Genomic DNA, 61,593 nt, shown 5'->3' on the forward strand with positions numbered 1-61,593 from the left:
GGATTGTTGAAGGGGAAGTTTGAGGTCTCCTGAAGCAGGGAGTAAAGGTAGAGATTCAGTGATTCATCCTGGGCGCAAGTCAATGGAAAAGACTGCAAAGGTGTGAGAAGAGTTTCCCATGGGCCAGCGGGGCCCGAGGAGACTCTTAAAGGCTGCCAGCAGGTCAGGCTTTGCTTTACTCGGCAGGCTGAGGGCTAAGCCGGTCAGCCTGAGCTCTGTATTTCTGGGGAATTAAACCAGTAGATTATACTGGTCTCTCAGGGGGATTACAGTATGAACCCCTTTGATAGATGTCCGATTACGGAAATTAAACCAGTAGATTATACTGGTCTCTCAGGGGAATTACGATACAAACCCCTTTGATAGATGTCCGATTACTTTGGATTACACGACGTTTATGAGTTTCTCAGGAAATTTGGTGTGCCCCTTATTTTGCCAAAGTTAATTGCCCTTGCGGTCCTGGTATTTCAAAGCCTACATCCTGTAGGAATTGGACTGAAATTTCTAGGCCCAGAGCTGTTGTGCCAATTGTGATTTTGATGAGAGTGACAGAAAGGTTAGGGAGAAGAAGAATTAGAAATGTGATAGGTGGCTTTACAGATTTAAGTTTAGATTTGGAAATAGAGATGCCAGCCACAGGCTGTAGCTCGTTCTCAGTTTAAAGGGGATTTAGAATTATCTCAGAGCCCTTCGCACGCCAAGGGGTTACCATTCCCTGATGACAATGCTAAAACAGAAGTAAAAGCGGAGGAGGACGGAAGGTCACGTTGACGAGTTGGCCTGGGTTGCTGAGTGGAGCCGCCGAGGGTGGGTTTCAATGGACCAAGTCTTGCCTTCTGAGTACTCCTCTCAGTTCATCAGTCTAGCAGTCCATCCAGGTGTGTCTCTGCATCAGAGTTTCCTGCGTTACAGTGTCCGACTCGGCCCGCTCCAGTTGGGACCGCTGGGGGTGGCAAAATCGAACTGTAGGAGGCGCCGTAATATCATGGTGAGAGCTTGGGCTCTGGAGAGGCTGCCTGCATTGGAAGCCCAGCTTTACCACCTGCCACAATATTAAGGAAGTGATTGACCTTTCTGTGCCTCAGTTTCCTCTTCTGTAAATGGGAATTGTAAAGTACCCACCTCATAGAATTTTGTTGACGAGCACATTCGTTTTCTTCTGTTTAGTGTCTTCTCCATGAGGGCAAGGACTTTTCTTTGTTTTATTTACTGTGCATCCCTGGCACCAAGAGACAGCTCAGTGCATAGTAGATGGCTTGATGTTTGTTAGATGAATGCATATGTATGGTGTTTGGAGTAATACTCAGAACGCAGGAAACCCTTCATAAATGTTGGTTGATGGCGTAATTTTTCTTGAAAGTGCGTATTCTGTTTGTTTCCTTCATACTTCAGTGCCCAGCACGGTGCTAGCACATAGGACGAAGACGCTTGTGGAAGGCGGGATAATGTCCCCGTCCCCCAAAGATGTCTCCTTCCTAATCCCCGAACCTGTGAACGTGTTAAAGAACACGGCAAAGGGGAATGACACTTGCAGATTAAGATGCTAATCCGTTGACCTTAAAGCAGGAGGACTGTGTTAGCTTATCTGGTTGGGCCCAATGCCATCCTAAGGATCCTTCAAAGCAGGAGAGGCGGCAGAAGAGACTCGGGGGAAGTGACGTGACAGTGAAGCAGGGTCAGAGAGACACTGCATTGCTGGCCTTGAAGATGGGGAAAGGGGACCACAAGGCAAGCAATGTGGGCAGCAACAGGAGATTACTAGGAGGCTCAACAATTACCTGTTGATTTGAGCCTGAACAGATACCATTTTTGTTCCAATGATCCGTTAGACTTTATCCTTCCTTCATAATATAAATGCCATATGATATGCTTAATGTAAAGAAATCTAACAGTATATAAAACTTTAGGGCTTCCCTGGTAGTGCAGTGGTTGAGAGTCCGCCTGCCGATGCAGGGGACACGGGTTCGTGCCTCGGTCCGGGAAGATCCCACATGCCGCGGAGCGGCTGGGCCCGTGAGCCATGGTCGCTGAGCCTGCGCGTCCGGAGCCTGTGCTCCACGACGGGAGAGGCCACAACAGTGAGAGGCCCGCATAGTGCAAAAACAACAACAACAAAAAAAAACTTTAATAAGGAAGTCAAGGTCCTTTGGAACTCTGCTACCCTACAACCACCACTGTGAGCTTCTAGGTGTTTATCCTTTCATGAATCTCTTCTTGTGTGCATGCGTACACATGCATGCTCTCATGTGTGCAAATATGCAGACACACATAGACACACACACAAAGTTTTCCTTACATGGGATTATACCACACATGGCAGTTTGCGTTTTTATCATGGACACATGCTCATCCTTCTAACACCAGTACCTCCCATTCCAGCTCAGTCTGCACACCCCAACTGGGAAGCCATGATAACACCCTAATGTGTGTTCTTCAGTACTTTTTTCTGTACTTAGGTGATGTCAGAATGGGATCGTATGACACAGTCTTTTGCAGTATGCCTCTTCGTACTCAGTGATACCTCAGGAAAATCCTCCAGGTCATTTTTGATGAGTGCTCTGTGATGTGACTGTAACTCATTTTATCCTGTCCTTGATGACATTCTCTGTGTTTTTAACTATTGACTACTGCAGACAATACTGCAATTCGTAAAGCTAATACTTCTTGCACAAAAGCAAACCTTCCTAGTTTTAAAGGCTATTTTCGAGGGATGCCCCTTTGGGGAGATAAGAATTCCTGCGAGGAGCCTGTTTTTTCCCCCAGAACTTAGTATCTGGGAGCTGGAGTTAAGGTCCACAAGAATTGTAGGAAGTGGAGGAGACAAGGAGGTTAAGGGCGAATAACCAGCATATACCTTTCTCTGTAACTTACATGAAGAAAGCCTCCCACTTAGAATCAATCCTCTCTTATCGACTTTCTCTGAAGAACACCGTATTTGTTTACAGTGCTTTACCTCTCTTAGGGAAACTCAGCATATAGCAGAAGGTCCACTAGGAAATGCTATTATATTATTGTTCCCTTTTGTTTACACCAGTGATGTGCAGAGGGATTCAGCTCCCTGTTGGGTGAAACAGCATGTTAATTAAAGAATGGTCAGAAGGTCAGTACTCTCGAGACATTCATTGATTCCCTCTGTAACCCTGTCTGTTACATTAGCTCTTCATAGGCAGCGGCAGCTCCAAACTGGTTGGTAAGAGAGCTCTCGTTGATGCTGTTTCTCAAGTACAGTCAGTCGGTGATGTATCTCAGGATCTGCATCAAAGGGACTTTCCTCTACAGTCTGCACAAACCTGCTTGGCACGTGTTCTTGTTTATGGAAAATCCAAATATATATTTGTGTTCTTTTGAAAGGGGGTGGCAGTCGGAAGGGACTTCGTGCAGGAGATTAAGACTCTAGCGTTCCACAGCAAGCGGAATTCTTAAAGCCCTAACTGGTTTCACGAAATGAGCAGAAGTTGGAACTTCTGTGTAGACTCTGGCTGACATGTAGACAAAAGAAAGGAGTCTGCTCAGCTGAGGGCCAGTAGCAGGTCCCACTGAAGGACACCCTGAGCTGGTCGAAGTCCTTGGGCCATGGTGAAGGGGCCCTTTCCTTCTATCCGCTATTACTGGTCACTGTATATGCACTGTCCCCGTCATTTCTCACAACTCCAAGGGGGAGCTCAGACCAGGAAAACTACACAGACGAAAATAGGCTCAGAGAGCAGTTTGCCTAATGTTCCGCAGCTAAGAAGTGGTAGGACCCGACTAAATACAGGATACAAAGAAACACCTTTTCAAAAGCTTTGTTATGGAAAGTGTCGTATGTATAGAAGAGTTGAGAGCATATTACAATTTACTGTCCTGACCCGTCACCTGATTTCAAAAATTATCAGTTCATAGCAGTCTTGTTCTCCTCCACCTCTCCAGCCTCCTGTACAACTGGGTTATTTTGGAACAATTCCCAGATATCATATTTCTGTATGTATTTCCAAATGGTAAATATTTATTAAAAATATAGTCACAATACTGCTTTATGCCTAAATTAAAATAATAATTCCTTAATGCCATCCAATGTCCAGTCAGCATCTGGATTTCCCTGATTGTGGGGTAGGATTTTAACCCGGGTCTGCACTAGAAGTTTGAGTTATACTTGTGTGATCAGGTTGGCGAGTGAGGTCGGTCCACTCTGAAACGCTTGCCCCGCAGCATCCTTTGGTCCTAAATTCTTCAGATGCAAATTTGCTACAAGCCGTACTTCCCTGGAATCCTCCACAGGCAAGCAACAGTTATAGTTCCATTAACATGCTTTACAGATGTAAAAACTAAGAAAAATGAGAAAAAGGTATCATTTGCTTCAAATTATGGATATCTGGGGGAGGGGAGAGAAGTGACACAGGAAAACAGAGGAGGGTGGGGAATCTTTCCCCAGCAGAAACAAGGTAGGCATCTTTATTCCAAGCCAGGAAATAATATTATTCATGAGCTCTTGGCTCTTGTCAACACGAAATGATTGTGTAAAGGCACCTAGTTGATTAACCTGATTTTATTGCCATTTCTAATAAAGGATTTCAGCTAAAGGATTAGATCAGTAGCCTTTGATTTCTAAACTTAGGTAGAAGTCCAATTTTGCTCTTTGGTTCTCTTTCCGTGCATTCCTGGAATTCATGAGTTTTGCCCTGAACTTTCTGGGAGCAAGGGCCAAGGTCCGGACACAACTTTCCAATTAGTGCAAATCACGGTCTCTGGTTCTCCTCGATGTTAGCATGTGACAGGGCTGGAGGCCTCTAGTTTGCTCAGAGCAGTGACCAAGCAAATGAATGCATGCTCTTGAATATCTGATGAATGTGACAAGCCTGTGCGGGCTGGAGCTGTGGCTGGCTGAGCTCAGCTTTTTAATGAACCCAGGCGCTTTCTTGACCAGCCGTGTGCGTTTTGCCCTATTAGACTGGCGTGGGTCAGGTCAGGAATGCAATTGTGCTTTTAGCTCTTGGTCAGGGAAACATAGTCATGAACAGCACCGGCTCTATAATTTGCAGGATCAAGTGCAAATAAAACTGTGGGGCTCCTTGTTGAGAACTAATTCAGAATTTCAAGATGGTAACAACAGAGGCTTTTTAAGTTAGGGGGCCCCGGTGTGACTGCAGGGGGAGCCCTCAGTGAAGCTGACCTTGGGCACAGAGCGCAGAGCCAGAAGCTGACAGGTTAAACTTTGTGACGCTTCCAAGAGGAACCAGTAAGAGGGAGCTGGGACCTTCACTCAGCTGGGTGGAGAAATTGTCGGAGAGCAGGGAATGCCCACGGGCCATCACTGGATAAGGTGAGAGCCGTCATTATTTTGGGGAAGTTGGTGTGCTTGTTCGCTAATCTATGTCGGTTAGCGAGAGAAAGGTCAGAGGTGAACTGCTGATAAATGAATGCCCTGGTAAACGGTGAGTACAAATGCAAGGGCCAAGCAAACGGCCAGAGGAAAAGGACCGTCTAAAAGGAACGAGAAAGTTCATTCTTTCCATCCACTTCTCTCTCCCACCTCCAGCCCCTTAACAAGTTTTCCATAGAGAGAAAAATGTTCACAGCCAAACAACAAAAGACCCAAAGCAGATTTTTCACAGTCTGTGAGCTGATCTTCCACTCTTCAGAGGCTCGTACTTCATAGAAGAGAAAACATTCAGGCACTTCCTCCGTGCTTTTGCATTTGGAAAGGGAGGCTCCTCTCTTCTAGTGCTGAGTGACATCTTAGAGCTTATTTCTTTCCAGTAAAAGTGGAAAATATCAACTAAGGTTTCAAAGGAAAGGAAGTGTAATGTATTTTCTCATCAAATTTGGCATTATCTCTCTAGCAGGCGGGCCTTTCATCTTCGGTGCAGTGTTTTTCCATTGTGTGATTCGGAGTTTGCCTCCACTCTGTCCCACTCTTTTAACTCCAGCTTTCTAAAACACGAAAGTGATTTGCAGAACTTATCTTCTTTTCTCATTTGTTTCCTCGATACTTTTGATTATCACTTGCCAGGGTTTCTGTAGAGAAGCTCACAATTTTGCTTCTGCAAATATTGAACGTAACACAGATAACGTTCCTTTGTTAGTGTGAATTCATTAATGACCTTGATAAAGAGAGCTTTTTCCTTTCCGCCTCCAGCATCCTGGGAGGACTAAAATGATTTGGGGGCTGTTGATATGAACATATAAATGAGAAAGTGCAATAATAGGCCTTTAAAAAATCCCATTAATTTTTTAAATAAGAAGGAAAGCCAGGCAGTTCTGTTCCAGCACTTGAGAACTATGGTGAAGTACCTTCGCCAGCCTTCTTCCCCCTAAGCCTTGGAAAATAGAGATGTGAGATTGATCTCTAGGAGTCGAACTTTTAAATCAGTCTGTTATTACATGGATCACAGCACAGTTGGGTAGAGACAAGGGAAGGGGAAGGCAAGACTCTTCAGCTTAGAAGACTGAATTCCATGTGGCCTGATGAAATGTATTAAAGAGCATACGTCAAACAGACACGTGAGCAACGCAAACAAAAAATTCACAGAGTCAAATGTTGGCAGTGTTCTTTCAGATGCTGTCTGGGTGGGGACGAAACTTTAGTAGATGGACTTACAGCACTCTTGACTCACTGGCAAGTCCATCCCCGTTGTCGAGGTGGCTGTGTTGTGTTTTCTTAGGCTGAGTGCATGGAACATTCAGACCACTTGTTAACTATCCTTAGTAACAATCTACGCTCGCCAGTCGGCCTGATGAATACTCTTGGCTAACTTTGTTAAACCTTGAACAGGGATAGTTCACACTATTCATTCACAAGTAGGTAATTCGGTTTCTGAGACCGCTTCCTTTTTCCGTGTAAATCAATAAACCACAATTCTGATCTTACACGTAAGATGGGTGGCTAGATGAGCTGCGTCAGCCTCAAGAGAAAGACCTGTGCCAGGGAGGCTGGCTTTAGGCCCTGGCACAGTCACAGATGACGTGCCCCTCTGAGTGTCGTCTTGCTGGATATCAGGGCTCTGAGCATCCTGGGAGCAGCTCGGATGTTTAGTTGGTCCTCTTTCACATCTTAGTCCTTCTGTCTATATATATATTTGTCTTTCCTGATCCCTAATTTAGATCATGTCATCCAACAACACTCAAACTGGTAGAGTGACGCAATTAGGCCCCCAGCTTTCCTTGTTGGATGCAATTAGCTCACGGTTCATAGAAAGCTGTCTAGAAAGCACCATGTACTCATCATGACTTTCGAGCTCATTCTTTTAATACGTTTTACCTTTTTTCGCCATGTGCTTGACACCGCCTTTGCTTGTTTCTGATGGGCATCTCCTAGTGGGTCACATTCTCAAATCTGCCCTTGCTTTGCAAGCTAGGTTTTGATGCCTGTCTTCTGAAGCTGATCTCAGCTCCTTGTGTACATTTTCAGCCTTTTCTGCGTCTGTTTCAGCAGTGAGTCCTTCTCATGACCGGGTGCCCCGAGTCTAAGACTCCTGTCCACGGTCCAGCTCTCCCACCCTCCCTATTGCTCTAGTCTCTCCAAACTTAAAAAAAAAAATGCCTTTCAAAGCTGGATGAATCATCTCAGCCTCTAATACGGTGGAGTCCAACCAAAGAACAGCAAGAAGAGTTTTGAAAAACCAGTGAAGTGGGGAAGTCTAAGCAAAGTCCTGGCACAACGACCCACTAATCCCAGACAAAGTGATTTGCAGTTGCAGGTAGCTGTTGGGCAGAAGTGGGCAAGGTCCTGAGAGTCTGCAGAGGGCAGAGATTTCTGGAAGAAGTGGCAGGAAGGCGAAGGGGTCATGGCTCCGAGGGCACTGCTATGTGATGATCCTGCACTTCAGCAGCCCCGCGAAAGCCCTGGGGTTCCCAGTGGAAAATCACTGCACCCCGGTTGGGAGTGACCTGCGTGGGGCGGGCTGTGGATAAGCCACCTGGGGATGGAGCGTGAAGAGGCTCCAGTCAGGAAGCCTCGCCCACACGCCTGTTCGCCGTCCTCAGCATGTGGGGTCCTCGTGGTAACCGTGCTCCCTGCTCTGGAAGGTGTAGGGCGATTTGCAGCACATTTTCTCTGTGTCAGATGAGGCGGAGCTTGGGAGTTAATTTCAAGGCCTGGGAATTCTCCAGGGTCACATGGGTAACAGTGAGTCTTTCTAAGGAAATTTCATATTTTCTGAAACTGGAAAATGGACCCCTGAAAGTGTAGGGCTTTGATTTTCCAAAAAAAAAAAAAAAAATCCTTTTATAATTTTTCATCCACATTCTGTACTCTACTACCCCAACTCTGCTCCTCATTGATTAATTTTACTTTGGCTTTAGTGGAATGTAGTTTTGCTGTGATTAGCTTTCTGTCAATCAGAATCCCATGGCGATAATAACGTCTATGTATTTTGTTAAAGAGCGAAACTATTTTTGTAAATGACACGTATTTAAAGAAAAAGAATGTCACCTATAAGAAGGTAAAGCACGTTGACTAATGTTTCTTTAAGTGAAGCGAATGGTGTAGAATATTTTATGGCATTTCTGTGGAAAATGTTACAGGACATCCCTAGAGGATTTCAGGGGAACTTTTATAGCTATTTCCTGCTCCATCAGCATGTTACAGAATCCTGTGGAAAGCAGGGGTGCTTGCTGCTGCGTTTGGTAAGTCATGGCCATCAGTTTCTGTTGGACAGTGGAGGGGCTTAGCGCGCAAGCACGTTTGAGCAGACCGGATTGGGAGGATATCAAGAACTACGGTGACTGCGGGTAACCCTGGGGTTCAAGCGTATCCTTCTTAGTTGCCATAGAAACTTCATTACCGTAGTCCTCAGACGAAAGACTATTGAAAATTCTCATTTATAGTAGAGACCGGCTACTTTAACGCTTTTGATTTGTTGAGAGGTGTTTTTTTTTAATTTTTATTGGAGTATAGTTGATTTACAATGTTGTGTTAGTTTCAGGTATACAGTGAAGTCAATCAGTTATACATAGAAACATATCCACTCTTTTATTTTTTAGATTCTTTTCCCATATAGACCATTGCAGAGTACTGAGTAGAGTTCCCTGTGCTATACAGCAGTTTCTTATTAGTTATCTGTTTTATATACAGTTATGTGTATATGTCAATCCCAATCTCCCAATTTATCCCTCCCCCTGCCCTTATCCCCTGGTAACCATGTTTGTTTTCTACATCTGTGACTCTATTTCTGTTTTGTAAATAAGTCCATTTATACCATTTTTTTAGATTCCACAGATAAGCGATATCATACATTTGTCTTTCTGTGTCTGACTTACTTCACTCAGAGAGATTTTTAAATGTCATTAAATACAGAAAAACTTAGAACCTACTTTTTTTTTTTGGAACTCTACTCAGTGCTCTGTGGTGACCTGAATGAGAAGGAAATCCAAAAAAGAGGGGATATATGTATACATATAGCTGATTTGCTTTGCTGTACAGTAGAAACTAACACAATACTGTAAAGCAGCTATACCCGAATAAATTTTTTTAAAAAGTACCTACTGTTTTGAAGACATTACTGTGTGTAAGAAATCCAAACAGAGTAAGTGCAAAGCGCGTGCTCCAGAAACCAATCAGTCATGTAGGGTGGCAGCTGTGTTTACGTTCGTCTACAGTATTGTACATTTAAGACAAAAGGCACACCGAGAAGCTACTCTGCTTGATCCCACTGCTGTTTCTCTGTGCGACAGATTTTAACAGATAGCTATAAGGGCTCTCACATTATCCTCTCATGAAGATTTAAAACAGCACTTTAAAATATTCCACTGATTGCACATGGTGATGTCATAATTAGGTAATTCTTTTATTCAGCCCATTCATATGTGCTGTGAACTCTTTAAACCAAATCTGTAACGGAGAATAATTGGCCGTATCAAGGGTGGGCATCCGACATGAAATTAACACCTGAATTGGCAGAGAATCTGCACACTGTAGTCAGGATGTACAATCTGGATGGAGACCCTTAGGTGACCGTAGTCCCGGGGTGTTGGTTTAAGCTCTGACATTAACTAGACTGTGGTCTCAGCAAAACTCATATTCTTCTGATTCTTGTACTGTCTGCATACTTCACCCCTCTGTCTTCTCTTGAAGGGACATCATAATCGGCGGTATCAGTAATACCACTTTTCACTAACTTAGAAAGTGTCATTTTCTATACACTTTCCTACCTAGGCTTTCTTACGCTGAGAATAAATAGGACAGAAATCATTATCCCAGTTGTTTGTTGTTGCAGAAAAGAAGGAGCATTGGAGGTACTTGTTTTACTTCTCAGATCTGTTTGTCGAAAGGATGCGTAACAGAACCCAGGGATCCAGATTCCGAAGTCTCAGATATTGTCCATTGACTGGAACATACTGATTCTCTGGAGACATTTTTAAAGGATGTCAGTGTCTCAAGATGAGGATACACCAGTGAGCTCTGGGTCTTGGTCTCCTTGACTCAGCCGACATCATTCCCCAGGGCCCGGGGCTCTCCCCAGTTGCTTGTGTGTTGTTTTCCTTGTTCACATGGTGGCGTGTCTCCATGATGCCAAAATAACTAATCAGTTCAAGATATTCTTTGAAGAAGTAAAACCAGTAGTGTTTAGTGTCATGGAGACAAAACAACCGGTTGATTTGACCTTCATCCATTTTCAATCAGCGGTTTTAGAGCCATGAAGAAATAGCCTGTCTTCTTTCATTTTTATGAGGTCTTTTTCCTCCCTCCCTCCCTTCTCTCTCCCCCTCCCACCTCTTCTCTTTTTCTCTCTCTTTCTCTTCCTCCCTCCTTCCCTTCCTTTTTTTTAAACACATTTTTTTCACCCCAGGTAGCAAATGGCCTTACAGAAAATTCAAAATACAAAACGTTGAGTGAAGAAAAAATGAATATAACTGTAGTCACATTGCATAAGCAGACACCTTTTTTCCAACATGTTTAAAGCAAGTAATATTAAAATAAGTAATATTAACCTTTCTCCTTCCTGCGGTCAGCTTGCTGATTTTCACTACACGTTGGGGATTTCCTCTTTGTTTCTGATTTATTTATTATTTATTACCTGATCTGTGACTGCAGAGGTACCCAACTGATTTTCCATAAGATCTTTATGAGGGTCTCTTAGATCTGGCACTAGTTAGCAATGAACAGTGGTATTAGCCGATTTTTACTCACTCATTTTTATGATTTTTTAGTTAATTAATTTACTCACTAATTTTTGATTTTTTAATTAATTTTTTAATTAATTTAATCAATTAATTTTTACTTATTGAATATGAACTGAATTGGGAAAACTGAGTCTTGTGTTTTGAGACCCCAGTCATGAGTGGAAGTAGAACGATTTTGCTACGTAATGTCCTATCATGTCACGCTGTGTCATTTATTCATTCGTCCAGAAAGTGTTTTCTGACTACATTCTGTGTTCCAGACACCATTCTAAGTATGGGGATACAGTCATCAAAAAGCCACATGGGCTGGTTCCTGTCTTCAGGGAACCCATCAAACACTAAGGAATACCTGCATCAAGTAAGTCATTACTGGGAAGGGCAGGTAGGAAGGAGAAATGCACATATCGGGCTAAAAGCCAGATGCAGAGGCTTTCGTGGTCATGTAGAAGTTTATGCCTAAATCCTGTGGATCTGAACGTCTCAGATACCCAGCTGCACAAACTGCTTCAGTTGCCTGGGTGTCATTGCACCATGAACTTCCAGACCATCCTCCTGCTGATACGAATTAGGAAGCAGGGCAAGAAAGCATCAACTTTAGGAGTTACCTGATACAGAAAGAGGAAGCATTGGTTTACATTTACACACACACATATACACATTGGTTTACATTCACACACACTGATTTACATTTACACACACACATACATTAATTTACATTTACACATATATACATATACACTCCCTGCAGGGGTTGAGGATTGAGTGGGAACTAGAAAGTGCTGAGAATTGTCTAGCCTTCCTCTCTCCCTCTCCCTCTCTGTCTCTCCCTCTCTCTGTCTCCCTCTCTCCCTCTCTCTCTCTCTCTCCCTCTCTCCCTCTCCCTCTCTCTCTCTCCCTCTCTCTGTCTCCCTCTCTCCCTCTCTCTCTCTCTCTCCCTCTCTCGCTCTCTCCCTCTCTCCCTCTCTCTCCCTCTCTCTCTCTTTCTCTCTCTCTCTCTTTCTCTCTCTCTCTCTCCCCCCCTCTCTCCCTCTCTCTCTTCCTCTCTCTCATCTTCTGACTTCGAGTTTGAGACCTATAGAGTATAGGTATCACTCTGCAGGCTTCCCATTTTCTTGACCTCAGCAACCATTCACATAAAGTGGGCATGAGGTTCTTTAACCTTAAAGCTAGAGGTTCCTAGGACTAACTTCTTGATAACTCTGGAGGCCTAGCTCGGGTGGGGAGCAGCTGCGTGGCAAGGTCCTTCAAGGGATGACAGATCTGTAGCAATTCTAGGTGGTTCCAACTGGAACAGATACCTGGAGACAGTCACGCAGCTTAACAGGCAGGAATTCAGGGGCGTATGTTTTAGGAGGTCCTGGGCTAATTTCATGTTGTGCCTAGGATAACAACTTGGGGTAAGCTTTACATGGCCACATATGAAGTTTTGATATATTTTTCAAATGAACATGGTAACTTTTTGGAAAATACCACAGCGACAGAAACGTACTGACCTGCACGTTAGAAGAGCTGGTTCTAGTCCTGTTTCTATCTGTCATCCCGTGACTTTCGGCGAGGCACGTTGCATCCCCGGGTCTCTGCTTCTTCATCTTAAATGTGAGGATATTAACTATATGATTTCCAACAGCCCTTTGAGCTCTGTGGTTTTGTGATGTGAGGAGAACCCAGCATATCTTCACAGAGAAGTGGATTCGAACCAGGCAACTCTCCCTCCCCCTCTTTGAATCTTTGGTGGTCCTCGCAGCGCCAGAGCCTTTGAGACGTGTAAGGGATGTGAAATGAAAACCGCTCTGAACTTGGTGTCAGTTGACTCCATGTAGCAAAGGTGTGACCCTGGGAGAATTATGCTTCATCTCTTTGCATCTCAGTTTCTTCTTCTGTAAACCAGGGCAGAAGTACTCACCCTCACAGGTGAAGATCACAGGCAACGACGCGTGTGTAAATCCATGGCACGTACCGGGGGCCGATCGGCCAGTGCCCCCTCCCCCTTCCCTCTTGCCCTCCCGCACGTGGCCGGCCGGGTCTCACTAGGAACGACCTTAGTGGAAGCTTCTCCTTAGGGTCTAGTTGTCCACAACCCGGTAGGTGTTGGGCGTCCACCTGCTGCCTGCCTGCTTTGGAATGCTGCTTCTGGTGGAAGCTGGACTGCTTTTAGACTGGTTTCTCGTCCTGGGCATCTTGGCTGTTGGGGGACTTCTGCTAGAACTGCTGGCAGCATAATCCCATGGGTCAGCAGTTTGCATATCTTCCCAACTTTCACCTGAATTCAACTAGGGAGTAGTGACACACTGGAAAATGCAGTAGCAGCCACTGCAATCCATCCCAGGGCCTCCCAGAGGCTTTCCGGGGCCACGGATCTCTGTGCTCCCAAGAATGCATTTTCTTCTGGTAAGAATATGGACAGCAGTCAGCTCACTCTTTGACTGGCTAATATATCAGAAAAGTCTATCTGCCCTCATAGCTGAAGCATGAGAAATAAAGTAGAAATAATTTTTTAAAAAGGTAAGAGTAAAGAAGGAGTGCAAGAAGAGGAACAAAAGTAGAGAGAAAGAAGAAGAAATGTAAAGGAAAAAAGAAATGCAAGTAGGAAGGAAGGAGAGGTGTCAGCAGTTTTTCCAGGGGCTGTAGATTTTCTTGGTAGAATCAGGACGTAATTAACGGGAGGTGTCTCCCAAACCGCAGACTTTCAGAAGTCCAGAACATTATATTTTCATAATAATTCAGTGGTTTGGGAGTGGTTCTACATGCTGATTCCAGAATGAGTCCACTATTGGCTGCACTAGAATCACCTGTGGGTGTTTCTGTTCCATGAAGGTTTCTGGGCTTCCGCTCCAGATTCACTGAGCCAGAATCTTGAGATGGGACCAGGGATCTGCCTTTGGAAAGAAGTCACCCCAGATGATGCAGATCTGGTGCTAATGTCACTGTTTCAGGAATACAGAATGATGATATTTTCTCCAGCAGTTAGAACCAAGGGCTCCATGTTGTATCAGTTCTTCACGGGGGAAAAGACCCTGGGACATAGCTGAGTCTTGTATCTATCTATCTATCTATCATCTATCTATCTATTGTGTACATATCTATATATCTACATAGATAGTTATATAGATATAGATGTATAGATGTATGTCTATGAGATGCCCAAGATCATGGGCATGGGTGCATCACATCATTGTACTATGTGTAAATTACCAATAATGGCCTCATAGGTGGCAACCTTCAAATTTGAGATTCTCCCCCTTCTCAGACTGTAAGAGACTACTTGTGTAGGAAGGAAAAAGCAGACACAGCTATCTTTCCTCCCAACCTGCTGCCACTTGTGAGAGGCCACCCTTGTGGTGTCACGTGCAGGCGAGGAAGCTGGGGTAGCCGGGGTGGTGAGGCAAGCCAGGCCACTGGCGCACAGGAGGTGGGGACACTGGTGACTGCTACGTACCTCCTGGTGTGGATCCTGACCCGAGTCCCAAGCACCAGCTGGTCCCACCCTACCATGCCTCCTGTCCAGGGCCTGCCGGCTGCACCATATCTAAGTAGCTGAAATCAGACACAGGGTACTTGCAGAGCAGTTTTAAGCCATAGTTTGTCAAAGGTGTCCCACCTTCTTTCCTGTTTCTGCAAGCCAGAGAGAGACCTCTAGCAACTGCATTTGTGTGTATTTGTCACCCAGTGCAAATGCCCTTTGGATTCATGGCACACTCAGATGTGACTGTTTCTTTCCATTGGCTGCATTACACTAGATGTGCACAAAAGACGGAACCGTAGCCAACCCACAGCTGCTTATAGGGCGTGTACTGTCATTTTGGTAAAATTCCTGGACTGTCATCTACCATCTATCACAAGTGTCTTTCTTCAAAGGGAGAATAGGCAAATAAACTTTGACTTTTGCAAGCAGAAAGAGCAAAGAATTGGTTTGATGATATGAATTTTATTAATTATGCAACATTTTTGGAGAAGAGGTAGAAGTCTGCTCTGTGTTTGGAAACACCAGAGGATTTAGCAGTTTACCTCCTGGTTTAAGCAAAACGCACCCACATGCCAACGGCTGCCACCAGGTTCCGCTCAGGAGCAGCTTAAAAAACCCTATTGGAAAAGAATATTTAAAAAAGGATGTCTATATGTGTGTAACGGAGTCACGTTGCTGGACAGCAGAGACTGGCACAACAGTGGAAATCAAGTGTACCTCAATAAAAAAAAATAAATAAAAAGACTGAAAAAAAAAAAGCATTTAGGCAAAAGCCCAAGGTCCCAAGCATTTCAGTTTTCCCTCCGCGCTGGTTACGTTTCCAAAATATCCCCTCATCTTCTGTTGATTGCAAAATAGGCCTTTAGAGAAAGAGAAGAACTTTTCTCCCTTTATTTTATAAATAAAGACTTCTTTTGAAAAGTATTTTAGGCATGTAACCAAAATACGCACAAAGAAAAAACTGGTGATATGGGGGATTATTGGATGAGTTTTTGGTGTTTATGCCTAGGAAAATAAAGTTTGGGGTGAATGTTACAAACAAGTATTCTAATTGAAGCTGAACTGACCATACTGTGAATATTTCGCCATTTAGTTAAGTTTTCTAAATAAGAAAATTTGCCTTGGGTGCTAATTTCATTTCAGGTATCTGTGAAGTCTGCTATAATATATAAATATATAAAAAGTTAGATTTTAGTTGCAAGATTAGGCAATTTGGATATTGATTATACAGTTTATTTAGTTTTATTTATTTAGTTGGTTGCAAAGCTTAGATAATGTGAATATTGTTATTATTACTTACACTATTTCTTTCATCCATGGGGAAGAATTCTGAAGTCTCAGGGCAACTTTGATAATTATCCAGTTTTCAACTTCTTTTCAAAAGAAAGAAAAGAGAAAACAGGGAGAGGACAAGTATGATGTGCTCAAGACACTGGTCATGGTCTCCTGGCCACTCTGCCTTTAAAAGAAGTCTACCTTCCACTATGGTCCTGATGACAGATGGGATGCAAACCTGTTAGCAGCAGGTGCCCATCTTCTAGAATGAATAACTTTCATCATAGCTGGCTAGTTGGATGCTCCTAGGAACTAGGACCTGAGATCCAGAGACCAGTGGGGTTGCCTCTGAGGAGCAGGTTGGGAGCTAGGGTCAGTGCCGTGGCCAGGTGCAGATTGCATTTTAGGTAAATATAAAAGCGAAAATCCTTGTAGAAAAGGCTCTTCTGTAGAGTAGAACAGAACGTGTATTAGTTATATATTGCCTTACGGCAAGTTATCATCAAATTTGTGGCTTAAAACAATATACATTGATTCATTGATTGATTGATTGATTTTGGAGTTGAGCTCGGATTTTTATTTTATTTTTGATTTTTTTGAATTTTAGAATTTTATTTATTTTTTATACAGCAGGTTCTTATTAGTTACCCATTTTATACATATTAGTGCATATATGTCAATCCCAATCTCCCAATTCATCCCACCACCACTGTACCCTTCCACTTTCCCCCCTTGGTGTCCATACGTTTGTTCTCTATATCTGTGTCTCTATTTCTGCCCTGCAGACTGGTTCCTCTGTACCATTTTTCTAGGTTCCACATATATGCGCTAATATACGATATTTGTTTTTCTCTTTCTGACTTACTTCACAACGATGCACATTTATTATCTCAGATTTTCAATGGGTTAGGAATCTGGGCATGGGCTAAGTGGCTTCTTTGACTCACGGTCTCTCACAAGGCTGTATTCAAGTGTCAGCTGGCACTGAGGTCTGATCTGAGGACTCCTCTGGGAATGGTCCACTCCCAAGCTTACTTACATAGCTGTTGACAGGATTCATTTCCTGGTTTGCCCTTGCCTTTGGGCCTCAGTTCCTTGTCATGTGGGTTTCTCCACAGGGCAGCTTACAACATGGCAGCTTGCTTCATCCAAGCCACCAAGGGGGAGTCCGCCAGCAAGACACAAGTTACAATATAATGTAATGTAATCACAGAAGTGACATACCATCACCTTTGCAATATTCCATTGGTTAGGAGTAAGTCATGGGTCCTGTCCACACTAAAGGGATTTGGTGATGGGGATGTTTGTTACTCAGCATTACTGAGCAAAAGCTGGCTTGTGCAAGGATGTGAGTACCAGAAAACAGATTACTGGAGACTTTCTTAGCATCTGTCTGCCACAGAGCAGAAACAGAGAAGATCAAGAAGAGAATAGTGAGAGACATTGAAAAAGAGAGACGGACAGACAGACAGATATATGGAGGAGGAGCCACCTAATGATTTTTTGAACTCTCATGAGGGGTCTGGCGCTACTTCATAGAAAGTGGGTCATATAAAATATTCCCATTAGCATTATACTAATGACCTCTTTTAAAAATTAAAAGTCTAATTTTGGTTAAGCACACATAAAATTTACCTTCTTAGTCATTTTCAGTGTACGGTTGAGTAGTGCTGGGTGCATTCATGTTGTTGTGTTACCACCACCAGCGCCACACATCTCCAGAACTCTGTCTTGCAAAACTGAAATTCCATACCCATTAAAAAACAACTCTCCACCCTCTCCTTCTACCAGCTCTTGGCAAACACCCTTCGACTTTCCATCTCTGTGAATTTGCTTACTTTACATGCCTCATGTGAGTGGAATCATACGGTATTCGCCTTTTTGTGACTGGCTTATTTCACTTAGTATACTGTTCTCAAGATTCATCTATGTGATAGCATGTGATGAGAATGTTGTCTTTTTTTTAAGGCTGAATGGTATTCCATTGTACGTATGTACCACACTTTCTTTATCCATTCATCCACCGATGGACACTAGGGTTGCTTCCACCTTTTGGAGTAATGATGCTATGGGAATGGGTGTACAAATGTCTCTTTGAGGTCTTGCTTTCAGTTCTTTGGGGAATATATCCAGAAGTGAAGTTACCAGACCACATGCTAATTCTATTTTCAATTTTTTTTAAGGAAACACCGTACTGTTTTCTACAAGGACGGCACCATTTTACATTCTCTCCGGTCAGTGATGCACAGGGCTTCTGATTTCTCCGCATCCTTTGCCAACACTTATTTTCTGTCTTTTTGTTTGTTTGGCACTAGCCATCTTAATCGGTATGAAGTGGGATCTCATTGTGGTTTTGATTTGCATTTCCCTAATGATTAGTCATGTTGAGTACCTTTCATGTGCTTGTTGGCCATTTGTGTATCTTCTTTGGAGAAATACGTGTTCAAGTCCTTTGCCCATTTTAAAATCAGGTTGTTCGCTTTACTGTGGTTGTTTGTAGGGTTTCTTTATATACTCTGGTTATTAACCCCTTACAGAATATGTGTTAGCAATGACTTCTTCTTTAGTTGAGCTTATTAAAATGGGTTTCTGTTCTTTGGAATCAAATATCTCTAATCAAGGCATGAAAGCATCAAGAAATTCTTGCTTTTTATCTCAGTTCTTCTTAGTGTTTTGTGTCATGTTTACTGTTTAAAAAAAGGGCCCACTCCATGAAATCAATCCCTACAGATTTTATTAGGGACTGGCTTGGTTTTTTGGGAGCTGCTAGTAACCAGCTTAGAATTTTAAGATTAAGTCCAAGTTCTCACACAGTTTTAGATCAATAACTTTTACCCAAGTGCTTTGAAATATTCAGATCGTGATAAAAGAATGTTTTTTCCTTCACATGATACAAATTCTTCCCCTCACTTTATATAAATAGACCCCATCCAAGAACTGAACATAAACCCAGTGTGTTCCAAATATGTGCCAAATACGTTTCGGCATAGACCTTTCCCTGGAGAGGATTGGGGAGCAGAAGGGAACTTCAGAGGCTCGGAAGGGACTCGTGTATCCCATGCTTCCAGACTTTGACTCTTTCCAAGTTTCCTCCTCCCACTAATACTTGTTTTTAGCTTCTAATAAATAAGTTAGAGTGGTTTTTTTTTCTTTTCACAGATATGATTAACAGTTACTGCTAAATTAGGTAGCTTGTCCAAAGTACATATATACAGCTTAAAATTATGGGAAGGACAAAACCGTCGTTCTCAGATCAGTGAAGACTGTTGTGGAAGAGCCCACGAAGCAGGTTGCTTGCTAGAATAGCCAACATATGTGTATTTTTTTTTAGCAGGTGAATTTCAAATCCGTATGTAGAAAAGTTTTCTTTCCAGAGCTAGTGGTATATATTGGGGAAGGTGGGAGAGTTATTTTCCCCTTCCTACGTAGTACAAAGCCCCTGATTGAGTGATTGGATCTATACTTTGCAGTGAGAGAGAGTCAGAAGGCTTTTCTTTTTTCCTTCTTCCTCTCCCCACCTTTTTTTCCACCACTCTAATGAAATTTGCAGACATGGAAAGAAAACCAAGTTATTTATAGGAGCGGGAGGAATGTGGGCGCTAATTGTGCTTAGTCTATTCCTAAGTGTGTAATCTGTTTGCTATTAAATTTTACAGTCTTTCAGCAATATACACATTTTTTTTTAAAAGGGGAGAACTTCATAAATCTGACAAAGAAAAAACAAAGAAAATTGTTCTGAGGGTTCAAATCATCTAATCAAAGTCAGGTTTAATATAAAAATTTATTTGTAGGATTAATCTCTCTTGCAGCTCTGATCTCTCCCGTCCCCCCTTGACTATTCATTTTCCCTTCCAGACTTGTAAGGTTAGATATAGCTGCTCATGAGTGATACAAATTTTTGGTAGTGAGTTACCATGTGTGCAATGCACACTCATGCACAAGGAAAATTGGATCAAATGGAAAGTTATTGGATCCAAGTGTCTGAAGAAGGCACTGGGCCCTTACACTTGAAATCCAGCATTTTGACAGTCTAATAATGAGGATAAGTCAAGTTACTGGGTCCCGCATAAAGTCATTCTGGGTAGAAAGCTGTCACGGGAAATGAAGTTTTCCCAGGTTTTTTCCCCTTTATTGCCCCCACCTAATAATCCTGGGAACCTGCTTATTGGAAATTAAACCCTCGTTAAAAGGAACTAGAAAAATCATAATCTTTCTTAGGTGAATTTTCCATAGTGGGAATTATTTCCTGTTTGAAATTTGTTTTAGTGTGATTGTCAAGGCTGCAGGGAATAGAAAATTACTCAGCTTACTTTAAGAAAAGATCAGTTTATTATAAGACCATAACCTTTTAAAAATCACAACTGGAAAACCATCAGGAAACCAGGCAGTTCTTGGGAGCCGTGTGGAGATGCCAACACGTAGCACGTTTTCCTGTTTCTGCTGCTTTGGACTGTTTCCTCTGCCCGCTTCTGCTTCTGAATGTCTACGAAGAAGTTATTTACCTGAACACTGTTATTTTTTCTACTTTATAGCTTATGCTTGTTCATTTGATTTTATGTTTTCTCATAGCTTTGGTGTGTTATGATCTGTCGTATGCTGACTCGTGCTACCATGTTGGCTTCAGTTTCTGCTGCTCAGCTGCCGTAGGCATCCCGTCTGTTTAGTTAGAGCTCTTGAGACAGGGAGCCTGGTGGGTTCAGCATGGCTTTTCATGCCGTTGCGAAGCCGTAGTGGAGGCTGTAGGTCAGTTGGTGATTTGGCTGTTTTTGAGTTCGTTGCCAACTGCTTTCAATTGTCTATGGCTTTGGGGTGGAGGGAACCGGGTCAGATGGTCCGCACAGAGGCTCTTCTTTAGTAGGACCTGTTGACATATTGGCTGTTTTGAAGATTAACTTGCTTTCCTCCAGAGAAGGTGGTCAGTAAAGATGAGAATCACAACAGTGATGTGAGTTTGGTCACTTGCCACTTCTGACTCCTCTGTGCAAATGAGATGATATCTACTTTTCAGGGTGTTTCTGTTATCTGATTGCTCAGTAGCAAACCACCTCCAAATGTGGTGGCCTAAAACAACAATGAATTATTTTTTTTTCCTCCTGATTCTCTTGGTTGGTTGATAGGCAGTTCTGCTTCATGGGGTGTGTGGAAGGTCGAAATGTCCTCACTCACGTGGTTAGTAAGTGCTGCGGGCTGCTGCCTGAGAGCTCTGCTAGGACCAGGGCCTGGATTCTCCACCAGGTGGGCCTCCTCGAATCATGGTGTATGGGTTCCATGGAGGAGCAGCTCACGAGGACAAGCCCCAGGACGACCCCCGATGTGGGAGCGCCCCTGCATAATTCCTGCTAAAGTCTTACTGGCCAAAGCTGGTCCCGTGGCCAAGCTCAGCCTCAGTGTGTGTGGAGACTCACAGGGTGTAAATACTGGAAAGCAGGGTTCACTGGGATCCCTGAAATAACAGGCTGTCCTGCAGGATTTGTCATATTAAATGTGACAGCAGGTGGATAGTGGTCTTTAATGCTCGTAATTGACAGTCAGTAAGCACCTGAGTAATGTTTTTGTCGAAGGAAGTGTGGACAGTTTTCTACACATAGCATAGCTACATTGCATCGTACGTTTGTGTTTAAAACATGAATGCGTTCAACGTAAGCATTAATATTGTATCATACTTTTTGTAAACATATTTAGGAATTTCTACCTTCTTTGAAGATATTTCAGGAGTCTCAAAAATTCCAGGTGACCCAGAATTCTCTCCTTTTCCAAGAACCATTGCTTCCTGTCTCCAAAGACCTTACAATAACCATAAAATAGCTGCAAAATAGTATTTCAGCGTAGGCATTCAGCGTCAGAATGAGATGGGTTAATTAGGGAAGGCGTCTCAGAGAGGGAGGCTTGAGTAGTTTTCAGTGAATCAGAATAATTCTGGAGTCTCCTGATTTTGTTGAAGAGGAAACGGACACTTAGAAAGGAGAACAGCAGACATGAACACAACATTGTAAATCAACTATACTTCAATAAAAGCCATAAATTAAAATAAAAAATTTGAAAAAGGAAGAAAAGAAAGAAGTATTTTGCCCAAGATGACTGTCAGTGATCAAGCCAGAATTTGAATCTTTATCTTCTGATACATTCGTCCACCCACAAACATTGGTTGCTTGCCAGGCACCGTATCAGGCCCCGTCTGTATGGGCAGGAAGGCAGGAGACCTGTGTAACTCTGCAGAGCTCGCAGCCCACCCGGGGTAAAGACGGCAGAGAAGGGAACAGGCCGACTCGCCGACGATCCCAAGTTGCGGTCCATGCTATGAGCACACCCCACGGAGCAGAGTGAGGGAGCATGTTGTTGGACTGGCTGGTCAGGAAAGGCTTCTCTGATGAGGTAACATTTCAGCTGGATTCCGAAGCAGGAATGGGAAGGCGCCAGCTGCGTGAAGAACCAGAGAACATTCCAGACAGGGAACAGGACTTGTCAAGGGCCTGAGCCTGGCAGGATTGTGATGTGTTAGAGGGAATAAAGGAAAAGCCCGAGCACTGAGAAGGAAGAGGTGAGAGGCACCTGACTGACATGGAGACAGAGGAGGGCCTCGTCCCCTTTGGGCCTCTGAGCTCACGAAAGGAAATTTGGGTTTATTTTAGATACAGTGGGAAGCCGCTGAAGTTTTTAAGTGAGGGAGTGACATAATCCAGTTTATATTTTTAAAAGGCTTACTCAACAAACATTGAAAGCCTATATATTTGCCGGAGCCGAAGCCAAGGGATAACGAGGCAGGAAGTTAACGTGGTCCTGGGGGGGCCTGTGTAGCCTAATGGATTGGGGAGTGTGCGTGGGGGGCGGACACAGCCACTTGTGACCACGGGGATGTGGCCAGTTACATAACAGACCGTTTGGTTGCGTTGCTCACAAAACCTTCCATGAACCTGTCCGTGGCTTCACTGAAGTGGTAGGACTAGGTGTTCCTACCGTGGAACCCGGTCTTCCAGCTACAGCTGAGCATCCAGGGTGGGGCCCTTGACCCAAGGAGGGTCAGTCCACTATACATCAGCGGTGTCTTAGAATCTCCCTTAAAGTATTTAAGCAACACAGAGAGTGTAATCACCGATGATGAGCCCTGGACCTTCAAGGTGATACGGCCGTGGTGCTACTATTTACGCTGGACACGGCAAGCAGAAGAAGCCGGTCGTCTAAAGGAAGAGCCGGAAAAGAGGCCGAGAGAAGCAGAGCTTATATGTGGAATCTAAAAAAAATGGTACAAATGAACTTATTTACAAAACAGAAATAGTCACAGACATAGAAAACAGACTTACAGTTACCAGGGGGAAAGTCAGGGGAAAGGCCAAACTGGGAGACTGGGATTGACATACACACACTGCTATATATAAAACAGATAGCTAACAAGGACCTGTCGCATAGCGTAGAGCACAGGGGCCTCTTCTCAGTACTCTGTAATGGCCCATATGGGAAAAGAAGCTAAAAAAGAGTGGATATATGTCTACGTATAACTGATTCACTTTGCTTGTACAGAGAAACTAACACAACATTGTAAATCAACTGTACTCCAATAAAAATTTTTTTAAAAAAGCAGCAGAGGACGAACGGTAGCTTACGATACTGGAAAGACGTATTGAAAGTGTTGGTCCCTATAGGCTTCCCGGTTCCCATCTTCACAACCCTGGGCTCGTTTTGGTCCTTTCCTGTGAGGTTGTCTACTGTATCCTTCCAGGATGCTTGTGTCTCTCTCCACCTCCCACACTTGGGTTGGGTCGTCAGAGATTTGTATGCTTTTCACACTCGGAGAAGCAGGAGAGAGAGGTTTTAGGCAGAAACAATAGTTTGTTCAAAGGCACAAAAGCACAGACCTTCTGAAGGTGAGCTACGTCAGAAGATGCTCTTGTCATACACCTTGTAAAACCCTGGTAAGACCTCCAGTCTTGATGATGAAAACGTAAGGAAGAGAAGTTGAAAGGGTGTTTGGAGCAAAACCTGCACTTACAGGTTTAATAGTTGGCGGCAATGGAGAGAATGGATTTTACCCCCGTTCTGTGAATTCCTCTAAGAATATAGAACTCCCATGTACAATTGTCAGCAACCAACATGCCACCTGGCGTTTCACAGGTATTCAGTAAATATTTGAGATACGATATTGTCTTCCCTTCCCTATGCCTTTGCCACCAGTCCACAGCCAGCAGTACACACGGGCTTATTACAAATTAAGGTCCAAGTTGTGTAGTTCAAAGGTAAACACCGAAGCATGTGGGGTATTTGCAATAAGAAGTTCAAGTTCTCTTCCGCCGTGAATAATAAACTGGCTTCCAGTTGGCCAGCCGCCATATTCCTTTCCAGAGGCCGACTGGCAGCCAGCTCACACCCATCCCTCTTGGAATTTACAGATGTGTGCTGGACAGTGTGGGAAAGGGTGTTTTACAGCAGCAATTAGTTTATTCCTGGGGTAAATAGTCGAAATTTAAGGATAATTGCAGCAAGAAATTTGGTTCCTATTGCAGCGTGAATAACCTGCTGGCGGCCAGTTGGCTGGTTGCCCTACGAATCCCCAGAAGGACGACTGGCAACTGTCTTGCATTTGTGCCTAGGAGGGGTTTGCAGATGCGTGTTGGGGAGGGCAGGAGAGCCAGGGAGCGGGGGCTGTGTTTTTACATAGGTTTGCAAAGCCAAGGATGGTTTTCTAGGAGGGGTTAAACCAGAAGGAGAAATTCTGGTCTGAGCAAGGGGAGTGCTGGTTTCTCCTTAAGAAGGGAGTTTCGGCCTGAGTGCCAGTTGGCATCTTCTAGACCCAGCTATAGGGCCAGCACACACGCAGGCGGCAGAGTCACTTAATCCTTCTGACTTTGCTGTTCAGTGCCTGTGCTTGGTGGAGCCTGAAACAAGCTGCGCCCCTGAGCCGGTGAGCAGCCCATCTTCCGTGGCCCTGGGTGAACTGGTTGTAGCACCCTCTCCACGTTGCTACCCCTCCTGTTTGGCTGTTTCCCCACGTTGCTTACTCAGGTGTGGCAACCATTGTTGTTGTGTTTGCATCTCATGAGAACACAGACACAAGAGTTTGCAGGCTGCCTTTTTCACACGGTTTCCCTAAATCTGTTACACTCCCTGGTGCAGGCTACAACTTGAAAGGTCAGCTCCGGCAGCAGCAATATCACATGTATGTATAGCCTTGTCTTTTAGGATTACTGTGTAATTATGTTTTAATATTTCCGTAGGAATCTTTAGGAAGGCATTTTTGGTGAAAATCACCAGGGGAATATGCAAAAGAGCTAAACTTGGAGCTCTTGATTCCAGTTACTAGAGGTTTAATCTTTCCAGGTAAGGGGAGAGGTGCAAAGTCTTGCTCGACTGATTTGGTAACAATTTTTCCCACTAACTCTGAGCTCCTTTAAGGAGTCACTGCCGTAGGCGTCTCAGGCTTCTTAACCGGTTTTCCTGCACCTCCCCCAACCCAGGCCTCAGTGTGTGCTGCATGCATGGCAATTCTGGTCATGTCAGGATTAAAGTAATTGAAGATGTAGAAAATAAACTATGGTTACCAGGGGTTAAGGGGGGCGGAAGGGATAAACTGGGAGATTGGGATCGACATACACGTACACTACTATATATAAGTAGGTAACTAATAGAGACCTACTGTACGTACATTACTCTGTGATGACCTGCACAGGAAAAGAACCTAAAAAAGAGTGGCTACAGGTCTATGTATGATTGAATCACTTGGCTGTACACCTGAAACCAACACAGCATTGTAAATCAACTATACTCCAGTAAAAATTTTAAAATAAGATTAAAGTAATTGAGTAATATCCTTTTATGGGGGGAAATAAAATAAATCAGTCTTCTCAGCATGGTTTGTAAAGCCCTACTTGATCTGACTCCAGTCTCACGTCTGAGGCCAGAGCTGTTCTCTGCAGTCCGGTCATGCTGGCCTTTTCCCCTGACCGCCACATGCATCATGACTCCTCTGGTTGCAGGGCGGCTGCCCATCCCAGGCTTGCCTCCTGGAAGGCTCTTCCCACTGGGCTCCGTTGGGGGTGGGCTGCTCCTTGCCCTCCGGGCCCCAGCCTGTGGGCGCCCTCTCCCCTCAACCTCCGAGGTGGTCAGCTAGGCCTGTGACCCCCTCACGCTGCATGTGGAGCTCTCCTTCCTAACCCTGACCACAGTCTGTAAATTCTGCGCAAGCTCAGCCTACCTTGCCCCTCAGCGAGAAGTAGGGCTCTGTTTCAGGCATCTTTTTTGCCCCTGGGTGATGGAGTAAAGGTGAACTAGATTGGAAAGAGGCTGTGAGCGCTGTCACGTTAAGACGGAGGTGCCAAGTTTAATGTTAAGAAGTAGAAGAAGATGGGACCGAGGCCAACAATTTGGAAGGGGCTTTGAAGGAAACAAGTCGAGGTCAGCATCGATTTTAGTCTGCAGAGTCTCAAGGACGGGAAGTGAATTTCACATCAACCAGGCTCTGAACTTCAGTTTTGAAACCAAACATTGATTTGGGGGTTCAAAGAGGCAGCGTTATAGAGGTGGGATCACTCATCTCCAAGCAAAAGGCATTTTATTTTTGTCAGGGTTTGCCCTGTCCTGAGTGTGGGCAGGTAAGGGTTTTAGCCTGGTGGCCAAAGCACAGAGGGCTCCGCCGGTGCCCGGAGCGTTTGCAGCTGGGGATAAAAGCTCCCCGGGGAGTTCTAAGTGGTTTTGCAGCTGATTGCTGGGTGTGTGTGTATATAGAAACAGAAGACGAAGGAGAAGGGGAAGAATAAGAAGGAGAAGGAGAAGGTTAACGCTTAGGGGGACAAGCACAGCTCAGCAGTGTCAGAGAAGGATAGCGTGCAGAGGAAAAGTTGGCAGGAAGGAGGCAACTCAAGAGAAAAGAGCCCACACTTTGCAAGGGAAGACAGGAGAGACTTTCAAGAAAGAGGGTGTGGAGAAGGAGGACGAGAACAGAAAAATCGCCTTGAGATTTATTCAGAATGAGGCTGTGGATGGCCTTGGAAAGGGCAGTGTTATTGGAGTGCTGGGGGATGGAAACCAGAGATCAGGCTGTTGAGAAGGGGATTCCGAGAAAGTGGGGAAGTCAGAGCCGCACACTCGGGTTGAAAAATCTTTAAATCTTTCAACCATCTAAGGAAGTTGCCAAAGGCAAAAACCCTTGCCTGCCACGGAGCTGTTGGACAAATTGTTCCCTTCTCCTGATTGCTGTTCTCAGAAAGCTCAGGGCCGTCGGGTCCCAGCCAGATGTGTTGAGGGTCAGGACTGAGATGGACATCTTGGGAGACGAGGTGAGGGTGTGTTGTGCACCCTCAGTGTCTGGCAGCGCCCGTGGGCAGGAGTCCATCCCCACGGACGGCCCTTCCTTGGCGTGACCTGCTGTTATCATTAGCTTCTCTTCCAGGAGTCCTAAATCTATCATAAAGCATGAAAACTGGTGTTTGGAATACGATCTAATTAGTGCATTTTGCTTTATCTGAACTCAATGGCAGAAGAAATGTTGGCTTTGGACTCGCATCCCTTGGGCTGTGTGGTGGTACCGGGACAGCAAAAACTGAGATGTAGGAGGGAGGAGCGTACTGCTCACCAGACAGAGGCCTGGTGGGAAGGGTGGAAATCAGCGTGAGTTAGGTTTACCGGCAGGAGTTGGGCCATTGATGTAGTCAGCGCAGGTGTGGGTTACAGCTGGCACAGGTGCAAAGCAGGTGCTCTAGGGCAGGGATGCAAAATCGTCATTAGAAGTCAGCAACACAGAGAATGTTACTCGGGCTTTGCAAAGGTAGGAGCAGGTTAGCATCTTTAATAGGAATGCAGCCCAGGTTCCTACAGCTAATTCTGTCCCAGTGAAAAGGCCACACTACTTCACTCTGTGGCGTTGTAATCATCCTCCGCCCAGGAGCACCGTCTGTGCTTGTTCTCTTGATGGGGCTGTGACCTTGGGGCTGTCACGTGACCTGCTGGATAAGTGAGGATCATCTTCTGAGAGTCCTAAGCTTCTGTTTATTGGAAGCTTCTTTCTCTGGGAGACCACCAAATTGGGAAGAGTCATGACAGATAAACAGAGAGACCTCCCCCTCGGGTTTGATAGTATCCTGCTCTCAGCCTTGTCGGAATGGCAGTGGGGGAATTTCTGTGACTGTCATATGGGCTTTCCGGGCCTGTTCCCCTGCAGCCTAGTGCAGTCGTAACTGTTTCTGCATCCTCTGGGCCTCACGCTCTTCTGCTTCGCTGGTGTGAGCCAGGTCTTGTTCTTGAGTGTAATGTTAGATGTAGCTCAGAATAAGAATTACACTTTGAAGCTCACCACGACTTACACTTGTAGGCTACAGGAAGCAAGCAGTTGACCCACACCTTTTCGGAGGTCTAAGGTAGGTAAGCCATTCTCAAGCCTCTCTGCAAGGTTTGTCCCTGTTTTGTAAATGCCCTTGTTCCCTTGAGGGACAATTTGCAAGTTGGACTACAACTTGCAGTTTGCAAATCTGGACTATGCAAATAGTGCAGAGAATGATGAATGCTGGAAACAGTGTGCATGGAATTTAAGGTCACTTAAAAGGGGCCAGTCTGTATGAAGTGTCCTGCCAGTGAGTTGGGGCGGGGGGGAATTGTAAAACTCCAGGGTGCTGGTTGTGTACTCAGATGCTGCTGGTTTGCAATTCGTAGGCAGAGGTCAGGTCTGTTGCTCTTCTAAGTGGACCAAGGGAGGATCTCCTAAAGTTGGAAATAAAATGATCACCTAAAATGGTTTATCTTAGAGTTTTTAGATGTTAAAGATAGCCTAGAAGAAAAATAAGACTTCGCGTAGCAGGAGGGGAAGCTTGTAACTTTGGATACTTTGTCCACAACACTAATTATAATAAACTGTATTTATTTAGCACTTAACTACGTGTCTCATACTGCACCAAGGACGTTTTGTGCCATTTGTTTCCTACAATATTATTATCCCATTTTACAGACAAGGAAATGAAGCAGGGGGCTTAGATATCATACCCATCGAAAATGGAGAGCAGGAGTGAAACGTACATCTTTCTATTTCCAGATCTTCTGTTCTTTCCAACACACCACACATCTGGAACGGAGATTCGCTTTGTGTAGGAAAGAAAACTCTGCTTAAAACGGAGGTGGGGACGAAGCCTGGCAAATGGTGAAGTTGCAGAGCTAGGGAGAACTTCCGAAGCGGCATGACTCCGCACCCTCGCAGTCTGAGTGGGAAAGCTGAGGCGCAGGGGCGGGGCTTGCGTGTATGCCTGCGGCTGTCGCTAGCAGTTGGGAAGGGATGATCCTAACCTGCCCGCCGGCAGCTGGCCTGGGCACAGTCTTCGCCAGCAACTCCAGGTCTCCAGGCAGCCTGTCCCTGAGGTCTCCCGAACTTTTGCACAGAATCAAAAACAATCTCAAACCACTTGAAGTGGCATGAGGACAGGAATTCAAGGCACAACATTTTGGCAGCAAGAAGAAAGTGCTGGGCTAGATGTTTACCAAAGTCTTTTCCCACCAACGTCCTATGAGTCTGCGATCTTGGCCGAGGGTGTACACTCAGGAAGAGCCTGCAGTGGAGATCAGAACAACATAAGTCTGTATGGTGGCAGTTCTCCCCCCAGAGTGAGGGTTTCTGATTTAAAGATTTTTATCTGCTCCTCTGCAAAGTCCTTCCACTGTGAGCCCCAACTAATAAGAAGATTTGGATCCAAGAACATGTGGCTGAAGCCTTTTTTTTTTTAAATAGATTTATTTATTTTATTTATTTATTTATTTTTGGCCGCGTTGGGTCTTTGTTGCTGCACGAGGGCTTTCTCTAGTTGCGGCGAGCGGGGGCTACTCTTCCTTGCGGTGTGTGGGCTTCTCATTGCGGTGGCTTCTCTTGTTGTGGAGCACGGGCGCTAGGCCTGCGGGCTTCAGTAGCTGTGGCACGTGGGCTTCAGTAGTTGTGGCTCACGGGCTCTAGAGCACAGGCTTAGTAGTTGTGGCACACGGGCTTAGTTGCTCCCTGGCGTGTGGGATCTTCCCAGACCAGGGCTCAAACCCGTGTCCCCTGCGTTGGCAGGCGGATTCTTAACCACTGCGCCACCAGGGCAACCCTCTTTGTTGTTGTTTAAAATTAAATTTTTGGTTACTACTGTGGCAGGCTGATTCCTGCCCTACCCCCCCCACCCCAGATTGTCCATGTGCTAATCCCCATGTCCTAAGCACCCCTGAACCTGTTGCGTTATATGGTAAATGAGACTTTGCAGATACAGCTCAGTTAACGATTCTGAGATGAGGAGGTTGTGCCGGATGGTCTGGTTGGCCTGATGCCAGTCAGATGTCCTTGGAAGAAGGAGGCAGGAGGGTCAAAGTCCTAGAAAGAAAATGTGAGGATGGAGCAGAGCTCAGCGGGGAGGGGCATCTGCTGGCTGTGACGATGGGGGAGGGTCCATGAGTAGGCGAGGAGGGTGGCCTCCAGAAGCTGCTGAAGGCGAGGACGGGGCCCCGGAGGCTTCCAGAAGCAGCACGGTCCCGTGGACCTGCTTCAGGGTTCTGACCTCCAGAACTTCCCCGTAACAGCAGAAACGTGTGCTTCTTTTAGGCCAGTAAGGTTGCAGGAAACTAATGCAGTCACTATTTTTTCATGCTTGTTTCTTATTTTTGTGTTTTATTTTTCCTTGGCCCTTAGCTTATCTTTTATTTTGATGATTTTATCTTTTCCTTATGGGTTTTTGAAGGCTATTTTTGTATTAAGGATATTAACTATATTTCAGTCACAAGTATTTTCAATATTTTCTCCAACTGGTCTTATAACTTTATTTTTAGGGTTTTTTTTTTATTGCTTTTTCTTTCTTAATATATAGGAGTGAAGATTCTGGACTATCCTGTCAGGAAGTCCTGGACTTGAGTCTCAGCTCTAATTTTGGACAAACTGTCTTACCTTTCTGAGCCTTAACTTTCCTATCTGTAAGTTTGGAAAATAATAGTATCTTTCCTATAAAAATCAACATAATGATTAAGTGAGATAATGCACATAAAGAATCGTCATCATGTCTCGTATCTAGTAAGTAAGCAATGCGTGTTAGACCTTCTTCTTCTCGTTGTCTTTCCTTTTATGGTTTCTTCTTTCGCTCAGTAGTTGACAGGGGAGATTTTGCTTTTTACCTCTAATCCATTCAGTGCCTCCACATTTCAGGTAGCTAATAACTTGCTGTTTTCAACTTATTCCCACCACCAGTTACAGCCATTTTCTCATGTCTCAGACGTTGGAGACCAGCAGGTCACTCCCATCGTTCTTTTGACCCACGGCCCGTTTGATGACTTGTCACTCTAGCCAGCTGGTTGCTGATGGCTGCCTTGTTCTTTTATTCATGAAGCGATTGATAGGGAACCAGGAGTCAAAAAAAAGACTTTCCCCCTCATTCTCTCAGCTGAGTCTGCAGAAAATCATCTGCATTTCGGTCTGAGTAATGGCAGGTGGTGAAACCACCCGTAAGTTCCAGGCTTATCTAACAGCTGGCTCACAGGTGATATGTATATAAAAGTGAGCTGGAATCCAAGATCTCTGCAAAATAAAACTTTCTAGAAGTCAAACATCTGTTAAAAGAACGCAGAATTCTAGGCAGTATGTATCCAGGAGCAGTTTGAATAACCTGCCAGTTCTTTTTTGTTCTCATAATTTTTCAGATGAATTTGCTTTTGGAGGTGGTGGAGGTGGCTAGAAATAAGCAGAAATGTCTTCAAAAAATACTCCAGGTACACTGGGTCTCCTTCTTCTCTTTAATTTTGGATCAAGGTCTGTGGCAGGATTTGGAAGCTGTTTTTTTTTTTTTTTTTTTTTTTTTAAGAGGGAAAGAACTTCAGTCCAAAGTGTTTTACTCTCTTTATCAGCAGAGTTCTGAGGTCATCACTACAGAAAACGGTGATTTGGGTCGTAACGCGGCGGACCATTTTGTTCAGAGATCGAAAGGTCAGTCTCATTGGCCCTGTGATCTTAGGGGTGTTGCTTATCCTCTCTTCAAAGTGTCCGTCTTCTCGTAAATGACCAAACAGACAAACAACCCAGAGGATTATAAATGGGCTTCCTTATACTTGCTGTCCCTTTGATTTGAAGTGACGACAATTATTGCATGAATACTTCAACTGTGTGTCAACATTTAGGATCACCTGTTGAATGTCTACTATCCCAGGAATTGTGGAAGGAAAAGAAAGCAGGATTACTCATCAACGTTATAAAGCAAGGTTTGCGGTATGAATAGCACAGGAGAGCACCTCTGAGCATTTATACGCTCTTGTTTCATCTGGAATATTTTCTCTTCATTTGCTTAGAATGTGCTTGGTAATCCATCCTAGTGAAATAGCATGTCATTCCATTGGAGTGCTTTTCATTTGCCCAGAACCCCAACTGCCCACTGCTTTCTCCCTTCTCCCGCCCCCTGATAGAAACACCAAGCCTCCAGGAGATGCTTTTCCCTCCCCTGTCACCTCCTCTTTCCCAGAAGGGCTACCTTCTGAGCGGGACTGTCTCTGACCCTGCCCTGCACACTTTCAAGCCCAGTACCAGAGGTCTGATTCCTCAGGTGTCAGACCTATTCTCTGTATTTTCCCACTCAGGATGGGTCTCTCTCTTTCTGTTGGTGACGTAATCTGGTTTCTCCCACGACCTGGAATCCCTTCACACTTTCTTCTTTATCACACACTCTTCCCCTGATTCTTTGCCCTGACGCAAGTTTTGGATCTTTCACTGCTGCTTTCAGTGGTTTTCTGCCTACTTATATATGAAAATCAGAGTGTGTAGTGTTTCTGTTTTCCAGTTTTGCAAGAGTCATGGGCCGTGGCAGATTTTACTTGCTCTGCCTGTCGATCTGCATGGTGTTTGGTGGACGTGTAGACATATTTGGATCGAAATGTCCACTGTTATCCTGGGGTATGGTTTTAATGATGAAAAGAAAAGAAAACAGAGTCTCTCTTTTGCTGCCGTTAAATTAGAACGCTTCACCGTATGCCCTTTCTGCAAATCTTACAAAGCATCTTTGTCTGAACTGTATTCAGATGTTTAAGTCCTACCACCTGGTTGACCCATCTGAGATGCCTTTTGCCCAAACATTTACTAGAAAAACAAATCAGTCCTTAAGATGTGGGCATCCTCCTCTCTCTCAGTCCCCAAACCATCCTCAGTTGAATCACCTGTGGCTCTAAGAAGCCTCTTGAACGCTGGGGTTCCAAGATCCTGTAACCAGTTACACCCTGAGACCCAGGCAGACGGGCTCTCTGGGCATGTGCTTTAGAGGACCGCACGTAGCACACACGCGCGCGTGCACACACAGTAAATTTATTCAAGGACGCACAGGCTTCTTTGTCATTAGGGACCTAGCCCTTGGTGGTGTCTGCTCTTGTGACCAGTATTCTTCAGCCCTAGAGAAAAACTCCTCCGTAATCCTTACAGTATATCCTCAAAACAAAAGAAACTGTATCCAGATGCCACGAAGGTTTCTGGATCGTGCCTGTGCTGACAGCAGAGGTAGCATCGGGACAGTAGAAGGGCTTAATTTAAAGGAAAGGCAAACTTATTTAACTCGTCAAATAATATGATATACAATTATATAGTATGGATGCGCTAGATTTTTGCATAACCGGGTGTAGTTTCCCAAGAGTGCCAAGCACTCATTTTCTTTCTCTCTTCACGAACTAATTTGCGATTCCAGAGGAACTCAAGGTTCGCAAGCTGAGGAATGTTTCACGGTATTGAGCGCTCCATATTACTCTTACACTGGTGTGTATGTGAATAACAGGCGTGATGTGTAATCTTGAGTCTTTACAGTGCCAGCTGGACAGATCCCAAATACCAGAATAGCAAAGAATTTTATTTTTATAAAAATATATTGTAATTTTTAGTTTTCTTTTTACATTTTAATAGAGAATTTCAAATCCCTAGAAGAAAAATAACTTCTTGGAAATCAATTCTTTTTTTATATTTTACATTTTCTTTTTTAATGAAAATACACTCAAATTCATATATTTTGAATACAGTTATATTTTCTGTTTTAATCCTTTAGTCACTACTCTCAGGACATCATAAATTGTGGTGAAAATCATTATTACAATAATGTAATTAATGAATTTGCTGAAATGAGAGCAAGAAAAATAAAGTCTATAGGATAACTATAGAATAAGTTATACATTATGCCCGCTTTTAGTTTGGTACTTACCCAGATAGTGCCAGCTTATCAACAGAACACCCAGACATAATAAGAATGAGACTCAGTCCTCTTAGGTATTTGCTCAGTTCTCAGTGTCATGATAACCCTAACTTTATTCATGTCTTATCTTGTCATTATGAAGGTTTGTTTTTCAGAGTGGGGGGAGGGAACATTGAAATCGAGCTTCATCTGTACTATTGTTCAAGCTCTGCAGATATTTGGGGGCAGGTTTGCCTATCACCTTTCTTGGTGACTCATTCTAGAGACTTTTTTCATTCTGGTAGCCAAACAGTTTTCCTTGTGTCAAACAGAAGTCTTTTCTACTGTATCTTAAGTCATTTTTTTTCTTATATTTAAGAATACACACACACGCTTACATACATATGGTGAGTATCACCAGATATGTTTTATAAAATGTGTCTTACTAACAGTCTTCCTCAAAAAGGCAAATTTAAGAATTTTGTTGGTGTTCCCACATTTTTGTGGTTTTTTCTCGGGTCTGTCGCCCTACCACATACAAAGGTGTCTCTCTGGTTTTGAGAGGTAAATGTAGAGTCCTTGATGTTATTGTTAGAATATCATCGAAAACCTGTATATCTGGGAAGGGCGCTTTATAGAAACATATGGGAAATGCATTTGACAGCTAGATTGAGTACTCCTTTCTCTGCAGCTGACCTAAATTCACATTTTATCCGGCTTGTACACTTCTAAGCGACAGCGTGGAGAGTGTGTCAGCTGAGTCGGCCTGGCAGTTTCTGTCTCTGTCCCCTAAGGACTCTGTCGTGCTGGCTCTAGGCTTAGCTGCTCACCTATAAAATACAGAGCTACTGATTCCAACCTACGGCCTACCTCATAGACACGCTGTAATGTTTTAATGAAAAGTACTTTGAGCTTTTTTTGGGGGAAAAAAAAAGATCCTCTCTATAAACAGAGAACTGTTACCACAATGTTCTTTTCATTAGTTCTTTGGATCCCCGTATGAAAGTCCCGGTCCGCCTAATGGACGGGGATTTATAGATAGCCATTGTAAAAGCCCATCCAAATGCACTCAAACATTAAACAAACACAGATGTGCAAACGAGATTGTGAAATTGCCCGACAGAGGCACAGCCTGTACCTGGGAGTTGATGGGAGGGCCTGATTTTTCATAACTCCTAATTCTTCTCACACTCTACCATACATTTGAGGCTTAAACGGCCTGAGCCGGCCAGCATGGAAATGGCAGTCCTTTTTATAAAACTCTTACTAGTCCTCCGAGGGCAAAGCAGAATTAGGAACAGATTGTCTAAAGCTAGGGCTACACTGGCCTTCAGACTTCTTTAGGGATTTTAAGGTCCCATATAGATTGCTGTAGACACCACGTAAGTAATGCTGCAGGACGCACAGCTAGCGACTGGAGAGCCAAAGGTACGGAACTTTGCAGTTTCCCATAGATTTCAGGCCCTGCTGTAGAAACAGTTAAGCTTTCGGCGCATCTGAGAACTCCCAAGGGTTTTGTTTAGACACGTGCAGACACTCCCTGTATGGCGCCCTAACATTGCAGACCAGAGGGCACGGATCGGAAGTCCTGACGTTTAGGCTTTTATGACTTCCTCCCTCCTTAAGGCCACGAGTGATACAAACAAGAGGCGATTCTTACGATGACAGTAAAACATTGACTTTGATGATCCACACTGGTGGCCTCCTCTCCCCAGATTCACTTAACTGTGGCCCTGCTCTCTGCTCGACGCTTGCTCACGCTGGCCATCTTCTGTTACCATTTGGCAGGAAGCTTCTGCCCTAAATATTCCTGTCTTGCACAATGGAAACGGTACCCATAAGGTCTCAATCAAACTGTCATGTGAATGATTTTACATCTCATGAGGGAGATAAAAATAAACTAGATCGGGATTGGAAAAACCATTTCACATCCTCACCCTCAAGCCGTCTTCATCTGTCCTCTCTCCAGCCTCAAGCTGTCTTCGTCTGTCCTCTCTCCAGCATATGCTCTATCCACATTCTGACCTATCGTTGCCTCCTCTCCTTGACGGTGACTCAGGCCGTCCTCCTATTGCCCAATTCTTGTTACGACTTGGGAGGTTGCTGTGGTGGTTTGTTTCTAATATCTTGCCCAATCTTTCCATTTTTAGTTCCAGACTATTGCTTTTAACCACTTTCAACTCTCCCATTCTTTACAGAATGACATAGTACTGTATACAATCTAGCTCAGATACTTTTCTCACTCTCATTCCAGGGTGGCTGCGTCATACCCTGTGGACTCTACAGAAATGGCAAGTGGGAGATGGTTATACAGTTTTCTCTTTATTCTCTGAGGGGTCCAGTTCAAGGGACCCACACTTATTACTGCATAGATGTGATGTACGTTGGTATTTGGGGAGGTGGGCGGCAAGAGAGCCAAGGTCATCCAATCAGTAACTGATGGTGTTAGTAGCCTGCGTCCAAGTCTGACTGACTCCAGACTCCATTTTTGTCTGGTGTTCGCCTGTCTCCCCACTAGTCTGGTCTTTTTTTTTTTGACCCTGGAGAGGAGCTTCAACTTATTACACCAACTGCAGCGAAAACCATAACACATTTAAATTCCAAAGCAGCACCTGGCCCAGGAAGCTTACCAGCAGAAATGAGGGGAACGAGGGGCTCGTAAGACAGGGACAGGGACACTGAGAAGTTCCCACTCAGTGTTCCTGAGGGATGCGCCTAGAAGGAGGATCAAGTCTGCTCCAGGAGTCAGAAAAGGACCTGATGCCTGATTGCAGTTCTGGGCTGATAAAACACAAAAACGTGTGGCGTTCCTAAGCAGAGGCCTGTGCCTTGTTGCCAGTGTCAATTACTATTTGACCGTCTGAACGCAGTTTTGTTATGTTTTCGTCAGAGTTCTTCCTATTGTCAGTTTCCATTTTGCTTTAAGAGGAATAAGCCCCTGCACTGTTCGTCCACCACACCTGCCTCTGTCCTGCCCCTGGGAAGGCGCACATCTGAGGAAGGTGTGGTAGCCGTGCATCATGGTACCTTTCCTTAGAAGCAGGGCAACCAAAGTATTACAGAAAGATGCGGTCGTCACCGAATCCTTAGGGAGTTCATTAAACCAAATAAACGTGCTTTATTCTGAGTTCCGAGAAAAAGGTTTCGATCGTTTAGCTCCAAGAGACAAGGTTTGTTGATATAGTCAGACAGCGTTTCCCGTGGGGCCTTGTTATTATTTACAGCTTTCATAGACTCCTGCCTAATTATTATTTATTCCCAGTCCAGTGGCTCTTTATCAGATGTGCATTTTAGCATTTGACTTGGTCGTGAGCACTTGCTTAGTTGGTGGAAGCTCTTCTGTTTGTTGCAAACGTGGACGGGGAGTTCGCTCTTGTTCAAATTCTACTGCAATTCTTTGTTTCATAACCTACTGCCTAGGTAGGTAATAATAGAAACAAACACAGAAAATGACTGTAATTTTTTCCTGGTGAAATTTCCCTGTTAGTTTCAATCATGCAGAGTGACTAGTGTGAGGTAATGGCTATTACTTTCTTAGAATTATTTGTGTTCTGCAGTGTGTTTTGCTTTAATAAAACTCAGGATATCATTTTGAATATCTCGTTCTTCCGTATGAGCCTGGTTTTCATCTGGAAACTTCATGTGTTCCATGCGTACTTAGCTCGGAGTAGGCTGGTACCATAGCCGAGGCTAACAGCAACAACAAAAAGTTGAAAAAGTGAACAGGATCTCGAAAATGCTTTTATCACCACCTCCAGATTGCTTTTTTTTTTTTTTTTTTTGCTTAACTCGTAATATTTCCTTTCTCAAATTTATTTGTCTTATTCATTGAGCACCTGTGTAAATCCTTAGGAAATGGTCAGACGCATAGAAATGTCCCCAAAGCCCTTCTTTGTTGTCTTAATTTTATTTTAATGTAATAGAACCGACATAGGTGTAGCCACTGTTTCCACAGTGGTTGTCAGGTGCTCGAATTAATTTTCTCTCGAATCATTGAGCATCGTGGGACTTTAAACCAAGTACATGGAGCTGCAAGCTGCAGGTCTTCTGTCTCTCCAAGTTGATGGACTAATTTCTTTGCACTACAGCAGATGACTTTTCTGATATTTCGATTTTATATTATTGTTTTGTATAGGAGACCTAGACTTAAGACTTGTAGTAGATTACACAACTGAGGGAGAGAGACAGAGAGAGAGAGAGAGAAAGGGAATGTGGTGAGTGAATCATTATAAAAAATTAAATTAAATAGTTTACATTACAAGCAGAGGTAAGAGACACTCAAAACTTGTCACTTCCTTGGGGACTTGGGGCAGTCCAGTGGTTAAGACTCTGTGCTTCCACTGCAGGGGGCTGGGGTTCGATCCCTGGTCGGGGAACTAAGATCCTGCATGCCACGCCTCAGACAAAAACAAACAAACAAATAATAAAAAAAAAAAACTGGTCACTTCCTAATGGCAGTTTTACGACCTTGTCTTACTCTCTGTGCCCTCCAGGTTGTCCATGTCTGTGGCATCCGGGTGGTGGGAATCCTCGATCACGGTGTGCTGCCTTTCCCAACGCTGCCTGCAGTGGGGTCACACTGGTAGCTAGACATGGGCCGTCGTGGAGTATCTACCCGACGGGGATTGGGACGCCCTTTAAAACATGGTCTATACGTTCAGTGGAAGAGTGTTCAGCCTTTAAAGGGTAGGAAATGCTGCCATATGTGACAACACGTACGAACCTAGGGGACAGTGTGCTAAGTGACCATATCCAGTCACAGAAGGACCAGTATGGGCCCTTCCACTTCAGCGAAGTGTCTCGTGGAGTCAGAGTGAAACAGCATTGCTAGAGGTTGGTGACAGGGGAGGGGGAGATGGGGAGCTGCCCTTGGACAAGTATAAAGTTTCACTTCTACCAGATGGATAAATTCCAGTGATTTGCTGTACGATACGGTGCCTATAACAAGCAACATGGTGTTGTGCACTTATTAGTTTGTTAGGGGGATAGATCTCATGTCAAGTGTCCTTACAATAATAATAATAATACATAGTAAAAATAAAGCTCCCTAGGGGATTCTGGTGTCCAGCAGTGGTTCAGCACATTGGAACCCCCTTCAGGAGTTACAATGAGGGAAGACTTTTTTTTTTAATTTAATTTTTTGTAAATTGAAGTATAATTGATTTATCAATACAGTGTTGTGCCCATCTCTGCTGTACAGCAAAGAGACTCAGTTATAAACATAGAGACATTCTTTTTTTAATATTCTTTTCCATTATGGTTTATCACAGGATATTGAATATAGCTCCCTGTGCTACACAGTAGGGCCTTGTTGTTTATCCATCCTGTATATAATAGTTTACAACTGCTAACCCCAAACTCCCAGTCAAGGGGGGAAGATTTTCTAGAAAGGGTGACAGCTGAGCGGAGACTTGGGAAGCGCATGTGAGGAATCCAGGCGAAGAAGGACGTCAGCTCTTGGAATTCTACATGGCTTCTGCCGTGGTGCCTGCGGAAGCCTGGAGCCCTGTAGTTTCTCAGTCAACTCTTATAAAATAATAATGATGATAAAATCATACTACTGTTAAGTGTTTACTAGCACACCCCGAGGCGGGACCATGTATACCAAAAGGAGAAAAAAGAAATAGCAAAACCCCATTTAGGGGTTCGTGTACTTTGGCTGGAACAGAGAATTGGACTGGGGAGTAGAGATGAATAAAGCTGGGGAGGTTCTCCACACATACAGAGGGCTCTAGAAATGAGAAAATCCTCACTCAGAACCTGACCCCGCCACGTCTTGTTTCATTGTCACAAATGAGAAATTGAGGCTCCGTATGCTGGTGACTTTCCTGAGACCACGGGGCAGCTAAACGGCCGCCGGAGCTTGTAGGACCAGGTCTCAGGAGGCCACACACCGAGTTGTGTTCTCTTGCATCCCTTTCCTATGAAATGCCTAAGAGCAGTAATCGGCCTGATTGCGTACTCGGTGCATGACAGGTACTGAGTGAACGTCTCCTAAATGACCCGCGGGGGATACCGTCAGAACTGATGTGAAGAGATGCACGTTTGTTTAAACAAACTGCTATCTGAAAAGCGCTTTGCTCTTTGAAGCCTGTTTCCCTCCTCCTTTCAGTTGGATGGCCCTTGCGTTCTCGGTGGGCATTAAAAAGTGGGCAGGGAGGCACGGTGACATACAAACTTCCCGACTGTGTTCCAGGAATGCCGAGGGAGCCTTGGAAGTGTCTCTGGGGGTGAGGACTGTGTGGGGAAGAAGCAAAGGAGCTGGAATCTCCCCCCCCCACACCGCTCACCCCTACTTCAGAAGAACAGCTCCGCTGCTTCATATTGGATTTCTGAGTAGCGTTTAGTGGGGACAAAAGAAAAAGTGTTCTGTTAAAATAACAAAGCTTTGAAAAGGACTGGATTAGTGGGAACAGCAGTGTCGCTGAAATCAGGCAGTCCTGCAGCCAGATGGTCAGTATGGCTTTGGGCAAGCTGAGTCACCTCTCCACTTGAAGAGCATATATGATAATACCTACACGCTGGGGCTTTCGTGAGGATTGAAAGAAATTGGGAGGTGAGGCTGCTAGCACTCTGCCTGGTACATGGGAGGTGTTATTTTGAATGGTGACCGTAGCTCTTCTGTGAATGTAGCGAAAGTGTTAAACATGTTAACTTTGTCTCCAAACCGTAGCTCCGTGAGCCTGATCATCCTTTCCAGTACTTTTCCTAACATCGCAGCTTAGCCTGGCTTGCCCTAAACATGCTCAGAACCCTCACATTAGCCCACAATTGGGCAAAGTCGTCTACCCCAAAGCCTGTTTTATAATAACGTGTTGAAAGGTGCGTGTAATTTTTTTTTTGCTTGCTTTTTGGTACGTTGTATTTCACGTGTGGTGTCTTCAGTTGTTAAAGATAGTGTTTAGTAGTGCGTTAACTCCTAGACTGAGCTCATGGAAACTTTTGATCCCAAACAGAAAATAATAGCAACAATAATAATTTATCTTTTGGGTTTTAGTGGCTCTTCACCTCCTTCTCATGTAAGACTCAAAACAATCCAACTGGGCCAAAGGGCAAACACTGCATTCTCCATTTTCTAGATTAAGAAATTGAAGCCCAAGGAATAAAACGACCCGTTTTTTGAAGTTACTGTCAGTCTCTCTCTCATTTTTCCTCCCTCTGGGTTTCTTAGTTTCAAAGGTGGACTGACTTAAATCTTCTTATCTAGAGAGCCCGTCTCACTTGATTGCCCTGACTAATCCTGACCCAGGAAGTATTTAAATAAATGTCAGGTCCAGTTCCATCACTCCAGCATAACCTACAAGGCTTCCTTACTCCGTTTTCCGTTTTGAACCACCTGGAATTTTCCTCAGGCTGTACTTCTGCCACTGCAGTTCCTCTGTTCCATCAATACGGCTTCTACACCTGCTGCCACATAGGGCTTCCTCTGTGTTACATGTCTTCGGCTTCATCTTGCAAACTGGGTACAGGTCACTTCCCTATAATGAGACTGAATGTTATGATAATTTTGGATTTAGTCATTTTCCCACCAAGCTGCTTTCCTTCTGTCCTCTTGCTTCTCTGTCCACCACCTTCGTTCTCTCCCACCCATGGACACCTGCCGGGCTAGAACTCCTTTCCCAGCTTTCCTGGGCTACTACACAGCCATGCCTCGCAATAAGATGTCAGATGCGTTCATCATGCATTGATCTTGGCAGCAGGACCAAACCAGAACACACAGTCAGGGTTCGCATTATGCTTAACCCAAGGAAGGTTATTGTTAATACAACTGGCAGCAACGAGGACCAACATGAGTTACTCATTTATTGAATCAAGAGTTATGGGAAGACTACCCATCCCAGGCAGTGTGTTGTGCACTAGGCAAATCATGTGTAAAAATGTAGTAATTGAAGGCAAACGGGTTCCTCTGAGAAGGAGTCTAGGTGAAATTCACAATGGTTATTTATAGACCTGGAGGCCAAATACTGAAGGGGAGGAGAATGAGGCATTTTAGAGAAACATTTTTCTAGGAAAGAGGAGAGAAAGGACACGAGGAAGGTTACATGAGGTGGTGACGTGCAAGGGGAGGAACAGAGAATGGGGCAGGGTTATGAAGAACTTTGGAAGGGTGGAAACTTGGACTTTGCAAGATGGGGAGGGATTGGTAGAGAGATGTCGTTAGAATTGAAGTTTGGAATCAACGCTGGCAAAGACTCTCCTCCTGGCAAGTCGGGGAAGATGGATGAAAGAGTGAGTGAGATGAGAGCAAGGGAAGTTGAGTCATAGCCCATCCAAGCACTCACCACCGAGGGGAAGGAACAAACAGCAAGGCTTCGAAAGAACCCGGGACTGGAGAGGCTCAATGAGAGTGAAACCCTTTCTTCCAGTTCCTGTTTGAAAATATAAACAACATGCAAATTCAAGTAAAAAGATTCTTCCTGTCTCGCATTGAGAAACTCTCTGTTTCTTCTGTTGCCGTGACTCACTTGGGGACTGTTCTTACAAAAATGCAGCTTGTAGGGATGGGCAGACCTGTTGGGGAAAAACAAGAGCCTCTCTGGAATGTTGACCCATTCTTTTTTAAAAAAAACTCTCTATTAGTTTAGATTTGAAGGGGAAAATGTCTCAGATATCATAGCCTAACCAGGGTGAGGTACCCAGGACATCTCGAAATAACCCTTAAAGAAGCAATAGAGGATGCTTGATGACTTAGACCACTTTTCTTAACTCAAATCTTACCCCAAAGGGTGCAGAGAAACAGCTCAACTTGGAAAATGGGTGGGATGAGGGATGGTCCCGGTCAGTGAATGCTCCCACAGGAATCATGAAGGATTGGACACTCAGAGTTTGTTTTAGCGAGAGAGTGGGAAAGGAGGAGATGAGGAAAGCAAGTGGCAATAGGTCAAGTCAAAGAATCAAATCCTGTGCTTCAAATAAAATACTTTCATGGAACAAAGTGTCTGCTTGAGAGGCTTACATGGATAAGTTTGGGGGGGTGTTGCCTCAAAAATAAGCTTTCTTTCACAAACCTAAAATCCACACGGAAAATTTTAGATGAGACAGATGAGAAAAATGTAAATTCTCTGATTCTCTGTAAGTTTACAGATGTTGTTGAAGGATTGGTGACCTTTTCTTTCTTTCTTTCTTTTTCTCCTTCCTTCCTTCCTTCCCTCTTTCTTCCTCTCTCTCTCTTTCTCCATTGTCTTGGCTTTGGAACATTTAATCCTGAAATATGTTATAATGAGTTGCATTAAAAGTAAAAAAATTCAGTAAAGTATTTTGACATTCCTAAGGTGTCTATCTTCTGTCTCCTATCAGAAGAATCTGAGGTAATGGTGAGAGTCTGAGGTGAGGTATTTCAAAAGAAAAAAATTAATTCAGTGGTAGAGAGAGAGAGAGAGAGAGAGAGAGAGTGTGTGTGTGTGTGTGTGTGTGTGTGTGTGTGTGTGTGTGTGTGTGTGTGTGTGTGTAGAGAGAGAGAGGGAGGATGGTGGGGTTCAGCAGAGTCCTGGCTGTTTTAGGAAATACATCAGTACATTGGGGGCTGTGTGTGAGGTCCCTGAACCAAGGGGGTGGACACAAGGCAGATGGTATTTTGAAGAGCATCAAAGCAATACCATTTTATCTGTTCTTTTTTGACCTTGTGCTTATGACTTCTCTGGAAGCAGTCACTCTTAAAAAAAGAAGACATTATTGGAGGAGATAATACTCAGACTTCCCTAATTTTTTTGAAGCCAACGTGATTCAAATATACTTAGCCCTTCCTAAATGCTTTCTATATCTTAATAAGTGAAATGAAGCAGTAAAGTTGCATTTGTCAGTGCTTTATACGAGGATGGCTGTGAACTGTTCTGCCAGATTTGCACAGCATATCTGTGTTGCTCTAGCTTCAAATGCAGTTATGTGGCCCACACATGATTAACATTGGAGACCCCCTGGGAGCCCCATCAAAGAGATACTGAGTCATCCTCTTGAAGAGATGAAACCAGATAGACCAGAGGTCCTAATGACTGTTCAGAACAGACGTGAAATTTATACTGAGGACCATGGACAGAGAACATGGCGGGTCCACATCTGAGCCCCAAATCAAATGTCAGGAAGAAGGTCTGAAACATTGCAATTCCTGTGCTGGCTGTTTCTCACATGGGCAACTCTATAATCCAGGGTAACAGCAGAGAGGTACTTGTTTCACGCTAGTTCAGGATTCTTGTAAGCCTTGCAGGGAAGGTTAGATAGTATCCAGATAGAACACGGGGAGAATTCTCGTGGCATTCAGTGGATTAGAAGATTGTTATCTGCGTATATGATTTTCCTTGTCTATTTATGGGTGAGTTATATTCCTGGAAGAAAGCAGATCTCTCTTATCATTGAATTTGTCTGTATTCACAAGTTTTATTTTCCCAACTAGATTTCAAGATCCCAAGTATGAACAACGCCATATAATACTTTTGTGTTCCTTCATAGCACCCAGTGTAAAGATAGGCACATAGTAGTTGTTAAATAAAATTTTTGGCTAATTGATTAAATTGAAAAGTTGGGTAAATGAATCAGAGACTCAGTTAATTCCCAATTCTGGAAGATTAGACTCTTGTAAATTTGTAAAAGTCTTTCCAGTTGTTTTGATCATGCAGTGAAAGTGAATTGCATATTTTTTTCAGCAGAGTTTGTTTTGCAATCTGAAATTTTTTGGACCTTGCTTTGAAAAAGGTTGAAATGAAAGGCATGGCAGTGAATCAGCAAGTTAAGTAGGTTAACAATTAGTCATAACTTTAATAGATGAGACAATTACTCCATCTCTACCTTTTAAAAATAACCATATTTTTAATTAGATTTTAATCATAAAGGTCAGAGGTAGGGTAAGTTTAGAAAATCAGAAACACAGACTGTGTTGGCAAAACTGCTTCATCTCATGTGTTAAGTTGGACAGATTAACTAAAACAGATTGTGAGAAACTTTCGTTTCTTAAATGAGTTGCTGATTGCATGATTTTAATGGTCTTTAATGTTTCATGATTAGGTCTCAGAGCTCAGGTTCGTAAGTATCGCTTCCATTTCTTTGTTCCTTAAAACGATCTGTGAAACTTGGTTTACTTGCTCTCCTGCTTTCGCAGAGCGCAGTACAGCAAGTGAAAAAACTTGGTGTCTCAGCTTTGACTTGGCTTCTGTGGAACATGTGAATATTCTGCCTCCTGAAGCAGCTTTTAGAGCACAGTGAGTTATTCGTTTTGAAAGTACTGATCCAGACCAGAAATAGCGACTTCAGATGATCGTGGCCGTCCTGGCTACCTATTCCTGCATGACACGCTGCTTTAGCACTTGGGGACACGGAACAGCGATCCTTTCGTCCTGCTCATGGCCTTGCAGGTCAGGAGTTCGGCCAGGGCAGAGCTGGGTTGCTGATCTGCATTCCACGATGACTGGGGCCTCCGGTGGCTTGAGTTGGGTGGGATGGCGAGGCTGGGGCATTGGTGTGAGTTGCTGGTGGGGTTCACTTCCTTAGTTTGTCTCTTTAACACCTTTGCTGGGATGGAACGCCCAGGGGGCCTTCTTCCTTCACCTGTGTGCTGTGTGGATTGGGATGGGTAGAATAGGGCCAGACAGGGATATATTTCCTTTCCCTCCCCTCCCTTCTCCTCCTCTCTCTTCCCCTCTCTCTCTTTCTCTCCTCTTCCTCCCTTCCTTCCTTCCTTTCTTTGGCTGCACTGCACAGGTTGCAGGATCCTAGTTCCCTGACCAGGGGTTGGACCCGGGCCCTTGGCAGTGGAAACGTGGAGTCCTGACCACTGGGCTGCCAGCGGATTCCGCTCTCTCTCTTTCTTCCTAGGACTTTTCCACGTGCTCCCTTGCGTTTCCTCGCAGTATGGGAGCTCGAGAGAGTCAGATGTCTTACATAGTGCCTGGTGCCCCCAGAAGGAACTTTCCAAAGGAGATAGTACCAAAAGGCCCAAGTGGAAGCTGAGAGACTTCTTAGGACCTGGCTTCTGGGATGTTCTTCTACCTTATTCTACTGGTCAGTCAAGTCACTAAAGCCAGACTAGATTTGAGGGGAAGGAAGGAATAGCCTTGGTGGGGTTTGGTGTGCGCAGACAGGAAGGGAACAATTCGTGACAGCCGTCTTGGAGGCGATCTCCACATGCCTTTATTTTGTATTTCTTATAACAGGACATTTGTTCCCACTTGGAGGCTTTTTTTCTTTTTCTTTTTAAACATTCTGTGTTCTAACTTCCAGTGGTTCTATCTATGGGGCTGTCTATTCAAAGCACCAGAAATCATGAGATTGATATTTTATTGTCATTTCATTTTCTGTTTTGATACCAAGATACTACCTCGAATTGCTTACCTCAGGTTCAAATCCACAAGTGTAAAGCCTATACCCTTGACGTTGGGGAGTTTTAATCTTTGAACTTCTTACATATGCCTTTGTTCTCAGTGGCCCCCTTCAGCAGTTAATACTGTTCCTGTTAGGGTATCTCCAAGGTTAGCACATCCAGTTGTTCTGTACTTAATTCCTTTAATTTTCCAAGTTCAGTGGTGTTCAGCTAAAGTAGGTAGTGATGCAATTACTTGATTCATCTGGATTTTAAACCTATAGAACAGACGTGACCAGATCTTATAATGCCGCACAGCCCCAGTTCGATACTGAGAATGTGTGTGTTGTTTGTAATGATTTTTTTTTTTTTTTTATTGCGGTACGCGGGCCTCTCACTGTCGTGGCCTCTCCCGTTGCGGAGCACAGGCTCCGGACGCGCAGGCTCAGCGGCCATGGCTCACGGGCTCAGCCGCTCCACGGCACGTGGGATCTTCCCAGACCGGGGCACGAACCCATGTCCCCTGCATCGGCAGGTGGACTCTCAACCACTGCGCCGCCAGGGAGGCCCCATGTGATGATTTCTTTTGGCAATTTGAATTAAAATATCACAGTCAGTTGGCTCCAGGGAAAACTCTGAGTCAGTCAGAATTGGTCTCTGGTGCTTTTATATTTCCTTTTAAGGATTTTTCATTTTTCAAGGCATCCCACTTTTAGGCTCTGCAGAGTCCCTAATAGCAGTTCCCACTCATTCCAGTACAGATCCCTGGAGGAGCTGCCTGTTCTCACTGTAACCATAGATACATGGCGATTCATTATCAAGTTGCTGATAATGAATGGTTTAAATTGGTCTCATCCTGGGGATTCTGAGAATATTGTCTCTTTCCCTTATGGGTGATAGAAAACTCAAATTAACTTAAACCAAAAGGGAGTATATGTACAGGGCTAGGACTAGCTTATTGCATCACTTGAATGAGGCTCAAAAGATGTCAGTAAGACCCATTTCTTGTGTCCAGTTTCTCTAGGTGTCTCCATTGTCAAGCCCTTGTGGTGGCCACATTCTCAACACAATACTCAGAGAACTATTGAACGTCTTTTTCTCCAGTAATTCAAATGGAATCCCCCAGCTGAGCTTCCATGGCTCTGGTTGGTCTGATGTGGGGCTCACATCTGCACTGGTGGCCTGGGATGCAGAAGGCACGGATTGCTTTCGCCTGGTTGTGTTTCACTTCGGGACCTGAGGGCCGGTACTAGCTCCGCCAGAAGCACAAGGGCTCAGAGTAGGGGAGTGGCCTCGCCACAGAGCAAACACCCTGTGGGCCTCTGCCACCAGCGGGGAGGAGACGGCGGGCTTCAGCACCGGCTACTGTCACAAAATACCCATACTCGCGTCTTTTCTTCCTCTGTCATAACTTTCCTCTTGGTAACGCCAACCCTGCTCCTTCTGCCTTCCCTCGATGTTGGTGAATTGTCAAGAAAAAACAAAGCTACGGAGAGGTGGCTGGTGTTCCCTCCACACCTTCGTGTGTCACATTTTTGCACTGATGGAACACCTTGTGTGCCTCAAGCTCACAAAATACCCTTTCCCAAAGTAGCTCCCTTTTCTCCTGTGCCATCTGCCATTTCTCCTTCTCGGTGTAGCCAGAAGCCGGAAGCTCTCACACGTGTTCATTTACATGTGTAGACTCCTCAGGTTATTCACATTATTATACACTAATTTTTATTTATAATCTTTGGCCCAAAAAGTAGGATTAGGGGAAGGAAACATGGGGAGGAAGAGAAGAGCAAAAATGGTGCAAGTTTAGGGAGTCGAAAGCCATCGCTTGTGTGGGCTGTGGATCACGTGCCTCTATTTCATGGGAATCATATGTGATTCAAGTCCAAACTATTCAGATAATTGGATCAACTCCAAACTTCATTCATTACTTTTATAAATGACAAATAATGATTTTCTTCGGAGGAGGCCTAAGGTAAATATATTTTTGGAGAAAGAGGATGAGGCCATGAGCTGCCTAAATGAGCTTCTTTAATTTGATGTCGTATCAGCTCTCATATTTGGAATTTGTACTCTTAATTAGAAGGAAGGCTATTAAGTCAGGATTTGCATATGAAATTCCATTTTTTAATGTGAAATCCATCTATTTGAGACAGTCCTTAAGTTCACAGAAAGATAATATTATAATTGCTGATTATTTAGGGGGGATTATCACATTTTTTTTTTTTTTGCTTGACTCCACATCTGGAAAACCAGTATTTCCAGGAAATATATTCTTGGACGAACTAGTAACCGTAGTTTTCTTGCATTCTTAATTGGGTAAAGTAGAAAAGAGACAGCTAGGAAAAATAAAAGCCCACAAACACTAGAAGTATATTGCAGTGAGGGGGTCGAGGCAAACAGACTCTCTGCAGCACGAGTTACGGGATCCGGAGTCTGTGGCAATGCCGGCTGCTGGGAGGGAAGAGTGGACCTGCTGGAGTGGCAGTGACGGCTGCTGAGAGGGAAGAGTGGACCTGCTGGAGTGGCAATGCCGGCAGCTGGGAGGGAAGAGTGGACCTGCTGGAGTCCGCAAGGTGTGTGCTTCCTCTGGCCTCCTGTCCTCGAGGCCCTGCAGTGTTGTCAGTTTTGGTCTGTGGCGCGCTTTGCTCTCTGAACATTCGGTGTAAGCTCGGGATGAGGAGTTACACAGGTGTGTTTGGTAAAGAGTGAAGCGTGAAGCAGAAGCGTACTTTCATTTACTGAACATCTAGCATGTTCTAGGTACTCTGCAGGTGCAGTCCCTAAATCTTTTCCTGCATTCATCATAACAATCCTAAGAAATAAATAGAACTATTACGATCATTTCACAGTTGGAAATCCACAGCTAAGATTAGTTAAAGACCTTGCCCAAGGCAAGTTAGTAGCAGAGCTGTGATGTGAAGTGTGGCCTCTGACTCTAAAACCCACGTCTTCTACACTCAGCTTTCTGGTTGCATGGGCAGCGTTGTGCTTTTCAGCCCAGACATCTTTTTCTGTTTCAGACATCACTAGTGGCTTTGCTTTCTGTGGCCCGGGCTGACGTAGTGTCTTCCCTTTCCAGGATCCAAAGCATGTCCAGCTAGTTTCTTTTAGCAGCAGACACAGCTTTTGTCCTATCTCTTCATGGATCCTTCAGATTGAACTCTTTTCTCGTCTTCTGTTTTTATATTACAGGAAACCTAGTGACACCTTCTTTGTCCTCTGCCCAAAATGTGATAGCCACCATGTGATTGTATACCAGTGACGAAGCCATACAGGCTCAGTAGCGTCACCTTTATGGGACAGATTATGTCTGTATCTGTATCTCTGTCTCTGTCTCTAGCTCTGTCTGTACCTCTATCTGTGTCTGTATCTGTATCTCTGTCAGTATCTGTGTCTCTATATGTGTCTGCATCTGTATCTCTATCTTCCTACTTTGGTTACCAGCACTACCATAGTCCCGTAAGTAATGGAAGCTTGTTTATACTTGTTCTTTGTTTCTTGCATTAAAATCATCCCTGCCCTTCTCGCATCCCTACCCGGTGACCCACATAAGTTCTCTGAGCCTCTCTTCCCTCACATAATTCAAGGAGTATAATAGTATTCCTACAGATAACCTCTATCTCACAGAATTATTGAGAGGATTAAACAAGACAGTCCATGTGAAGTGCATAGCAGAGTCTGGCATATGGTGAGAGTGGTAGCTGTGGTTGGTATTATCTCCATTGGGTTTTGATGTAGAAACTGAGTTGCTGAGAGTCCCTGCCTGGTGCTCCTTTCACTGTCGAGTCCAGCCTCCTTTATCACTCAGGGTAGCTCACGCATTTCCAAGCTGCCAAAGCTCACTTTGCAATTCCTGTTGTCACCCTTAGGATGAGAAACCCTTCCTTCCTGGATGCACATCTTATTCAGTTTGTAAAATGTATCAAGAGTATGTGTGTAAGAAACACAGTATACACCACAGTACCCAACAGGCTACCAGCAACATGGGAAATTAAGGATGAACTAAGAGAGGAAACATCTCTCCTAGGACACAGTTATTCCCCGAAGTCACAGGATGTGAGCGCTCCCGTAGTACCTTGTGTAAACCGTGACTCTCTCCTTTCTCCCGCAATGTACCACGTGCGTTTATGTCCCAGCAGATGTTCTGGTCGCCATATTGTGACTATAGTGACCTGAACAAAACTCTGTTTATTGGAACTTCCCTATTCTGTGCGGTAGGAAGGGACACCTGAGTGAGGCTTTCAACTAGCCACCCCAAGTAACAGTAGCTGCCCCAACTGTCTTCCAAAATACGTGGCCCAGTTCCCTGCAGGATGTTTGCTTCTTCCAGTGGAATAGGCCCATTAAGGGCCAGAACTAATTTTCTTTTTTTGGAAAAATGGAAGAGAGAGAATACTTTCTGGGGGAAAGAGAGGAGAAAATAGATATTCAGCTACAGGATGGAGCAGGCTTGGAGAGGAACACCTATTTTGCAGCGATACAGGGAGCTTTTGCTGTTACAATGTATGGCCTGAACCTTCCTCTCCACTTTCCTCTAAAATAGTAATTCGACTCTATATTACTTGGTAATGTGTGGTAGGAATGGATTCTTCTTTTTTTTTTTTGCGGTACGCGGGCCTCTCACTGCTGCCGCCTCTCCCGTTGCGGAGCACAGGCTCCGGACGCGCAGGCTCAGCGGCCATGGCTCACGGGCCCAGCCGCTCCGCGGCACGCGGGATCCTCCCGGACCGGGGCACGAACCCGCGTCCCCTGCATCGGCAGGCGGACTCTCAACCGCTGCACCACCAGGGAAGCCCAGAATGGATTCTTTATGGTGAATATGAGGATGTACAAGTCCTGCTTCAAGGTAGGAGAGAGGTAGAAATCAGATTGCCCATTGGGAAGGCCAACTTGTGAGCGACACAAGTTTTCTGATGTAATGAAGTTTGTAATCCAGGTAACTTGATGGCATCGATGCCCCAGGATGAAAAGAGAAACACATATTTACGGCCAGATCAATATGTTGTGATCTTTGTTCTCTAAGACGTTCTAGAATAGCCAGTACAAACTGCACTCACATGTCAGATTGTCCTTTGAAAGCATCACCAGTGTTCCAGGCAGTCACACAATGAAAGTCAGGCCAGACATCTAGGAGTCATACTCACCTCCTGCTTTTTGCTCAGACCCAACATCCAGTTAATCCGTAAATCCTACTGGCTCTACTTTCAACACTGATCCTGAGAATTCACCATTTCTGTCCTGGGTCCTGTATTTCCAGAGACTCTCCCAGTAACGTGTGGGATTTTCTAGTTTGTTTCCCATCAAATCTCCTGGTTTCTGTTCTTGTCCTCCTCCATTCTGTCTCCACTTGACTTAAAATATTTGAAACATTTAAATCAGATCACATGATTCTCTTGAAAACTTCCAGTGGTTTCCCAGCACTGAAGACCTATGTTGTCTGGCGTAATCTGACCACACCTGATTCTCTGCCTCGTTTGTGGTCAATCTCCCACTTGTGCTCTTGACTCCACCCACACCGGCCTCTTCCTTCTCTTTCTTACAGCTGTAAAGCCCATCCTACCTTGGGGGCTTTGCCCTTGCTGTTCCCTCTGTCTGGAGGACCCCTCTCCTCAATCTTTGTGGAGAGAAGCCTGTTCCAATGTCACCTCCTCAAAGAAGCGGCCTCTGGCCATTCTATAGAAAATTGTCCCCTCTGGGCCCTGGTAACTACTCTCCTCTCTTGCTTTATTTTTGCTTAAACTTTTAATTTTGAACTAATTTTAGATTTAGAGAAAAGTTGTGAAAACAACGCAAAGGGTTCCCTTCTACCCCTTACCCTTCTTTCCTTAATATTAACACATTACATAGCCCCAGTACAGTAATCACAAACAGACCAATTGACATTGTTGTATCACTTACTAAATTGCAGGTCTCCCTCAGATTTCACCAATTTTTCCCTAACATTCTTTTGTTGTTCGAGGACCCTGCTTTCTTTTTGTCATAGCACCTGTCACCATCTGACGTTATATTATTTGGTCATTTTTATTTGTTTGTTTTCCATCTTCCCACCAGCATGTAAGCTCTGGAAGGGTATTGATGAATTTGTCTCTGGTTTACCACTGGGTCCTCAATGTTGAGGAAGTTACCTAGTATGTAGAAGGTGCACAATATTTGTTGAACGAAGGAATAGATAAATGCTCCTGGAAGGCAGATCTGATATGGCCTGGGTATGGTTTTATTACTTCGTGCAGCTTGATAAGAAACAAATGCCCGTGAAAGTGGAAAGGGAGTGATGTTAGAAAGGATAGTTCTGCTTTTGTTAGAAGCTGCGTACTTTTCACCACTTTTGTACGTTTTTACTGTCCATCAAATATTAGTACCTGTTGATGAAGGATGACAGTGTTCGAGTAAATTCTGGATTCCCGGATTCCACCAATCGATGGTGTTCCCTGGATTCCCGGATTCCACCAATTGATGGTGTTCCCTGGATTCCCGGATTCCACCAATCGACTGTGACACTAATTACAATTTGTAGCGTTTGCGAAACAATCCTGAAGAGATCGCCCACACAGTGGAAGAAAAAATTGCTTCTGGGGATAAATTGTTGTTTACCCGTCTTGAGCTATTCCTGTGATCAGTGTACACTTGGATGTCTGTCTGTAGCGACACGAAACTGTGGCCCCTTAACAACCTTATATCACTGAGCATTGTCAGAAGGTTCTTCGGCTTAAATTTGGCATTTGCTTATTGCGGAGTTCAAAAAGTCATCTGAAATTTGATCATGACTTCTGGCAAATGGAATGGTTTCTTTTTCTTTCTTATTCTCTGTAAGTTAAGGAAAACAGAAAACTTTCTAATATAAAGTTGAAAGATACCGTTCAATGTGACTTACATTCAGAAAGTCAGCTCTTGATGGTAAAAAAAAAAAAAAATGCAATGGCTTTTGTACAGAAAGACACATGAGAACAAAACAAGAAACAAATGCCTTTCTGTAAAGGAGACACACCAAAGTTATAGTGGAGAAGTTTACTTTTCTTCACTAGAAGAACATGAATCACTTCACAAAATCTGCTATTTAAATCGTATCAAATTTAAGATTTCTTTCTTTGGGGTTAGAAGAAGAATTTTAGACATTTCCTTATGAGAAGAAGAATTATTTGCGTAACCGCTCTCAGTTTGTTCACTCAGGCTTTGTTACATAAAGAAGTTACCCTAAGGTAAACTGTGAAGCCACTTGTACTAATTATTGTTTAAACATGTACTGATTCACAGTCAAAAAGGAGATTCAACAGTTTAAAGGAAACTGGTAAAAAATGTTCCTAATAAACATCTCTTAATTGGATACGTGTTGCTTTGCTTGAAGATTGTATAGTCGTGCTTGTAAATGATTGAACCTGCGATTTCTACCCCCTGGGACGAGCATCTCAGGCTTTCCCACTTCCCCAGGCTCCTAGCAGGGCTCAGCAGCAAGGGTGGGTGTGATGGCGGTGGTGGAGAAGGAAGCCATACAAATGACTGTGTCCAGGGGATTGGAAAGTTGCCTTGGCAAAGCCTACATAAGACTTGTAGGTGGACTGTCCTTGTTGGTGGGGGGTCCCCCAATATTTCCTCCACCAGAAGAAAACCCGTTCTCGGTTTCCTGCTCTGTATTTGGTCCCAATTGTTGACTTGACCTTGGCTTTGTTTCTAGTCCTACACCCAGCACCTACTCATGTCCATCTCATCTTGAAAGCGTCTTCCCAGAATCTGCCATCTTTTTCTTGCCTCCTTCATCCCCGCTCGCCTTGAATCTGTGCTTCCCAAATTTGCCTGTGAGAAGAATTGCTCCTGGCACTTACTAAATTTATGAATCGCTGAGTTCCACTCCAAGCCTGTTGAATCGGAATTGTTAAAGGAAGGCTATCAAGAATGAGTGTTTTCAAAAGGACCCAAGGTGACTCTACCAGGCAAGTGGGAGAATTAGAGAAAAAAGCCACTGTCTGTGTTCTTGCCTGGGTCGTGGCAGTCTTTTAGCCAGTTTCCAGCTCTAGTCAGTTCTCTAAACAGCAGCTGAAGCGGGGCTATTAAAATGGTGGGTCAGACACTCCACTACCTCATGGTTTCCTATCTTCTGAGTTAGTCACATGCTCCTCAGGATAACGTCCAAAGCCAACTCCCAGTGTCTCTGATCTACTCTCTTTTCCCTCTCCTCCTTGTACACTCTGGACACACAGCACTTCTTCCACAAATCCAGTTTCAGGGCCTTTGCGTTTCCTCTTTCTGCTACTTGGAATGTATCCTCGCGGATATCTGCTTGGCTCGTTCCTTTATTTCCATTCAGATTGGACTCAACTCTCCCCTCTTCAGAGAGGCCACTCTAAATGAAACAACCATGGCTCACCAGGATTCTATCCTGTGTCTAATTTATTTTTATTCATAGAATAAAAGAACCCGACATATTATTATAGTCGATATCAATGTTGTTGTTATTTTGTGTATTTCCCCTAATGGAAAGTAAGCTCTGTGAGGGCAGGAACTATCTTTTAAAATGTGTATTGCCAGGATATAGTATGGTTCCTTGACTCTAGTTGGCTCTCAGGATGTGTTTGCCCAACTATTCGGTGAGTAGGAAGATCAGTGAATAAATGCATGAGTGAAGAAGAGATTTGGAGCATGTTCAGACTTTTCTCACTGGCTCATTAAGTAGAAGTGATAGACATGGAAGAGAGGAGAGAAACAGGGGATGACAGAAAACCACCATAGTTCTGGTTGAATTGCCTTTTATGATTGAACAGAACAGAGTTTTGTGGGGGACAGAAGAAACGATAGGCAGGAGGACTTGCTCACTTACCCAGAGAAGCTTCCATGGTAGAAAAGTTCCACCTGCAGTTTGGAGTTTGGCAGGTTTGAAGTTTGAAGTCCCATTGACCGTGAGCGTCCTTCCTGAAGCGGGCTGTCGGGTGAGGACGCTCAGAGGACGGTGCAGTACCACAAACTGCGTGACTTAAACAGCAGAAATTTGTTTTCTCACAATTTTGGAGGCTAGAAGCCCAAGATCAAGGTGTCAGCTGGGTTGGTTTCTTCTGAGGCCTCTCTCCTTGGCTTGTAGGTGACTGTCTTCTCCTTCTGTCTTTATGTGGTCTTTCCTCTGTGTCACTCTATTTAGACTAATTCACATGCATACATGTAAGAGACATGTATAATGCCCGTAACATGTGAGAACTACCGGCACATTTTCCCCAATAAACAAGGTGCCGGTATAAAGTTGCTTGAATATTTACAAAATCGAAGACTTTTCTCTTTGTTTTCTCCACATCCTGTTCCTGTTTGTATTTGCATGTACTATTATTATTTACCTCAGGTGAATTAGTTGAGATGCACCCATATGAATTTCTCTTAAATACGACTCAAGAAATTACGATGGGTACAGTGAATTATTGTAAGACATGGGATGCAACTCTACAGTGTTCTGAAATTTACTCTCGTATTTTTCATACTGGAAAACTAGTGATGCCCTTAATGAAGCCTGGGCAGGTGTAGGGCAGTGGCTCTCAAAGTATGCTCCATGCGGCACCGCAGGGGCAGCTGTAGTCCTTCTCAAGACATCTGCAGGGTATTTGTTAGGTCAAAACTATTTCCATAGTACTTAGATTACGTTTGGCTTTCTTAGTCTCTTGACATTTTTCCTGGTGGGTGCGAAAGCAGTGGTGAGTCAAGGCAATGGCACCAAACTGATCCAGTAGTCACTGAAAACTCAACACTGTCCATTTGCAGTAAAAAAAAAAAAAAAAAAAAAAAAAAAAAAATTCGCCAGTTTTACTGAAGAACGTCCTCGATAACACAGTGATAATTACTAAGTTTATTAACTCTCAATTTTGACTCCTTTTAAAAAATGCTTTGTTTGACTAAATGGGAAAGCATCTCTGCTACATTTCCAAGTATGATGGTTGTCTAAAGTAAAAGCACTTGAGTGAGTGAGTGAGCTGTGAGCTAGATTAGTAACTTTTTTAATGGATCACAATTTTCACTTGAAATAACAGCTGAGAGAGAGACTTTGGATATTCAGATTTGTGTATTTGAGAGTTGTTTTTTTTTTAAATGAACAGAGTGATCCTGTCACTTCAAGGGAAACACCTGACAGTATTTGATATTAATGATAAAATTCGAGTTTTCAGATTTTGACCTTTGACACTTTCTCAGTATTTAACAGCTTAGCTGATGGGCTTGTTAATTACAATTAACAATGTAACTGTTGATATTGAAGGATAAAATATGTCAATATTTGGAAGATCTGTATAACTCAATAAACCAATGTTTTCTAAATGGCCAGTGCATGATGTTGCAAAGTCACGAGTGACTAAATGATACATTCAGAGTGCAGGTAGACCAGTGAATTTTAAAGGATCCGTAACAGAGTGTGAAAGCTCTTTAATATTGCTTCAGGTTCTGCGTAGCAGCTAACCTTGAATAAACTACTGCTTGTTGAGTTTTGGTGAAGTATCAAATGAGTATTCACGATGGTTTAGAAAAGCTGTTAAAATACTCCTCCCTTTTCCAGCCACTTATTTATGTGTGGATGGATTTTCTTCATACACTTCAGCCAAAACAATATATCAGATTGAATGCAGAAGCAGATACGAGAATTTGGCTGTCTGTATTCTGCCAGCTATTAAGAAAATTTGGAAAATTATAAGACAGTGTTACTCTTCTCACTAAACTATTTTGGGGGGAACATAGTTACATTTCATAAAACTATGTTATTTATACTAACATATAATTGGTTTGTCGTTATTTGAAAGTGAGTACAAAAACATACTTTAAAATTCTCAGTATCAACTTTCAGTAAGATAAATACTGATAAATGTAACTCACATAATTTGGGACCCTCTGATTTTTAAAGGCACTAAATGTCTTAAGAGCAGCATGCTTAAGAACCCTTGATATAATCTACTGTCTTGCGTGCGCTGTAGGTCTGGGCACTTTGGTTCTTTCATGGTCCTGATTCCTTGTCAAGCTGGCTCAGTACTGAGCTGGTCGTTCTGGCGTCTCTTCCTCACCCACATGTCAGACTGCTGTGAGTGTTCACGGCTAAAACCAAAACCAAAAGCGACAGTCTGCTGGTTTCCCACCTCAACTATTTTATTTGATCAGTTATGCTGTTTTACACTATTTTTGTTTTTATATTGATCATCTCATTTATTCAACACATTCACTCTCGTTCAAACTACACATCAGACATAACGTTAAGTACTTAGGATATAAGGTGAGGAAGGCAGATACTGTTACTAAGATCTTTACTTCTAATGGGGGAGATGGGTAATAAAGTAACAGTGAATGTACAGTATGATTCATACTGTTAGAAAAGACGTAGGATGCTAGGAGCCCAGAGGAGGGGAATCCGTAGCAGGTGACGAGAGAAGGCGTTCCCGAAGCAGTAACGCCAGAGATGAGTCTTCAGGGCAGAGAGGAGTTGCTAGGCGGAGGCTTTGCTCACTCACATCTCCGGAGGTTGGTGGCAGCTGGCACTTAGGTAGAGCGATTGCCTGAGACACCTTTATGTGGCCTCTGCATGTGTCCTGGGCCTCCTTAGAATGTGGTGGCTGGGCTGTAGTGCCCTGAGACAGAGAGTCAGGCAGAAGCTGTGTACCCTTTTATGACCCAGCCTTGGGTGTCATGCAGCATTTGTCTCCCACCAAATTCCATTCTTTGAAATAGAATTTTGAAATTCACAAGGCCCTTTGATTTCAAGGAGTGGGAAAATACACCCCACTTCTTTCTGGTGGAGTGTCCTCTGGACTAGAAGTACTGCTGTGGACAATTTTCTGAAAATACAGTCTGTCCTTTGTCGACACAATTCCCACCCCTCTTACATGCAAAATAAACTCATACCCTCCTCGAGACGTCTGAGAACTCACCTCGTTATGGCATCAGGCTCAGGGTCGTGGTCCAGGATCCTATCGTTTAAATCACGTCCAAGTGCGTGAGGTTCTGCAGTTGCAGTTCCATGAGGAAAATCCTCGAAGACAGTTTTTCTCATTCTGAAGACCTGTGAGCAGAGGGGGCAAGTTATCTGCTACCCACACGCTCAACCTACAAATGGTGTGACAGGCATAGGGTAAGTGCTACAGACACCCCCATTCAAAAAGGAAGACTTTCTTCAATCCCTGGTCAGCATCAGCTGTGAAATCCATCTGGGCACATTTATGATTTCCTTGATTAGGGCTTAGTCCTCCACTCCAGAACTCGTTCTCCATAGCTCTTAGCTCTGTCCTCTGAATAATCTTCCCCCTTCAGTGAGAATTGTCCTGTGTTTGCAGCTGAGTAATGTCCTCAGCCTGTTACCTGCACATAATATTCAAGGCTCAAATACCCTCTTTTAACATTTTTTGCAACGTCTCTGGCCCTTTTAGTCCAGAAGATGTTGATGCAGAGAGGAGAGCACAGGCTGGGGTGGATGAACTGAAGGGTGGAGGGGTGAATTGGTGGAAGAGAGCTTAAGAGCCTGCACATTTGCCCATAAGTAGTATACAGAAATGTCCGTTTCTGCCATGTACTCTCTTTTGCTATCACTTTCCTGAAAGTATATTTACTGCTTTAAAATATCTGGGGCTGTGATCAGGGGAGGTATGTTTATAGTCTACATTAGTTGTAAAGTTCATCTTAGTTGAATTTTGACTGCCAGATGCTATTACGTGGGTGCTCTCTTAGTATTTCTAAATTGTCCCCTGGACACAGAGGATTTTCCAGAGGATTTTAACTGCTTTATACCCATTATATGTGTGTTTCACTTCCCAAATTGACATTGAATTTTATAGGAGGCCTGTTTAGAAGGATACATAAATAGTATTTTCAAGTAAGATGATTCTGCAGTTTATTAGATTTGAATCCCAGTTGTCAAATACTGTTTCTGTCTGAAGATTACAACTCTTGAAATCTAGTACAACTTGTACTAACAACCTACGTTTTCCGGGGGAGTACAAATTCTGTAAATAGACTGTATAAGAGTAACAAGGACAATTTGACATTAGGCACCTGAAAATACATTTAAAAGTTTTTCTTTTATTCTAAAGTTTTATGGGTGTATAGCCTTAAGCTTGCAGACGTTTGTGACTGTATTATTGTTTTTTGAAATCAATAACTTGACCTGGTTCAGAAAAGTTAGTTTTTTTCAAAGCATTTTTTCTAAGATGTCTTAGATTGCAAGTTCATAAAGTATCATTGCCCTTAAGAGTCCTTCTGTTAATAGCTATCCAGTTTTTTTTTTAAGTCAAAATGTTGAGTAAAAGAAAAAGCTGAAAACCACCAGATATTTTATTCCCCCCAATTAGTTATCCCATGGAAAAGCTCTAGGTTATGACTAATGCATTGCAGTGCTGCAACAGATCACTTCATATAAGGTACACAAGGATGCGAATAAAAAGAGGAAAAACAGGGGAGATGAAAGAACCAAATTAGAGACAGATGGTAATTGAACACTGAGGTACCTTTCATTCAGCTCGATTTAAGCAACGTTTTTATTGAGCATTTGCTCTATTTGCTGAGCTTTTACAACTGAAAAGGATGTGGTCCTTGACTTTTAGGAGGTTGTGAACTGTTGTGAGGATGTCGGGTGGATGTTATCATTCTGTGTAATTAGTGCAGGAATCACGCATGCCATGAAAAGATCACTCCTAGTGATGGATTCAGGGAGGTTTTTGTTCTATTTAATTAATTTATTTATATTTTGGCTGCCTTGGGTCTTCGTTGCTGCACGCGGGCTTTCTCTAGTTGTGGCGAGTGGGGGCTACTCTTTGTTGCAGTGCGCGGGCTTCTCATTGCGGTAGCTTCTCTTGTTGCGGAGCGCGGGCTCTAGGCACACGGGCTTCAGTAGTTGTGGCACACGGGCTTCAGTAGTTGTGGCTCGCAGGCTCAGTAGTTGTGGCTCGCGGGCTCTAGAGCACAGGTTCAGTAGTTGTGGCAGCACGGGCTTAGTTGCTCTGCGGCATGTGGGATCTTCCTGGACCAGGGCCTGAACCCGTGTCCCCTGCATTGGCAGGCGGATTCTTAACCACTGTGCCACCAGGGAAGCCCCCTGGGAGTTTTTTGAGAGGAGACAGAATTTAAGGTTGATGGCAAATAATGCATCTGATTTGCGCAGGCATTCCACGCATATACAGAGGTGAGAAGAAAAGGCAGGAGGACACAAAAATGTAGGATATCTTCTGGAAAGGCTGAATACCTGATTTTGTTGAAAGGGAGAAATAGTAGGGAATGAACTAGAATGGCGTGTTGTACCTAGATCTTAACATGATCTGGAATGATGAAGAAAATTACCTTTTTTTTTTTTCTGTGGGACCTAGGATGTTATTGAAGAATTTGGGGAAGCTATGATGCATAATCTGATGGTAAGTTTTAAGAATATATATCTGACAGCTCTGTGAGTGATAGTTTTTTAGAATTGATAACATGGAATTAAGTTTTCTACAGTCAGAGATTTGATCTGATTTACGTGTGTATTTTTAGAATGCCAAGAGGATTGTTCTGTGCATAGTTTTGCAGAGTGTTGATAAATTTACTTTGAATAAATAATGGAGAAAAAGGCTAAGCTCTATTTATCTGCTCTATTTCAATACCTACTTACTTATGAATGTAATTATAAAGATGGTAGAATATCTAAAAGTTATGAAAGTTCAACATCTTAAACTTGGGAAGTGTCACCATGTCACAACAACATGGCTTTTGTCTGTCTTTAATTTAGCTATATTGGGATGGGCAAACTTTTTCTTAAGAGTCAGAGTATATATTTCAGAATTTGTAAGCCATATGGCCATAACTACTCAGTTGTAGTGTCTTATTTAAGAAGAAGGATTTTGAAGCCAAACTAGCCCTGGGCTCTCTTAATTGCTTTGTACCTCAGTTTTCTTATCTATAAAGCAGGGATAGTCACTGCTCATGGGACAGCTGTGAGGTTTAAAATGAGTTAATATGTGTAAAGTGCTTATGTTATTATTATTGCTTTTGTTTTATTAACAATTCCTATTATATATAGTGGGGGTGTATGGATAAGACAACTTGTTTTTAAATTCACAAGATCAAGAAGAGCCACATTTAGGATTCCATGCAGGCACTACTGCGTGTCCCCTCTTGGTCTTGGACCAAGATTACTTTTATTCTGTTAGGAATACTAGTATGTAATTACGAGGAAAATGCTCACTGAAATCGCAAAATGCAAAATAATAATCCTAATCAATTCCCACAAGGAGAAATGCAAACTGTTACTAAATATATAAAATATTCAATTGTACTATTAATCACAGAAATAAAGATAAATATAGCAACGAGCTACCATGTCATTTAAAAAAAAGTGATACTGGGGCTTCCCTGGTGGCGCAGTGGTTGAGACTCCCCCTCCGATGCAGGGG

At 43.7% G+C, this 61,593-nt stretch overlaps 1 long non-coding RNA gene across 1 annotated transcript; it reads right to left on the bottom strand.

Annotated features, from left to right (window-relative positions):
- Positions 1 to 20,156: 20,156 nt before the first annotated feature.
- Positions 20,157 to 41,432, bottom strand: LOC113606375 (uncharacterized). Its single transcript, XR_003427505.1, has 4 exons — positions 41,266 to 41,432; positions 35,889 to 38,537; positions 23,437 to 29,355; positions 20,157 to 22,255 (listed from the first exon to the last, which is right to left on the bottom strand). It is a non-coding gene; the product is annotated as an uncharacterized LOC113606375 (long non-coding RNA).
- Between the last annotated feature and the right edge of the window lie 20,161 nt (positions 41,433 to 61,593).

Source organism: Aethalodelphis obliquidens, unplaced genomic scaffold, assembly GCF_003676395.1.
Source record: "Aethalodelphis obliquidens isolate GAN/ISIS:26980383/991018 unplaced genomic scaffold, ASM367639v1 scaffold44, whole genome shotgun sequence".
In the NCBI taxonomy this organism is placed as follows: Eukaryota; Metazoa; Chordata; class Mammalia; order Artiodactyla; family Delphinidae; genus Aethalodelphis; species Aethalodelphis obliquidens.